The sequence below is a fragment of the Podarcis melisellensis genome (assembly GCF_964234715.1).
Source record: "Podarcis melisellensis genome assembly, chromosome: 7".
Classification (NCBI taxonomy): domain Eukaryota; kingdom Metazoa; phylum Chordata; class Lepidosauria; order Squamata; family Lacertidae; genus Podarcis; species Podarcis melisellensis.
The window spans coordinates 50869589-50941677 of record NC_138539.1 but is presented as its reverse complement, the minus strand read 5'-3'; the positions used below and the strand labels follow the sequence as shown (position 1 = coordinate 50941677).

Here is a 72089-nt window from a genome sequence, read left to right as displayed (position 1 = left end):
GGACTGCAAGAAGATCAGACCTATCCATTCTTAAGGAAATCAGCCCTGAGTGCTTAGTGGAAGGACAGATCCTGAAGCTGAGGCTCCAATACTCTGGCTACCTCATGAGAAGAGAAGACCCTGATGTTGGGAAGGATTGAAGGCACAAGGAGAAGGTGACAACAGAGGACCAGATGGTTGGACAGTGTTCTCGAAGCTACCAACATGAGTTTGACCAAGCTGCAGAAGGCAGTAGAAGACAGGAGTGTCTGGTGTGCTGTGGTCCATGGGGTCATGAAGAGTCAGACATGACTAAATGACTGAACAACAACAACAATATTGATGGAGAAATACTTTTTCCCACCACCACCTTCACTACCAGAGAGAAGGTCTGGGCTTTAACCTGTGCCCAGTCATAGTCAAGTTTTCCACCATCTACACTTTAGATGTTAAACTTGCCATTTAATTGTCATTAATTGTGAAACACAGCAGAGAAGCCGAGAACACTTATTTTGCCTGTGGTTGTTTAGAAGTGATTGTGTCTATAGCCTTATCAAACAACAATCAGTTCAAAATCCACATAATCAGTGACATGATGATTTCATTTATTCTGAAAGAGCCATCTCATATGTTGATTGTACCAACTGTCTCTTTCAGAATAAATGCAAGAAATTATGTAACTAGCTGTCTAAATCCAACTTTCATCTTCTCCTTATTTGGGAGAGGATGAAGAGGGTCATTCCCTGGAAGAGGGCAGGTATGGGAGGCCATTCATCCCACTGGATCAACAGCATTTCCAATATGTACAAGCAGCTGTAGGTTTTTCAGAAAGTACTGTAAATTATGCCGCTTGATCAGATTTTATTTCAGATAACTTGCCTCAGATTGAATATTTGTTCTGACTCAAAGAAGAAGAGCTGGTGAGATTTTTCCCACCCACCCAAATCACACCATCTGGCGACTGTCACCATAGCAGTATCTTCAGGTCACATTCCCACATAGCTGCATTATGGATTCTTGCCTACAGCCTCAGTCTGATGACCCAAAAGAGCAAAGTAAAAAGGCACACACAGCATGCCAGCAAAGTGGCCAAGCTCATAAGGCACATGTTTTATTGAACGGAAATAATGGTTTCAATTTGTTTCCAGAACTGTAACAAAGGTTTAGACTCAAGGGAAATCCTTCCTGTTTCAGTCCATTATCTAAAGGACCAATCCCATGGTTTTCCATCCCATTCATTTTTCCTTATTGTATGATAGGGTCATGGCTGATAGCAGTTGACGTAAATATAATTTCTGCTTCTTCGGAACTGGATTCATTTGCCTCATCTGATCATGGATTTTTTGTGCTTTTGTCTTCTTCCCCACTAGTTTGCATATGAACACAAAAGTGTAGAGTTTCTGCAGCTGAAATAAATGAGAACATGGGAAAATCATTGTATTGAAGAAGGATCCCATTGCTGGGCTGGGCTATGGAGCTACCAGTCTGGGACAAACATGCCTCCCAGAGACCTTTGTAAACAATGGTCTCTATCCAGACATATTATACAGCAGTAGTGGGGAATGGTTTTCAGCCCAAGGGTCATGTGCCCGTGTGAGTCAGAGCCAGAGGCAAAAGTAGGTGGAGTAATTAATGTAAAATTCACCTTTGTACAGTAGGCTGTTTCTGCACATAGGATTTTAAATATAATTGGTTTATACGTAACACTGAAATGATGAATGCCTAAATATGTATTACTGAAGGCTTTAATATGGAGATTTTCCATGGCTACATTGAAGCCAAGAACGGGACTCTAAGCTTTAACTGAGTTGATAATTAACTATTGTTGTTTTCTGCTAGCTAAGTCCTGGGGGTTTAACCTTAGATCAAGTGACAAAGGTATTGAATTGCAAATCACCATTTTGAAGGGAGTTGCCTTTGAGTCTTTGTTCCTAGACTCTTTGAGAGTGAGGACATGTCAATGGCTGTCCAGGAGCACATAGTTTTGGGGATGGGATGCAGGCAAAATGGAGCATGAGAGCAAGCGAGGTATGTTTGTCAGCTCTTTTTATAAGTTAAAGTTATTTCTAAGAAGCTGATCCTGTAGTGGACATTGCACATGATCTTATGGAACTGTTTGGATGTATCATGGGATATTTTTATTTTGTTTTGAAGAAGCAAAATACAAACATACAATTACTTCCCCTTTGTGTTCCCTTTAGGGCATGTGATGATGATAAGTGGATATGTGTGTGAGAGAGAGTGTCACTTCAGGCAATTTTATCGGGGCGGGGGGAGGCTATGTATGATATAACTAAAAATATCTGCATATGTATCCTAAAGGGTGTAGGCAGCCTGAATAAATAAAAGTTTCCTTTGCATATTTTTCTTCCAGCCATCCTCTACTGTCATAGTAACATGGCCCAAAATTAGACTGCAAATTAAATTATTCCTTTAGCAAATCCTGCTGAACTAGCTGCTCTCACCTTTTGGTCTTTGTGTTACATACTAATGGCTTTTCAGTGCTTGTGTTAATTTGGGTGAAGATCTCTCTCTCTGATGACTGTTGGTGTCAATCTATTCTATTATTTTGGCATATACTTTTACCAAAGGTAAGCTTGTAATTATAGTGGAGTAATTACTGAGTAGAATTTTGACTTCAGCATAACCCAGCATAGATTGTAGAAGTCTGGGGAATGGTAAATTCAATTGTAAGGACTTTAAAGCACAAGGCTCGTAGCAACAGAAGTGCCTAAGAAGAGGGGCAAAAGTTACATTCAACCTTCAATACATTATTGTGCCTTTTAAAGAGTGTGTGTGTTTAAAAAGATGTTCACAGCACATCTGAATCTAAATCTGGATCACTAAGGCATGATTAGCCCACATGGTGCCCTCCAAAGGTTATCAGACTGTAAGTCTCATCAACCCCAGCCGGCATGGCCACTTATTGGGGAGTTATAGTCTAACATTATATGGAGGGGTGGACAGAGCTCAAGAAGGCAGGCCATGATGGTACACTTGTGTTCCTCTTCCAAATCATATACCCGATGTGTGTGGTGAGGAGAAAGAATCACTTACCCACTGACCTCAGTCCCCTTAATGTCTGAGTATATAGTGGACCATGCGAAAGGCATTTCGAAATGATCAAGATTTCTGACCACCTTAATAGTCCTCATGATGTAGAGCAGTGATTACTCTTTCTTACCAGTGTTGAACATTGTTACACAATCACAACAGTACGAGATTCCAGGGAATTCCAGGTATGTTTTACCCACCAGGGTCTGTGTTTCCTTTGAGAAATGAGGCACAGTGGAGACTGTGGTGTCTTTATGATATATGGCTTATTTACACACATATAAAACTTGAGTGTATGATGGAGGGGTCTCCAGAGTTACACTCCAAGAAGGTCTTGCCTCCTCCATAAGAGCAGCATTGGATTCAAAGAAGATATTGGTGATTTTCTCTGCCCGTTTGCTTTCTGCTTGTCATATCACTCCTAACATTGACCTGCTAATCCACTGGCCACCTTAATTAGCTGTAACACATGGCTTAATTAAAGGATTAGCAAGGTCTAGCACGGCTCAAATACACACTTGGGTCAATCTCAAATACACATGGGTCTGGCTCTTTCTCGGTTTTAATAAACCAAACCTTGATTAAATTCTAACACTAGCTTAATCTGGAATTTAGGGTGTCTTGCACCCCCAGATTTATGACAATATATAGGTCTCAGTGCTGATGATTAGTTTGAGGAGGGCAAGCATGGCAGGTAAGCTGCGATGTTAGATTAAAATTTAGGATGCAATTTTAGTACATAGCAATGAGCCCTATACATAATTTGAAAGTCAGGTAACTGAGAGGAATAACTATACATTGTTGTCTGGGTCAGCAGAGCTCAGCTCCATGTCCCTTTCATCAACATAGCCCCATTTGCACAGGTAATGCATGAAGGCATTTTATTTTCACCTGCAACTAGACACATTTCAAGCAGACATGTGATGGTCTTATACAGAACCTTTCCTACAGTTTGGTTTAAGACTGTGATATTGTGTTCTGTTTTAATCTATAAAAACTAGTTATTGCTGCCCCTCCCTCCCTGATCTTGGAGTGGGCAGTGGTGTAAATGCCAAAGTGGCTATTAAAACACTAGCGAACAAATCCAAAAGGAAGTGTGGCTGGCAGGATTGCAGCCTGAGTATGTGTTGGGAGGAGGCAGAGAGACAATCCATCTGTTACACAGCACATGCCAATTTCCTTTGTATCCTTTTTGGAGGGATGCTTCTAGAAGAGGAAAATGGTTAGAATTAATATGCAAAACTATTAGGAAGCACCGGATCCAACAGCCACCCCCACACTCATTTCTGTGAGTGCATTGAGCCCGGGGGAACCAGGAGGAAAAAAAGAAATTCATTTGGATCTTATTCTTTCACCACAGGATATGAGCACACTACTGGTGTTACCAGCTGATGCCACTTAGAGATGGCAAAATCTGACAGTCCCTCTGTTTTTCATTTTTCCAATATTAAGTTCAATTTTCCACATTTCCACATCAGCTTGTATTTTTTTTAAAAAAAGAAATATCATGATTTGTCAGCATTATAATGCACTTTTCTCCTAATGCACCATTTTTGTATGCAATTTTCCTTAATCTGCACAATTTTAGACAGCAATTTCCCCAGGTAGATTGCATATTTGTATGCTGTATTCACAGCATACATTTCTATGCACACCCTAGAATATGCAGCTTTCAACATATTACTGTATTTTTATCTTGTGAACGGCTCTGAGATCTTTGGATGAAGGGTGGTATATAAATTTAAATAAGAATAAGAATAATAAGAATAATTCAGTTGATTCCAGCATGTCATTCTCTGAGGAGACACTGAGTTAAGTTAATTCATTTCAATGGGTCTAATCTGAGTAAAACTTAGATAGAACCCACTACATTTATGAAAATCCAAGTCCTTAACCATCACAGCACAACAAATATAAAAATATATAATAAAATGGATGGCTCTTTATGCCATATACTGACTTTTCAGACTCTACATTCAACTGGGGTCATCCACCTAGTTAGAATAATATAAATGTTATGAATCCCAGGGGGAACACTCTCACAAGGATATATTTTATGGCAGGCTCTATGTGGGATTGTAATATTTTAATTACAAGATTTAAACAAGTATCAAGGAGTATCAAAGGTGTTTGCTAAGCTGAAGTATAGCTTCACCGAGAGTCATCACACAGGCATCCTAATTTAGTCAATATCTTTTGTGTTCAATGTTTTATTGAAAGGTTTTCATATCAAACAAAAACCAAAGCATATTTTCCAAACCTTCTCTCTCCTCACACTCATCTTTCCTCCAACTTACTTGTAATATAGTCTCTAGAGTAAATAATTAAAGATATTTACTATGCCCAAGCAATTTATTTTACTGCTTCCTTATACCAGAGATAGAGGAACCTGTGGATTTTCAAATGTTGTTGGACTACAATTCCCATCATCCATAATCATTGGTCATACTGACTGGGGCTGATGAGAGCTGGAGTCCAAAAGCATCTGGAAGACCACAGCACCTCATGTCTTACACTCATAGCAGGTGATATATTTGGCTTTATTTGGGAATAACATTATGGTTCTCCTTGACTGACTTCCTGGTTCTTTTCAAATGGCTGTTTGATATTCAGAACTCTGGGTGGCTTTGATAAATTTGCCTGAGTTAACTGTAATAAAAATGTATATCTTTCCTCACATGACTGTAGATAAAATGTGGACTTTACTAATAAATGTCAGACAAGCTGAGATATTCGAGTTCAGAGAATTCACAAGGGTGGAGTAAGCTAATAACAACTTCAGTAGGAAAACATTCCGGCTCCTGACTGGTAATATGTGTACAGTGCAGATTTTTATGCATCAGGCATCTAGGCCTAAACATTCAGTTCCCAGGAGTTATATGTCTTCACCTTTATGAACTATGTAGAAGCTGAAAGCAGCAAGTAGGGCATGCAAAGAAGTGTACTATCTTTCTCTACACTCTCTCACCCCATTTCAAGATGCTTAAGACAAGGGATACCCGCTAAGCTACGAGGAAGAGCAGTGAGTGATGAGTGACGAATGGGGACCGAGGATAGGATGCAATTCACTTAGCATTTCAGGGCAAGGCTACCTAATTCACACACAGCCATCCTTCTAAATATGCACTTAAATCTAGTTTCATCATTGAAACTCAACTGCATAAATACCTTCAGGTGAAAGAAACCAGTAGGAAAAACAACTGATACTGACATGAGAAACCTGTGCTTTATGCACCCATGATATCAAATTTGGTGCATGAACAACAGTAGTACAGAAAAGTGGGTGTTTATCTCTAAGGAGGAATGGAGAGAAATTTTATTCAATTTGCATTTAAAGGTGAACTTATCTGCTTTACAGTTTCCAAAACATTATGTGAACCGCACCTAGCCATCTATCAGAATTCACATTTCTTTGAATTTTGCAGTGCACTTCTTCAGCCAAATCATTGTGTGTCCATAAAATGCATTTATGAGTACCATAGCATACAACAACGTATTTTATGAGGATAAATTGCTTGCAAAAATGTGTATGTTGGGCAAAATGTCATACAAAAATGTGTCTGTTAGGAGAATTTTGCACTAAAATGTAGGTGAATTTTCATGAAAACCATTTAAGAAAATTCAAATTGATGTGGAAATGTGGACAAATGAGCTTAAGAATGGAAAAATGAATAAGTGAGAGAATCAAAATTAAGAGATTCTCCCATCTCTAGTTAATAACAAGTTTCTCTGCTACCAAGTGGAGTTTTTGGTATACTTTGTGTATGCCAGTGCCTTTTCACCCCCTAACAAGCTTGATGCAGTACTAATGCCAAAATCTCATGTTCAGGCATCAAAATTTCAGAAGGCTTTGGGTAGCTCTTGAATTTAAGTCTAAATCAAGAGTAGCCAATATGAAGTCCTCCAGATGTACATCTGGTATCTAGCAGATATTCTCAGCCCTTCCTGAGTGCAAAGCAGTTGCTCTACCTGAGCTGTAGCTCTTCCCCTAGTTTGTGGTATCAGGATGTGAATAAGTTTACCTACATGTTACAAAAGGAATAATTCAGTGTTGGCTTATTAGTTTCAGGGCTGGCCTCATGTTCACTGTAATGTAAATCTAACCATCAGATAATAAATATTCCACACTTGGCAACAGAGTTTTATTCTGTGTGTGTCCAAGGGCCATGGGACAAATACGTGGGTTTGAGCAAAAGAAATGGTACCACATGGGTAAGTGGTGGAACCTGTTGCCACAGCTTTTATTATGGTCCCTTCTGCTTTCCCATCATACTTCAGCTAGATCACATTTCTTGATTATGCGAAAGTTACCACAGACCATAAAGGTAAAGGTAAAGGTACCCCTGCCCGTACGGGCCAGTCTTGCCAGACTCAAGGGTTGTGCGCTCATCTCACTCTATAGGCCGGGAGCCAGCGCTGTCCGCAGACACTTCCGGGTCACGTGGCCAGCGTGACAAGCTGCATCTGGCGAGCCAGCGCAGCACACAGAATGCCACAGACCATAGATACCACATAAAGCTTGGTTTGATTAAACAGTTTACCATATTACGTGCCCACGCTGAACTGAAATTCCTCTTTAAAGATTTTTGTTTCAGGGCTTCTGTGTATGAGATCTGCTGTGACATCTTTCCTAACTAGAAAAGGTCAGCAGCTGAAAATAGGCCCTACAGTGATTTAAGCATCAGCGACATGATTTCTAAGAAATCTGGCATACATTTATCTCTGGCTGTTTGACAGATACTACTAAACCAATTGATGGTGACCTTTTACATGTAATCTAATGCGCAGAATGTGCACCCCTTCCTTTTTCATTTCTTGTTGTCAAATTCTAACAAGGAAGCAAAGAGAGGACAAGATGAATCCATTTTCCCCGCCAAAGCCCCAATGGGAATGAAAAATGGAACAATGCTATACATATTTGAGGATGGCATGGGCCTATCCAGGGAGCAGTGGAAGCTTGGGAATTGAAGCAGGGGCTTCACCTGTCCTTCCTTATGAATGTGTTCTTGGGGTTGGAGGCAGGCTGCCAATCCACTTCTCACCAGAGATGTTGGTTGACATGCTGTGAATCAGCTGGACTGCAAGGAGCCTTTCCACAGCACATCCATTGCTGGCATGGAGAGATGGTAGATTCATTTGTTCCTAGAGCAATGTAAGAGTATCTTCTCTGTACTCTACCCATGCTGCTACAGTAATGCTTGGACTTAGAGCCATGCAGTCTGAGTCAATGATGTGAGCATTTCCTCTTTGCTCTTTTGCTCCAGTCACATATAAATCAGCTCACAGTCTGTTCAGTTGGAGGGGTTAATGCTGAAGAGCAGTTGCATCACGAAGGTGCTTTTAAACAGGCCCCATGTAGTGACTGTGCAGCCCAGCTCTAAGATGTGTGTTTTCCCATTGTGTTGATTTTCAGTGCAGGAGCAGGAAAAGGTGGGATATCAACAAACTGGTTTTTAGCAGGCTTTGGTGGAGTGCTTCTTTATAGAATGCAAGGTGTCTGCTTAGTTGTTACAGGAATTCTCCTCTATCTAGGCAAGCATTATCATAGCTCAAGGACACATTCCTTGAGCATTTGAGGAGTGTGCAGAGTAGGGTCAGGGCCAAGGTGTGTCCTGTGGAAAGTCTTGAGGGCCAAATAGAGAGATCAGGAGGATATTGGGACTGGGGCTAGTATGTTTTGCTTGCCTTTTTAAGGAAAGATGAAAATATAAATATAAATGAGAAGCTTAGAAAAGCAATAAGAGCTTTAAAAAAACTATGTAAAATGGTTTTCTGCATTGACTCTGATTTTCTGTCTGACAAGACACCCTTCTCCATATTGGTATGGACTGAACTGGGAAGGAGTAACAAACAACACAACACAAAGAAGTGTGAGTGGAAATGTGAACACACTGGCTAAGAAGCTTGGTGTGCAACGTGTATTAATTAATTGGCATTATTTAATGAGATGTTGAAAGACAAGCCAATTGTTTCCTGATTTTCTTTTCTTGCTTTGTTCCTTTTGAATTCTTAATGTATGGGAAATTTGATTGTGTTTTTCAATACAGGCTGAGAATGGCTAACAGAATGCAATAAACAGTAAATTGGCTTCAGATCAGACCTGCTTCCCTTTATTTATTAACAACAGATTCAAGTGAAAATTGTTTGAAGGTAAGTGAACACTGAAATTTAATGAAAGGTATCATTCCAGCTAGACTCACAAAGGAGGGAAAGTCCTGTTCCAACCGATGCAGGTATACACAGAAGAAAATTTTGGGATTTCAGAGTTTAGAGTAGAAAACAATATATACATACAGTAGTATAGAATAAATATATGCAATAAATGCTAGATATGTGGAATAACATAAAATATTGAATTAGGGTGCTGTCCTAACTCTAGATCTGCTGGGAATGAGCAATTTAGGATTGGGCAAATCTCTGGCTCAGGCAGCAGGTTCTCAGCTCAACCAGGCTAGGCCTGTGTGCGTCCCCAACCATGACTCAGCTGGAGATACACTGGTGTAACTCCTTCATCCTGGCTAGGTTAGGGCTAAGCCAGTGAGTTGAGGGGGGGAGGCATTCTACAGGAATAGCAGGAACAGGATCGGAGGATGAAGGATTTACGCTGGATTCATACTCCATTGAGCTCTATTAATGTGACCTGGCAAGCTGGTGGAATTTACAATGGCAACAAGGGTGATGAAAGTCACACTCTATTTTAAAATTTTGCTCTCCATTTGCCAGGCTTAGGCTGGCTCAACCAGCAACAGCCCCACTCCACATGGAGTTTGGATCTGGAATACTTTAATACTGGTTAAATTTGAGGTGACATAAATTAAGCTGACTCGTCATATTTAGGATTGATCCCAATGTTATATAACAGCAGACTAACCTATAAGTAATATTGTGGTCCCCCACCATGTATGTGAGCAGAGGTCCTTTAGGGATGTTGTTAAATGTTGTTCCTACATTTTGGACTGAGCTGAGCACAGACATCAGTCAGCATCTGGTCCTCCCCACTCTCTTTTGTGGTCCTTTTGTGCAAAACCCGAAGCTTGGAAGACATAATAGTTTCCACTGCTAACTAATCTTCATCTGATATATTCATTTTATGCTGAAATCATGGGAGGAAGACAATGTGAGAAAGTCTACAAGGTTTATATCCATTATTAACTGGGGGGAGGGGATAGAATTTTAGGAAGCAGTGGATTGTTATCCATTAGATGCCAATACATCCCTTCACCCCTGTGTTATGAAACGTAGCACAAACCAAAGCCACGGAACAAGAAAGGAAAGCCACTTAGCCCTGTTCCAATAAAGACCAGGCCAAAGACCCAAATCATTGTATGCTATTACAATGGTTTTGTTCAAGCAAGTTATAAGCAAGAGATATACTTTTTGGTGTGTGTGCTTTCTTATAGAAATGTCATTTCTCAAGAAGCGGGGGGGGGGGGAGATAAGGAAATGATGTAATTATTGATCATTGATAATTCTCAAATATGTTCTTAGTACTGATACCTAGCCTTGCTGCCCAGAATACAATTTTACAATAATTAATGTTGCATTATAAAGAGAAAAATGCTGTAAATGCAGTTAGGAAAGCTGTCCATATTGCCAAGTGAAATCTATCATAGTTATTGCAGTAAAATTATGACGTATTGAATCAATCATGTTTCAAAAATTATGCTATGGTGTTAAGGAACACAGTTTTAATGCACTGGGAAACATTACTGCTAGCTATCATTTTGGAGAAAAACAAAATTAGGAACATGGTAGTTGATGATTATGGTGCTAATTTATTAATTTTTTTAGTCACTTTATCTTGCCCAAGGCAACCAATAGCGACTTACAACCAAACAGCCAAACAAGATGATAGATCTGAAAACTATGCCTGTTTAACCTATCCAGCCTGTGCCTTTGCATTTAGATAAATGATCAAGTTGAAGGAATAGGTGGATAAAGAAGAGCAACCAGGAAAACGGAACTTTATGTCTTCCATATTTCCGATCCACAGTCCACATGCTATTTGCATTTAAAATGCACCACGCAAATGTGTGTAGATGTTTTATCACAGAATCATAGAAAGAACATGTAGCAGTATTAATTCCCAATGGAGATGGCATGGGACTGGAAGAAAATGGGCTGTGTATCTGGGGCATGCAGTACAAGTGTATGCATTATTACTCAGAAGAAAGTCCCAATGTGTCCTAGGGGGCTTATCTGGCAACCAAAGAAGCTTATGATGATGGAATGATTGTAGTAGCATGCCACTGAATTTTACGTTCAGTGTTACGCAGCGTCTGAAAATGTGTTGCTTCACATAGCATTTCCTTCAGTGGTAGCAGTTCACGTGAACATTTTCCCTTCTCTCCATAAAAGTCTTCCTTGTCTATTGAGTCTGGTACTAGGCAATGATTCTTCATCCATGTAACTTAATTTAGGATTTGGAATATTTTTCCCTTCCCTTCCCAAATGGGGAATTTGGCCTACATATTAAAACTGAAACTGAGTTATGTTGCTTTCTCATGGCTGAGTTTCTCAGAATTATCATTTGCATAGACCTCAGAATGCTGAAAAACCTTGGGGGGGGAATATAATATTTGTGGGCTGAATTTGGTAATAAATTGTAGGAAAGTCTTTTTTGGAAGACTTGAATCCAGCCCGGTTTCAGACAGATGTCTGTACTGGTTCTCTTGCAAGGATTACCATTACAGTCTTTAAAAAGGTAAAGGTAAAGGACCCCTGACAGTTAAGTCCAGTCGCAGACAACTCTGGGGTTGCGGCCACTCATCACACTTTACAGGCTGAGGGAGCTGGCGTTTGTCTGCAGACAGTTTTCCCAGGTCATGTGGCCAGCAAAACTAAGCCACTTCTGGCAAAACCAGAGCAGCACACGGAAACGCCGTTTACCTTCCCACCAGAGTGGTACCTATTTATCTACTTGCACAGGTGTGCTTTTGAACTGCTAGGTTGGCAGGAGCTGAGACCGAGCAACATGCGCTCACCCTGTCGCAGGGATTCAAACCACCAACCTTCTGATCGGCAAGCCCAAGAGGCTCATTGGTTTAGACCACAGCACCACCCACGTCCATTACAGTCTTAGGGTGAGCTTAAAAAGTAATCCTAAATAAAGGAAGTGGTGAAATTCATACTGGCTTAATTTAAATCAGTGTAAATTACGCCTTTTCCAAATTCCATTCAGGAGCTATCACTACCTGAGCTGGCCTAAGTCCGATGGAGGGGGACAATGTTGAACTAAATTAGGGACCAGCATAAGTACCCCTTGCTTGGTCATGCCCCCACCCCAGTACCCCATTTTTCATGGCCTACAGCAACATCAAATCCACCAGTCTCAGTCTAGCCATCTAAGCCCCAGTTAATGTTGGATGAGGTACTTGTGCCAGCATATCTCTGGCTGAGCCAGGATATGGGGCTTGTTTGGGTGTAGTTCAGTTGCACTGAGAATCAGCCAGCTGAGTCAGAGGTCTGCCGGCTCCTCACATGTGCATCCTGGTGAATACTGGGTTTGGTTTAATCTTCACTAGTATTTGTGTGTAATGTGTCTGAAAATGGCAGACACTTTCAAATCACCCAGAGATCTACCAGAAGATCCAGAATGACCTTCTACCCATCACTGCTCTGAGGTTATGATAACTGCAGGAGCTTCTGTTCTTCTGCATAACCCTAACATTTTTGCTATGACTGGCTCCTCCCACACCTCTTCCTTCCTTCATGTCAGTTCAGTTTCATCTCTTCATTTTCTGCATTTCAGAAGCATCCCATTTCCCCCATCCAGTCATTTTGCCTCTTCAGTCCATTGATTTATAAAACTAAGTAGGTGTCAAATACTGTGGTATTAGGGGAGAACTGGAAGAAAGAGAATATTTTCCCCCTATGCAATGTAGAAAGTAAGCAACACGTTAGGTCAGCTCTGCAGTAGAAATGTCAGTATTGCCAGGAGGAAAGCCATGATCTGTGTTTGTGCTCTCAAGGATTTCAAAATGAAAAGAAGTCACTGTATACATGATATAAGATCACATGAATAAAGTCAACAATCCTCGTCCCCTGAAAGTTTAAAAAATATATTAATTAAACCATCCATACAGACTGTTCACTATGGCTGAGCAGATATATGTACTGTTTTGTTAATGAACCTAACAATGTTATTTTAGAGCCTGGTTCAAATATTGACAATTGTGTGGGTATTTATAGGTCTCTTGTTAAAAAGTAAACATTTTTCCCCTCATTTTTTTTTTGGCACATAAAAAGATGCCCATTCCAGATGATTTTATTATTTTTACCCTCAATTCAATATGTCCAATTTTTCTCGTTTGAATGGCTTCCTGTGGTTTCTGTATATTTTGTTGCTTTGGGAGCTAAAAATAGAAGATGAAAGTGCCGCTGTGCCTATTGGTGTACAAATAAAACCCATCAATGGAAATTTGGCCTTCTGAAGAAATGTCATGTTTTCACACAAAGCCCCATGTTCTACTCAAGTTTCTGAAGCTTCAGATAAGAGCATAATTCTTTAGCACTACTTCATGGAATTATACAGAGAACGATGAGACATTTCTAATGTAAAATATGCATTTATATATTTTCTCTTACTATGACATCATCACATTTTGAAACGGAGCAAAAGTTGCACTTTGACATCACATTTTGCCAATTCAGCTCTGAAATGTGAGGGCACAACTCCCAACAGGAATCCGTCGGGCAAATCAATTTATTTCTGCAGCATGTCAATTTCATATCTGTTCATCATGTGTTGCTGCTGCATTCATTAGTGGTTCTGCACCAAAAATAAAATAATAATCTGTACCAAAACCCCCCATTAAAATACATATCACTTTCAAAATACACAGTTATAAACATATTTTTTCTCATAATGCACAATGCGCTCTTATTTTATTTCAAAATACTTATTGCAAGATGCATTTTGATCGGTTTGAACTGCTAAGAACAGTGTTGTGGCATTTAGTAAGTGCAGAGTTAAGTTTTGATCTGCAGTGAATATTAGGGAGCAATCCTATGCATAAGAAGCTGGCATAAACTGAGGTGCTATAAGATAGCCTGGGGTAAAGCTATACCAGATCCAGGCCCTGTTCAGCAGAGGGACTGCTGTTAGCTGCTGAGCCAAAGGCTGGCAGAGGGAAAACAAGCCTTTGAAATAGTGTTCTAAAACAGGTTGCCAGGTCATGTGTCTAAGCTGAACAGGCTTAGGTTCCAGTCTCTCCCCTCTGGCCCTGACCCTAGCACCCCCTTGGGAAATGGGGGTTACATTGCCTTTGACTAAGCCAGCTTTTCTGAAGGAAATCAGCCCTGAGTGCTCACTGGAAGGACAGATCCTGAAGCTGAGGCTCCAATACTTTGGCCACCTCATGAGGAGAGAAAACTCCCTGGAAAAGACCCTGGTGTTGGGAAAGATGGAGGGCACAAGGGGACGACAGAGGACGAGATGGTTGGACAGTGTTTTCAAAGCTACTAATATGAGTTTGACCAAACTGCGGGAGGCAGTGGATGACAGGAGTACCTGGTGTGCTGTGGTCCATGGGGTCACGAAGAGTCGGACACGATTAAATGACTAAACAACAACAAAGCCAGCTTTGGTTGAGATGGCTGAGCCCTGGCTGTGCTGAGATGAGCATGTTGCATTGGCATATCTTCAGGTAAGCCAGGGTTGGGGACTTGACACCTGCTGAGCCAGTGATCAGCTGTAGTCTAAACTGCTCAACCTGGTAGATCCTGCTTCCTTTACATTGCAGTCCAACTGAGGCATGTGAAAACCTGGCTGTCAGCCCTGTTTGCCTCAGGCTCCACACCTCAAATATTTATTAGTGTATATTTAATTTTACATACTGCTTTTCCACCTTTGGTGTGGTTTACAACTGAGCAAATCATAGATGGTTGAACATCACTGATACACATTTTAAGAATCCGCTAATTATGTTACAGTGTATTCATTAACATTATCAGAAGAAAGTAGGGCAAATACTCCCAGTATAGGAGTGGTGCCCGTAAAAATGTTTCTTTGAATTCACTGGGAAGTGGAGGGATTATGAGAAAGAATTATTGAGGTTATTCTGGACAAAGGTATTTAAAAGCTTTGAAGGTCAAAAACAGATATAAATTGTTATGTATTACCTGTCACAGTTGCCATTTCATTGTAGGGATGGAGGAATCATTTCATTACTAGCCCATGTCTCTCATCTGCTGGTTTATAAATCCAGTTATAAATTCATATTTTATTGCTGTTTTATTGTTGTTGTTGGTATTCTGTTGGGAGCCGCCCAGGGTGGCTGGGGGAAACCCAGCCAGATGGGTGGGGTATAAATAAATTATTATTATTATTATTATTATTATTATTATTATTATTATTATTCCACTGTGCTTCAACCATAATCTGCCAATGCATTTAGTTATTAAATTATGGTTAAAATGTGCATTGAAAATGCATATTTATTTCTAGATATATTAAAATGTGTGTTTTTTCTAAACATACTCAAATAGTCATTTTTAAAAAAGTGTTTTGTTATGCTTCTTGAGCTAAGAACTGTGCCAGAACATTCAAGACATGTGAAAGCTAGAGGATAATTAAGTTCCAACCCGCCTATTCGTCCAGGGGGTGCAGATCAGATCAGCTCATATCAGAATTTACAATGATCAAATTCCTCAAGCACCTCTGTTTCTTGATATACAGAAGCAAGCCTACAGGGCCTGCTAGCTTGTTGTTTTTATAAAAAAATCCTGTTATTTTAGGAATGCTAGACATTACAGTGCAGTAAGTGTGCTTAGAATGAAGCTACAGAAAAAGTAACCTTTTCAATTTTGAAAGTATTTTTTTAAGTTGTGTGTGTGTGTGTGTTTGCAAATACATAATCTGGTGTGTTAGCCTTATAGAAATTCTAGATTTTTATAAAAATCCAGCAAACCTATAGCTGGCGCCCTTACTCCAAGAGTTTTTCACAGGTGCTTTGATTTGCTAAATGTCTTACGACATAATTCATTCTCCTCTCCTCTTTAAAAGGAAATTAATGAAGTAGTAACAGTGATACAGTATCAGAACTGGCACTGACCTGCTTTGCAGAAAGGTTTTAGAACCAGTGTGCAGCCTTAGGAAATTCTTTCCCGCCCAGCTGAAATCACATACAGAATGTCTAATGTCAGGACAACCATTCATTGCTTATGAAAACTGGTCAGCTTTAGTTTAAAATTGTTTAAAAGATCCATGGCCTTTGAATTAAGGAGGAATACCTGCTTGCGCACTCTCCATTACAGCTCAAAAGCTCCTGCTCACAGCGGAGCTTAGAGAGCAAACTCTGTGTCATGAGTTCAGCTCAATTACGCCAATGCCCAGCCAAGTCTGCATTGCAGGCAAGATCTGTGCAGGGTACTATTCAACGGTTCAAAGACTGAACCGTCCAATTTGCAGAAGATAATCAGATGTGTCATAATCATTCTCACTGAAAAGGCACTTCTGGAGAGGATTTTTCATTGATGACAAACATATGGAGTGACAAAAGGGAGCAGGTGTGAAATTGTCTTATATAATATAGAGAGATTTAGCATCTAGCTGAGCTTTCCTAGGGTATATCAGCAAATTTATAATCTTGCCTTTAAACCACCTCCCTCTAAAAGAACCTGTTCTTAGAGATGCCAGTCATCTTCATCTTAATTTTAATGCAATTCAGCAATTGCATAATTTGTTATCTTAGCAATGGGTGTGTTTATTGAAGCTTGAATCCTGGCAAGATGGAGTTACTTTAGGTGAGTGGGTCCCATGTTTGAGAAATTGACCCACTGCCTATAATGGATAGGGTTCTTCTTCCCCTGAAAGAGCAACCATGCAGTAAGGTTCTGCTTTTGGATCTAGCATTGTCACTGGAAGTGCATAATATCTGACCATTGGCCATGCTGGCAATGACCTGATGGGAGTTGGACTGCAAAAACATATGGAGGGCTGCTATTTTCCCATCCTTGCTTCAAAACTGTAAAGAGAATGGTTGCTTACCGGTCCCGGAGTGGGCGACTGTTGCGGCCAATCACGACTAGCTCCCACCCTCAGGGATCAGTGCTGGGGCTAAGCAGCTGGCAGTTGTAGAATTCCCAATTTGCACCCAGTGAATTGTAGTTGGAGAAGTTTAACCACTGAGCCTAGGGCTTGCCGATCAAAAGGTGGGCGGTTCGAATCCCTGCGACGGGGTGAGCTCCTGTTGTTCGGTCCCAGCTCCTGCCAACCTAGCAGTTCAAAAGCACGTCAAAGTGAAAGTAGATAAATAGGTACCACTCCGGCGGGAAGGTAAACGGCATTTCTGTGCACTACTCTGGTTCGCCAGAAGCGGCTTTGTCATGCTGGCCACATGACCTGGAAGCTGTATACCGGCTCCCTCGGTCAGTAAAGAAAGAGGAGCGCCGCAGCCCCAGAGTCGTCTGTGACTGGACCTAATGGTCAGGGGTCCCTTTACCTTTATATGGGGAGCAAATGAGGCTTCTTTAACTCCTTAAACATCCATTGTCAAGCATACATTTTTAAAATGAACTGTCAGTGAATAAGTGGGGATAAACCAATCCATGGTAAATTGCTATAAGCCTCCTTTTTTCCCTATTCCACTCCCTTCACAATTCAGAGAATCATAGAATTTTGGGTTAGAGTGGACTCTGAAGGTCATCTAGTTCAACTCCCTGCAATGCAGGAATCTCAGCTAAAGCATCCTTGACAGATGACCACATAACCTTTGTTCAAATACCTCCAATGAAGGAGAGTCCACCACTTTCCAAGGGAGTCCATTCCACTCTCAAACAGCTCTTATTTCAGAAAGCTTTTTCCAGATGTTTAGTCACAGGTCACAGGTCCTACCCTCTAGAACAGGATAAAACCAGTTTGCTCCATTTTCCATGTGACAGCCCTTTAGATATTTGAAGATGGCTATCATATATCCTCTCAGTCTCCTCTTAGGCAGGCTAAACATACCCAATGCCCACAACCGTTCCTCATAAGGCTATAGGGAAGTTTTTAATGTTTGATGTTTTATTGTGTTCATAATATTTTGTTAGGAGCTGCCCAGAGTGGCTTGAGCAACTCAGTCAGGTGCCATATTAATAATAAAATTATTTTTATTAAAGTATTGGTTTCCATATTCTTGCTCATCTTTTAAATTAAGCTAAAACACTCATTTACCAGCTTCCTTGTCTTCACTAATGACTCAGCTACACAGGGCAATTTATAATATTATAAATGCATTCTAATAATGTGACACCAGATGGTGCTGTAGAGCAGCAATCTTAAGCGGATGAAAATTTCCATTGGGAGCTGTATTCTTATAGCATTTTTAATAGTTTTTTTAAAAAATATTTGTGTAGATCCAGCCTAAGCCCACAAAGGAAAGGTTGAGGACACATGAGGACACACCTCTCTGCCTGGTGTAGTTTTCGCTGACTCTCAAAGCAAGGTATCTCAATATAATGTTTGGCATTGCCAGCATCAGTAAAAAAGGACCATGCAATAAATAAGCAGAAAACCTTGAAATGCAAGTTAAATGAACCACAGAAATATCAAATCAATTGAAAGCCTCAAGGAAACTTGCATACTGTATATGTAAAGAAATTCCAGGCTAGTAGATGGTTGCGGTTTTTTACCCCTTAGAAATGATTCAGCTATGGAGATTGATTTGTTTTCTAGAACATTCATATGAAGTCCCAGATTGTGTTGTATACTCCTCTGCAAATAGCTATGTTCACTTCAGGTTTGACATATTTAAAGAATGTTATGAAAAGGGGGATCTTCTGAGAACATGCTGCTCAATTAATTCGCCAGGGATGCCACTTCTGCATACTGAAATTATTCACAAATTGTGTTATATTTTAGCTTGCTTATGAGCTGCCATTTGGCCAAAAAGTTCCCTCAGGGCAACTTAGGGCTACTCAATACCAAATGAAGTCATTGGAGCAGTAATCCAGCAATTTGGAGTAAGGCATCAGCTCTACTTTTTCGTTAACTTTTGAATTATGAGAGACTGTAAATGTTCTGGATCAGTGCATAGATGGACTGGTGGACTGGATGAGGGTCCATAACTGTGCTTGAACCCCCTTGTGGGGGTTGGGGAGATAGGTAGGTCAGCTATCCTTGATGAGGTTTCACTTCCTCTGAAGGAGCAAGTACATAGATTGGGGCTACTTCTGGACACATGTTTGTCATTAGAGGCCTAGGTGAGGTATGCCTTTTACCAGCTTTGTCTGTTTCACCCACTATGGCTGTTCCTAAATTCTAAATAGCCTGCCATAGCCCATGTGTTGATAACCTTGATACTAGATTACTGCAATGCTCTCTGTGTGGGCCTGTCCTTGGCTTAGTTTAGAAGCTCCAGCTAGTGCAGGATGCAGCAGCCAGACAGCTGGTGTGGGCACCTGGCTGGCAACATTGGACACCAGTGATAAAGCATATTTACTGCTTCCCCGTCCGTTGCTGAGCCAGGTTCAAAGCCCTTCATATTAATATGCAAAGCCCTGGGCATCGACCCCAAATGCAGCCTTTAGTGTTATTGCTCCAGTCCTGTGGAATGCTCTGCCAATAGAGATTCAGCCGGCACCTCCTCCTCCTTCAACCTTCAAACCCCTCCTGAAATCTCTTGCACTCTGCCAGGCTTATGCAGGCAATCAAGAATACATCTTTCCATAATAGTTAGCTGATAGTCTCCGATTTTAATTTTTATGTGTTTTTGTTATATAGAGATATTATTGCAAACTACTTCAATATCTTTTATGAGATAGCGGTATATAAATATTTTGCATGATTGCTCTGTTAAGCCAGGGCAAGGGACAAAAGGCCGACACGAAAAACAGTAAAATGCTTCTGAGATATGGGCCCACAGACATCATCAAGCTGGTCCTCTTCATCACGAGGGCTAGAAACTTGATTTTTTAAAAAGTACAAAAAAGGGGGGGGAGAATTAGAAATTATCCAGATGCTGAATTCTGCAGTCCTTACTAAAAAGTTATTGTTGCTTTTAAATCTCAAAGTGGTTGGTGCCATATTTTTGGGACGCCAGGAAATCAATCCTTGCGCTTTGGCAAACAATGGCTGAGTTTTGCAAGACAGAAATGAGAATCGCCGTGGGTTTTCAAAAGAATTTATCCTGATCTTTCATTTTTCCTTCTCAGAAAAGACAGCACTGCATTGTTACACTATTCGATATCGTATGCATAACATCTGGAACACGAGAGGAACAGTCTTCCGCTCTATCCAAAGCCTGGGGTGCACCCCACTTTCAACTGTGATTTCTGAAAGAAGACAGTGGTAGATTCCAAGAATCCAGGCTTCATGACAAATGTAAGTACATTTCAACGACAATCACACATCTCCAGAACAAGGTTCCCATTGTCTCATCTCAATTCTTACTCCCCACCCCCTAGAACAGGTGAGCAGGATGATGCCTGGATTGGGGTAGAGATAGACAGGTATGTGTGTTCTTTTCCCCCCAAGGAAGAAGGGGGGGAGGGAAGACATCACCAGGAACAACAGATGGACAGGAAACCTGCTCATATTAAATCTGCTCGTTTCCAGAATTGTGTGAGCACCAAGGGAAGATCGCAGCCCTGTCCCGTTTCACATTGAGAGGGATGGACACAAAGGGGACCCATGTGAACCCCAAAATCCTCAACAATGCAACAACAACAAAAAGCTTTTGTGCTACTGATGTTTTTTATGGCTTGGAAGTGTCCCCCGTCCTGGAGGTAGGCTGTATGAATTGTGTATTGATTTGTAATGATTTGTTGGGTCTCTGGACCGTAATAAAGATTGATTGATTTAAATATTTTTATAAATAAATAAATAAATTTGTTCTCCAACAGTCCCCACCCCCCAACATCTTATCTGAGCTTACTCCATCACTACAGGCAATTTTACCTGTCAGCTTCTTTTCCAGATCCCATGAGTGCATTAGAATATTGCTTCTTCATGATTTTATATGTGTGTGTGTGTTTTAAAAAGAATACAATATTTTTACATTTTAGTTTCAATTTATTGAAGTGCAAAAATTGTGACCCCAAACTATTGGGGTAGGTTAGCCTTGAGTTCACAAAGAAATAATAATATTCAGGGACAGAAAGGCATATAAACTCTTCCGGCCAATCGACAATGTATGCAACATTAGAACTTTTCAGGATGATTTAGTAATGTTCTAATTGTATAAGGCATAACTTAATTCTTCTTCACTCCCATTCTATTGTTTATCACTTCACTCCTACATTTCTCAGCACCATGTTTCAAGTCCAAATGGACTCCATGCTGTCATTGATGTTTAGCACAGGGTACAATGTAATGGTGCAATTACACCTATCTCTAATGTAGAACCCTGTGTGTTGATCGTAAAGAGCCAGTATGCAACGGAATTTATTGTGCCATCAGTATGTCTGAGATGCAATGATCCATATTGTCTATATTTTTTGGAAGAGCAACATGAAGTTTGTGGTGGTTGTTTTTTTTAAAAAACAGTAGACATAACCTTCATTTCTTGCCAGCAGTCTATTACAAATAAAGATTTGACTGTAGTCCCGAAAACCGAACCTCTCCCTTTGACATCATCTATGTAGCCATTCAGTCACCAGATGTGCTCATCTCTCTCTTTGTACTCCTCTTCCTTTTATAGCAAGAATTAACAAGTCCCTAGGCCTTCACCTTTTGGTCTAGTCTTTTAGAGTCAGATATGCTAAGTTCATAATTGTGCCTGATGGTGTCACTGGTTCCCATATGGATGAATGAGGAGGGATAATGATCAGTAGGCTTAATATGCTTGGCAATCTCTCCATCACATCCTGGATTTGTGCACTAGGGACACAACACATTGCATGTAAAATTCAACTCATTGTCTTCAAGGACAGTGGCTCCAACCGATTGTTCATCAAGGACAGTTATTCTTAACAGTAAGTAGGAAGAAGATAGCAGCCTCCACCATAAGGAAAAAAATGTACGAGAGAGAGATTGCCAAGTGAAGAGAATTTCAGTAGAGAATTTTTAGTATCTTCAATTCATATTATTTTTAGAATTGTCATTTTTCACACCAATATATAAATGTTTAAATAATTGCATATTTCTTCCTTGGACAATTAACAGTTTCTTACTCTGGCCAGTCTGTGGAATTCCTTTGTAGAGATAATTGAAACTTTAAATCAAATTATTTAAAAGAAGGAATCTACAATAGTTAGTGTTGCTTAATTTAAAGCTGCTTCTTTAGTAATAAGGGCAATAGATTAACTTAAAATATTATGAAGAGCAATTACATTGTAGGGCTTATTTTAAAGTGCTAATGAACTGCTAGTGTTTCTTCCAGTAGATCAGCTGTGTTTTGAAATCTAATGTCATTCAAAACATTTGTAGGACTAAAAAAGAAATATATATGGATGAACTATTGATCCTGAGCCATAAAATTTTGCATTACAGCAAATTCTGGTTCTTATTTAAAATTGCCTCTTATTCATTCTTCACATCAAAGTCCACATTTCTTTGATTTTTCCTGACCTTCTGATGCCGTATGCTTCAAATATCTGGTCCTAAGAAACAATTTCCTTTTCCCTGAAATTGGCACCATCATTATCTGTTGATTGGCTGATTTATCAAAACCATTATTTTTGGTTGGCTGACTGGCATGCTGTCACAAAGAATGCCTGTAATTGCTTGTTGATTTACTTTAATGGGATAATGGCATGTTTTGCTGAGTCCTTCATAAAGGTTATATTCTTTTGTGTTGTTGTCTGGGAGACTATTCACAGAGTAGATTCATATGTTGCTGCAGGACTTCAAAAGAGTTCCTGCTCACCTTCAATAACATTACACAAGAATATGTTTAGGACCACAAGAAGCCAAAGTAAGCTTCAGTAGATGGCACTGAAGTTCAAAAGAGTACTAAATACTTGTCAACAGAAAATATTTCAGAACGATGTTATGGTTGTGATTTTCTCTGCCAACAACACAAAAATATGAACTTGTCACAGGTCTGGTTCCAAGCCCTCCAGCTTAGAAAGTTAATGGATGTATAGACAAAGCCTCAGCTGGCGAATTGAAACACAGGCTGTATGGAAAACAATAACCAATAGAGAAAGGAATGTTAATGTAATAAAATAACATCTGGTTCATACCTTTAAAGGACAGGAAAAAAATACTTTTTAAAATCCGAGAAACAATTCTGTTTACCCTCAATGGAATCTAAATCGGAGTCACTTCTTCAACGGCATGTGCACTATTTGTTTCTTTGGCCAAATGCTTGAATTTGAACTCACAATGTTTTGAGTACTTTATCTGAATTTCATAAGGTTCTAACTAAATTCTACTCAGAGTAGATCCATTGAAGTTAATATACGTAAGGCAGGCTGCATTTGGAAAGCACTCTATTCCATTTCTCTGCCATTTACTTACATGATAATTTTCACATTTTTGTGATCTTTCACACAACTTAAAAGCCACTTCTGGAAATCTAATGGAAGCTTAGCACTCATTTCCATGTAAATTTCCCCCAGGAAAAAAAAATGCAGCCCTATCAACCCAGAAGATCATGGGAGTTTTGGATTATAATGTTCCTGTTGTTTTCATGGATCACACCACTGCTGATCATGTAGTGAAATTTGGGGTGGTATTCCAGCATAGTTATCTTCATGAGTGAACATGCTCATAAGTGTGGTCATGTGTCTGGTGATGTCTGCTGTTGTGTCACACCACACCCTTTGTTGTTGTTTAGTTGTTTAGTCATGTCCGACTCTTTGTGACCCCATGGACCAGAGCACGCCAGGCACTTCTGTCTTCCACTGTCTCCCGCAGTTTAGTCAAACTCATGCTGGTAGCCTCGAGAACACTATCCAACCATCTCATCCTCTGTCGTCCCCTTCTCCTTGTGCCCTCAATCTTTCCCAGCATCCGGGTCTTTTCCAGGGAGTCTTCTCTTCTCTTGAGGTGGCCAAAGTATTGGAGCCTCAGCTTCACAATCTGTCCTTCCAGTGAGCACTCAGGGCTGATTTCCTTAAGAATGGATAGGTTTGATCTTCTTGCACCATAGGTCTCCTCCAGCACCATAATTCAAAAGCATCAATTCTTTGGAGATCAGCCTTCTTTAATGGTCCCGCTCTCACTTCCATACATTACTACTGGGAAAACCATAGCTTTTGCCCCTTCATGGATCACTGCCTTGCCATGGCGAAGGGGCTTGAATAACTCAGAGAAGCTATGAACTATGCCAAGCAGGGCACCCAAGATGAACAGGTCATAGTGGAGAGTTTTGACCAAACGTGATCCACCTGGAGGAGGAACCGGCAAGCCACTCCAGTATCCCTGCCAAGAAAACTCCATGGACAAAGACAGGCATATAAATGTTATGATGCTGGAAGGTGGGCCCCTCAGGTCGGAAGGCATCCAACATGCTACTGAGGAAGAGCGGAGAACAAGTACAAGTAGATTCAGAGCTGATGAAGCGGCTGGGCCAAAGCCGAAAGGTCGCTCAGTTGCAGATATGCATGGAAGCGAAAGGAAAGTCCAATGCTGTAAAGAAAAATATTGCATAGGAACCACACCCTTCAGTGTGAATGAAATTTAGTGTGAAATAGTGGTATATCTATCAAAAGTCACAGTTCTACAGCACAACAGATAACGCAGGGTAAAATTTAATAAATAAGAATATTATGTTTGTGGGAGATGAGTTATTGGCTTGGTTTCCTTTTATCATGTATTTTGTGTTTTCATTTTGTATTTTTATGTTATGAACCACCCTGTGATCTTTGGATGAAGGGCGATGTGCAAATTAAATTCGAAACTCGCATTATAATTAGCACTCGTATTATAGAGAGAAAAACTAACAAAATAATCCCCACATGCTCATTAATGACTGTGTGTTTACTCAGAGTAGAAGTAATGTTAGCTACAACCCATGCAGTTTGCAAGGGCTGTCTAATTTACATCATAAACAAGACAGAAAGGGATTTATACATGCATTTATATTATGACATTGCTCCAGTTCTGATTTCTGTGTCCCTTTCCAATCTAAACTCATGTACTATATTACTTGTTTTCTCCTTTTCTATAAACTCAATATTTTATCTTACTCCATACTCACCAGCCATATGTGGGCAAAGTACAATAACTTAGAACTCCTATAAATCAACTTCTGTAACATTTTAAATTGGATGCCACTCAGCTATGATGCACTCATAAAACCATGCTCATCACATCATCTTTGTCATTGTTATAGGATGGATTATTAATTTGTTTTAAATTTCTGTTCAGCCTTGGTCATACTTTTGAAACATGTTACAGAACTACCCATCACCCCACCAACAATGGACAGGAGGATCATGGGAAACAATTCTCTTTGACAACATGGTGCTAGTGCTATTCACCTCAATTAACTGTATCCACAATGAGGTCTGCAAATGTAGTATTTATTTGTTTAAAATATATTTCTAAGACACCCAATAATATGCAAGAATGAAGAGTGCTTTAGAAACATTTTAAGGTATAAATATTGTGTTTGCAAAACTCATAATTCAGAGTGATCTTAAGTTGGGCACAGGTCCAACTAGCCATACTAAACGAGAATACAACAGAGGGGAGAGTTAATCAAGTAAAATTTATTTCAGAACAATTCACAACAATATAACAGCTTATAGATCCCCTAGATGCAACACTTAATTAAGCCTAAAAAGATTGAAAATTATTTTGTCCCATTCTTTGATGTTTCAGTCACATATTTTATTGCACCACTTTTTCATATTCCTTCACATCCATGGGAACTATTGTGCTGTAAATGGGTTGGTCATTGTAGCTGCATGGTCCAGAGTTGAACGTTACCACAAAGTATTTGTGCTCCTCAAAAGCTTTCTGGATTTCTGTATGCTTTTTACACTGGATGATTCTAGACCAGATTTCAGATTCACTATGATTTATTTGGAACTCCAGCACAACCTGTCTTCAGCTGGAAAAAAAGTATGGACCCATGATGAGCAATGTTATGCACTTGTGTACTCTTGACTCAAATGTGACATTGTGCTACCCATCCACATCCCCCTGAATTATGGAATATTTAAGCTGACAGGTCTGATGTGGTGACAGGCAGACAAGTCCAGGGGCAACTTTCCCCCCTGCAATAGGTCACCTTCCACTGCACTTCTGTGACAGCCTGTACACTAACCTCTCCACTAGTTCTTCCTTATTAAGTTCCAATAATGCTTTTAAGTCAGTTTCCCTTTATCAACTGGAAGAAGAAGAAGAAAGATGAGAGACTATTTTGATTCCATTCTATTTTCTTTTAATAACAGCCCACAGTAGTGACAGCTTTCTGTCTGACTGGAGATGTACTTTTGATTCATCATAGTCAGACTCCAATAATGGCTAAAGCAATAGCTAGCATGTCACTTGAGATGGAGTTTAAATTGTGTTGGGTGGGACACAAAAGAGTGAATGTGGACATCCTTCTCTTGCGTTATCCACTTTCTTGTTACATCTAGCTCATTATGGGTTATAAACTATTAACACAGGAATGCTGAAATGAGGCTTTACAAAAAATACAGAAACTACACAGAGGTGTGTGTATGTGTAAAAAAGGAAAGAAAACGAAACTACAAATCTAAATGGTTTCTATGTAATTTAAGAGCTGATTTTTAGAAAGAGAGGTACTGCAAAATTGCATGATTATTATGTAATGCAGGTTGCATTCTGTTAAAACAACAGAAATCCTGATCCATGTAAAAGCAGAGATTATTTGTCCTATGTGCATGAATTTTCATCTCCTGGGAAAGAGAACTACTTGTTTCAAATTTAAGAAATGTTATTTCTCCCTAGGTGTTTCCTATTTTTGTTGATGTTGTAGAGTGGGAACCAAAAAATCCACCAGGGATACCTAGATGGTAGTTCAACACTCATGATGTGTAGTAGGAGAAGACATAGGCAACAACACTACACTAGCAATATGTTCACTTTACAATACATTTGGGGACAGAAGGTCCTGCAAGGCTCCTAGCTTCAAGGGAGCTGCCTCCCCTGCCTTCCCCTCCAAAGCTGAGTGTATACTCCTGGGGGGGGGCAGGGATGGGATGTCAGATAACATGGAGTGAGTAGCAGAATGTGCCTGTCTCACTTCTCACCTTCAAAATTGAACATATACACACTCTTCTCCAACCCAAGTGCCATCACTTGACTATATGTTTGGCTTTACAGTCATATGTACTATACATGTCACTAGATCACCTGCAAAAATTACGGGGTGTGTGCAGCACTTATACATTACAGGTAAACTCTGTGCAAGTGTGCAGTCTAGGAAACTCCGTCTGTGTGTAGGGACTGTATGAAGAATCAAGGAAAGCGATTCAGCAGTCATTATGCACACATGGGAAAACATCAATAGTATTCAGGTTGAAGGTCCTCTGACTCACAGGCCAAATCTATCCAGGTCTATTTTGAAGTTATCTCCCTTGATTCAATGCAGCTTACACATAAGAACATTAGCATCCTTAGCCATGGACTTCAGTCTTGTGGCTGTTGCTACTTTGTAGCCCTAAGCTGTTGCACAATGCTCTTGTGAAGACAAACCAGTGGTATATGTGTGTGCCGGGGACATGCACTATACTCAGACCTGGGCAAGCCATTAGGCAGGGTGAGGCCACTGCCTCAGGCGACAGAAGACACCCAGGTGGCATGCCTGTGGGTGCCCTGCCCGCCCCACCACCTCCACCAGTGGTGGCAGAGAAGTGCTGCCATCATCCATACCAATTTTGGGTGAGATCACACCAATCCGGGGGGAGATCTTGCCCTAAATGGATGAGACCTTGCCCAGAATTGCCACCAATGGCAGTGGTGCTTCTCTGCCAGCAGTAGATACAACAGGGTGTGCAGTGCTGGCAGAGTAGGCAGCTGCTGGAGCAGATAGGTGGTGGTGGGAGTAGCAGCAGTGGCAGGGCACGATGGTGCTTGCCGTTTCTCCTCAAGTAGTCAAACGAGACATGCTGTTCTTTACTATACTGACTCAGACCATTGATCTGCGTAGCTCAGTAATGTCTAGTTTGGCAGTCTCAAGTAGAGGCCTTTCAGTGCCTGAGTATCTCTCATTGCTATTTATTTATTTAATTTATTAATTAATTACATTTATTGCCCATCCTTCACCATAAGGCCCCAGGGTTGTTTACAACAATATAATATGCAACTATGAAAACAGACAGTGATAAAACAGAGAAAGCCATTCCAGATGGAATAGAAAAGGAAGCAGAAGCAGCAGAAGACCATGGTGGTGGTCCCACAGAACAAAATAACTGACAAAGAACAAGCTAAAGAAGTGTATCTTCAACATACACTGAAAGTTGTGCAACGCTCTGTGGGGACGAATTTCCACAATGTAGCAGGGTGGTAGTGGTCCTAGTCTACCCTTCCCCACACTAGACATACCAGGGATTAGACCTTTTGAAGATTGTGGCTAAGATTAGTCTGTGAGAGTTGCATATTAGGCAAAATTTCATCAGGCAATGGTTGCTCTATCGCAGTTTTGCAACGACAGAAGAAACCACTCACGGTGGGTGGTATTTTCCATTGAATGTATGGTAATTCCTGCAGCTCACTCCTTAGATATGCCTATACCCATTTGTTGAACATAGGACTGGGCTGTTTAAGCTGTATGGGTCATTATGACAGTCAAAGGACAATTGTTTCAAAACTGTACTCATATATAAGTATACCCCCCACTGAAATGTCTTAATTGCCAATTAGTAGTTATTAGTTGCTATTCAACCTAACCAACTCATTTCTCCCTGTCATCTGCTATGCAACCCTCTCTAAAATATTGGCAGAATACTATCATACCACCCCAGCATCTTTTTTCCCTATGCTAAACAAGCCAAGTTCTTTTAATCTCACCTTATAAGATATATGGACTTACTAAAGTGTTAATGTTCTTGCAGTATGTTTGAAACATGTGCCGGGAATGCTAATTAAACCAGCTAAGTTATTTATTTCTATGTACTTCAGGTGAGAAGCAAAGTCACCTGTAGGTTGTGTCAAGAAAAAAATAACGAAGAATTGCACAGGGGGGAAACAAATACTGAAGGAAATGAATTTATAATTTTATAATTAAGCTTACTTTAATTTCTTAATATATACTAAAATTGTAAGGCTGTTGTCATGATGCAGTTGTCATGCCAACTCCAGCACGATAACACAGTGGCAGGCAGGTGAGCGAGCAAGCAGCATGGGTGACAGGCAGCCAAGCAAGCTGTTTAAAGCAGGGTGGGGGGTACTTCAGCAAACTGCCCTCTGAAGCACCTCCCGCCTCCATTACATAACTGGGGGAGCGGGTGTTTAACAGAGTGTGGGAGCCACTTCAGAGAGTGGTTTGGTTCATCACTATGTGGAGACTTTTTCCTATTGAATTGTTGATATTTGTTTAGTAATGGCTTATGTTCCCTGCTCCACCTCACTCACAAGAGAGAGAACAACCTGGTTTTCATTTATATTGACTGAAATTGTTATTTATTTATTTATATATTATTAGTCAGTTAAAGGTATTATTATTATTCATAATACTTTCCCTAATCTAGCTACAACATTACAGTGGTACCTCAGGTTACATACGCTTCAGGTTACAGACTCCGCTAACCCAGAAATAGTGCTTCAGGTTATGAACTTTGCTTCAGGATGAGAACAGAAATCGGGCTCCGGCGGCACAGCAGCAGCAGGAGGCCCCATTAGCTAAACTGGTGCTTCAGGTTAAGAACAGTTTTGGGTTAAGAATGGACCTCCAGAACGAATTAAGTTCTTAACCCGAGGTACTACTGTATATGGCCAGAAGACAAAAGACACAGTACAAAATAAGATTAAGTTAGAGAAGCAAGTGTAAATTTTACTTTACTGTGTTAAGCTAGTTTGTACACACACTCACACATTCTTTTCTATCCTCCATCCAGATAAAGAAGGGCCATTTATTAGACTTCATCGATCCATTTCAAACAGGCAAAAACAAAGGATGTGAAACAGGGTTGGTGATGGGTGGGGAGAGAGGTGCAGGTCGAGAGGCCTGGAGGAATGCATTTGGCACATCATCCTGAGGGCCCCCCACCCTTGGCTTATGGAGTTGTGTAACAAAGACCCTTAGGGTAAGTGCTAAATTACTACAAAGGCATTCCCCTCTTTGCTTGACTGAAGACACAAGTCTACCTTGGAACACAACAGGCTTCGTAAAGGGTTTTCCCCTCTACTTTACCCCAGGGAATCCAATGGAAAAATTATGGGCCTCCAGATACAGCTGAGCACTAGCTCCTGTCATCCCTGACCATTGTGCATGCTGGCAAGCGCTGATGGGAGATGGAGTCCTACAATCTCTGGAGGGCCACAGGTTCCCATTCGCTGACTTATACTGCCCTGCCTCTGACCACACAGAAAAACCTAATTACATGATGCTTCTGTCAGCTGATCACCTGGTTGCATCAATACAGAATTCTTAGAACCTCATTTTCAAAGCTTTGGGTCCAAAAGGATAATTAGTACATACATCAAGCAAATAATAAATAATATACCTTGATATTTTTTTAAGGTGCCTATTTGAAAAGGTACAATTCTGCCATTTTGTATCATTGTGATTCAAAAAGAAATTGACATTTGGGAACGGTCTGAGTATTTCAGATAAGAACACAAAAAGGTGTTGATCAATAATGACTGTGAAGGCCACTGTAGGGCTTTTATTTATTTATTTCCCCAGGCAGATATTGCTTCAGAGCTGCTTTATACAGGGATAACACAAGTAACATACTTCATGAATTGTTTAATTAGTGCATCAGAGGTTTGTTTGTTTTCACATTTGTTTTGCTCTACTCTGAATCATGACCAAAGAAATTACAATACTTATTTGTGTAGCTGTAGAAGCTGAATATTCACTACTGCTTGATTAGCTTTCAACGGAAATAAAAACATTAGCAGGCTCCCACAAGTCACAAATGTCAGTGTACTTCAGATATAATTATAGTAGATACTGAAACATGCAATTATATACCAAGTAATTAGTAGGCTATTACAGAGTAAAAGCAAAAAACGAAAACGAAAAATGAAAAATGAAAAAATAAAATAAAACCAAACCCTCAGCTCTTGGCTTGACATCATAAGAGGGAGAAGGAAATAATAAGGGGGGGGGAGATGTCAATGAGCTTCACAATGGAACAGAAAATATAAATGCAAACATCTTCCCGTTTTGTTTACATAATTGTTAGTGTAAGGCTTAGAATTTCCACCAGTACATTATTTTTATGGATTGAAAAACCTGTTACAGATGGAATTTGTTTACCTGTTTTGCCAGGAATTATGTTTCATAGTTTGATTCTATGCATGTTCCCCTGTGTTCAATGGGGCTTATTTCCAGGTTAATGAATACAAGACTGCAGCCTAAGGGCACAATATGTGATGTATTATTGCAAGTGTGATAATTTTATTCCATTTTATGTATCAGCAGCCAATCAATTCCAAGATGTTTCATGTTTTATTTTATTTTTAAAAAAATACAAAAGCGTCATGGAAATAAAATAAATTAAATGTATTCATTACACAAATTAGAGCAAAGATAACCTTAAAGATCCCAGAGGAATCTATCCAGCTGCTGAGATCATTGGCATCGGTCCAGATTTGGCTTCCCCTGTGTTACAAAATGTATTGGGTGCTTATTTGGGAACAAGATCCTTTCAGCAGTGTCCTCTGATGCCACTCTTTGCCTTAATCTGTTTAATGCAAAAGAAGAAGAAAAGAGGTCACTACTGGTGACACTTTACTCCAGATACCCTAATACCAATTCCCAGCAGGTTAAATGAATAGCAGAACAAGATGGAACCCTGTTTCTAGCAAAAATCATTGTTATGTTAGCCTTGTGCAGGTTCAGCTGAACATGCAGAGGCTGGGATGGTCCCATCCTGCTACAACTCCACCACTCCTATTTTTTCAGTATATTGTGCCTGTAAATATAAAAAGAGTTTAAAGTAACAACACTACATACTTCACATCAATTGAAATACGAGACAGATACCAACCGTGATAAAGATTTTAGAAGGCTTTTTGAAAGAAGAAAGCTTTAGCAGTCTCAAAAAAGACAAGGGTGGAGATGCTTGTCTGATATTCAATGGGAGGATTTTCCAAAGGGTAGGTACTGCCACACTAATGGCCTGATTCCAACATCATGTGGAAATGACCACATTATAGGATTGTATCTGCAGGATATCCTCTCCTGCAGAACCCAGTGATTGGTTGGGTATGAGGTGGAGGGAGATGTTGCAGGAATCCATCTTCCCTCATTCCTTACCAGTTACCATGCTGGCTGGGGCTGATGGGAGCTGGAGTACAATGACATCTGGAGAGTCAGAGATTCCCCACCACTGATGTAGATGTTTTCCCAGGGAATCTCACAGGCACAACAGTCACCTGCTGAACCGACCATCAGGTAACTCATAATTTCCCAGAAGAGAACCCAGATATACATTAATTTGATGTTATACATTATCATATTGTGAGACACTTTTCTGCGGGTTATCCCATTGTGCTAATGTTAGTTTAAAGGCCTGCAATCACATTGTAATGGGTCCAAGTTGACAATTTAATGTTAAAGACCCATACAATCTGTTCCACATGTGAGGCTGTGAGCCATTCCTTCAGCATGTGTCATGGAGACATAAGAAAACAGGTCTGAACATGCTATAATTTGTCAAACAGGTAGGTCAAGAAACCCCATCAAGACTGTGAGTTTATATTAGGAAATGAGAAACTCCAGTCATCTAATCTGGAAAGCTTTCAGTTATTGCTGACAAACTGGCTGCATTCAAACACAACCATGGTTTAGTATTACAGTGGTACCTCAGGTTACATACGCTTCAGGTTACATATGCTTCAGGTTACAGACTCCACTAACCCAGAAATAGTGCTTCATGTTAAGAACTTTGTTTCAGGATAAGAACAGAAATCGTGCTCTGGCGGCATGGCGGCAGTGGGAGGCCCCATTAGCTAAAGTGATGCTTCAGGTTAAGAACAGTTTCAGGTTAAGAATGGACCTCCAAAACGAATTAAGTACTTAACCCGAGGTACCACTGTATAAGAAAGAGCCTTAATGAGCTTCAAGTCCCCCTCTCCCCTGTCTTTCCCCACCATGGCCATGAGGAGGACATTAGAAGCTTCTGTTTTAGATTGGGAATCAGACAGTATCTCACATTGTAGCTAAACCATGGTTAATCTTAACTATGGTTGGTTGAAACAGGCCAGCTTCATACATTTGGGCTTGAAGTTAGTTCATCAGCTACATGCAGTTAATATGAACTGAATTAAAGCCATAATAAGATTAAGGATTAGCCAAACCATTTGATCAAATGACATAATAAACTGTGGTTAATGTGGAGCAAAAATGAAAGCTTCCAACCTCCTCTTTGCAGAAGAGAAGACAGAGTGTGCGAAACCAATGCTCACTGTTGCTTGCAGAAGACCCCAAATTTAACCCCCATCATCTCCAGGCAGGGCTAGGAGAGACACCTACATAAAACCCTAAAAAAATCACTGCTAGTTCAGTGTAGACAATGCTGAGCTGTATGGATCATTGGTCCAACTCAGTATAAGACAGTTTCCTACATTCACTTCCATTTTAACTGAAATTGCCAGATAATATGTCCAAACCAGCCTATTCTATATGAGTCAAAATTCAAAATTATTTTAAGCTCTCTTTCTCTTGAATAAATGAACAAGGTAAAACTAGAGATACTGAGAATGCTAGAAAAAGGTTGTTGGTTCATGACCACAGGATGCAACAAAACAAGGTTTTAACAAATAAATAAATTGTTATTTCAACAGTTTAAACCTGATTCAAAAATTGTTTTTTTGTCTTTTATTAAGCACCAATAACTGGGCAGAAATACATGTAGTTCTATATAGAAGGAACTGATTTCCATGGAAACCTTATGCACATGACAGGCTTAAAAAAGAAGAAGAAATCATTGCTTTCCTGGTGACATTTTAGCAATTCCAAAGGTATTAATATTGCAAGTGGACCTGAAATTTGTGAGATGCAATTGTGTGTGTATGTATGTGTGCATGTGTTAAAAGAAGCCAAGTCTGACTTTTCATCTTTTTAACTGTAACTTATGAAAGTTCAGTCACCAGTTCTACAGTGTAGCCCAAAAGTTTCTTGCAACTAAATGAGTTTGTGGCGTGCCTGATTTGAAACATATGTGACTCTGGTGAAAAAAGCAAATGAGCTCCAGTATAATACATAATAAATTCCCTATACATTTGAAGGATTGCCTTGCTTTCATGCATTCCAAATTTGCAGGCAATTTTCTTGCTGCCGTCCGAGACTGCCTTACAAACTGCTGGCAACTAATTGAGAGAGAAATGTGGCAGCGTCTCTGAAATGCTTTCCTGAAAGAGTGTAACTGGTGAACCTTGCTATCTTGATTAGTACATTCATTATGAAGCAGGTGTTAGTGGACTGTGTTAATGGGCTTCAAGGAAAGGTCAAGAAGGTTTGACTGTCATCTCTTCCCCTCAGATTATTGAATATTTCACAGCTCTCCTGATTTGAATACGTCTGTGGAGGATTAGCATCTTTCCAGAGCGGAAATGAGAAGGCACTTTTCTTTCTCCCTTCTTTCCTTTGCAATTGTCAGATAAAAAGTGAATTCGAAGCAAAGGTGCGCAGTTAACAAGTCAGAAGGTGTGGGGGTGGAATGATATTCAACCAAGAGCTAACACCTTGGCGGTTTTCAGTCCTCATGACATTCTAATACTGGGTGTGTACACACAGCCATAAAGTGCATTTGCTTTCTTCTGCAGACACTTTATCTACCATATTGGTGGTAGATAATTCTTCTGGTATTTTCAAAGAACCATTCTGCAGAATGGTTATAAGCCATCTTACATTTAGCAATGCATTCCGAAGCGTCTCTTCCCTTGTGTCAAACCTAAGAGCGCTTTCTCTTAGAACCTCCTATTGGGTTAATGTGCCATGATGTGGCTGGACTACACTTGTATAACCCCTCCATCACATTTCCATGAAGATTCACCTGAGAGATACCTGAGCCATTTGATGTTCAGGATCGCCTGGAAGGATTTGGTTTGTTTCAATAATTTATTTATTTATTTATTTATATTATTATTATTATTATTATTATTATTATTATTATTATTATTATTTATTTTACACTCCGCCCATCTGGCTGGGCTTCCACAGCCACTCTGTGCGGCTTCCAACCAAATATTAAGAACACAATACAGCATTAAACATTAAAAACTTCCCTAAACATGGCTGCCTTCAGATGTCTTTTAAAAGTAAGATAGTTGCTTATTGCCTTGATATCTGATGAGAGGGCATTCCACAGGGCGGGCACCACTACCGAGAAGGCCTTCTGCCTCTGGTTCCCTGTAACCTCACTTCTCGCAGTGAGGGAACCACCCAAAGGCCCTCAGAGCTGGACCTCGGTGTCTCATATATTTCTCCATGTATGGGGAAATATATGGATACAGTATTTCAATCTTTGGAAAGTTGCATAGGCTTCACAAATGTTTTACTCTTTAAGAGAAGGAGCAGAAACACCCAGCATTAACTCTTTCTCCTCTGTGCTAAAACCCCATTGGAAATGAGGTGGCTCCAGGCATATCATATTTTTATTTTATTTGAATTTAAATAGTGTCCTATACCCAGAAGTATATAATGAATAGAACAACCCAATAACACCCCCAACACCCCCCACACATTTTAAAGGGGCATAGGACATACTTTATTTTTAATAAAGTAATCCCTTCATTTTATCACAGTCTCAAAGTTTTGCTCAACTTAAAAGCTGCAATCACACTTTTTTCCCACCAAGAACTGTATTATCTGACTACTTATGGCAGCTCAATAGACTTGAGGCCCATCAGTTTTGTGCATTGCCTTTCAACACAATGAAGCAAACGTTTCCAGGCCTCTCTAGTCAGTACTCAGAGCTCCCCTAGCTGCACCCCTCACTGGCTCTGTTCCATGTCTCCCTTGAAGACTTTTGCATGACTGAAATATGTCCTTCAACTATGACAATGCCTCTGGCTTTCCTCAATGAAGAAATGTATGTGTGTAGATTTCTATAGTATTTGCTCACAGAAATACCTGATTCTTGCAGGGCTGGAATGTAAGAATGAAGGCAAGAGTCATAGCCATTGCTCTGTTCCACTTTTGTCTCTAGCCTAGGCCACCACTGAAATGGGCTCCCCAGAAAGTTAACCATGAGGGAATTTGGCCCTCAGACTGAAAAGTGTTGCCCATCCCAGCACTACACTATACTTTCTTCCTACCTTGGGCCAATATTCTACCCTAAGCCTTGCCTACCTCATATGGTTGTTGTGAAGATGTACAGGGAAGTATAAAATGGCTACCAATTTGGATGTACTGCTTGCAGGGATCAAATTTTGGTTCCTTTAACCAGAGTGATGCATCCTTTTACCATGTTTCTCTGCTCCCTCCCATCAAATGAGTGCAGCTCCAAGTATTCAACTGATCTTAACCTGGCATTCTCATTGGGTTTAATTGAGCATGCTCCAAAATAAATGTACCGGTTACTGATTCCTGAGGAGTTATTTTAGCCTGTAACAGCTTGGAGGTTCCCTATGCTTTACAGCCTGTTTCCTTTGTCTCTACTGGGCCTCTGTCCCCCTTTCTAGGGCTGCTATATCCTGCAGGTTTCCCCAACATTCATTCTGTCTGATGTCCTGCAGTTGGGTTCCATCCCTCCCATTAGGCTAAAGAATAAGGGTGCCCACTCTACTCCTTTCCCCACAGGTAGAGCCTCCAGGCAATGTCCAAACATGGTCTTCTCAGAAGCCAATGCCTAGTTGGCACTTTGATTGAGCCTACTTAAAGGGCAGGGTGCCAGCAAAAGACAAACAAGCTCTGGCAGTCCATCGCAGTGTGGTACACATAAACATAGGCAGACTGTAGTGACCAATGATGCTGCTGAGCCCAGTATTTTTTTACTTCCAGCTTGGATAACCTTGGTCAGAGGATACAGAACGCTTTTCATAAGCTGTGTTGTCCATGGTTTAAATCAATCTTTTTCATACCATATTGAAAACATAGCTGACAATGCCATTGCAATTGGGGATATTTAATAACAATGTGCTTCTCGGGAAGCAGAAAAATGACAGTTCAAAAACTGTTCACAAGGGTAGCCATTTGCTAACTTGCTTGTCAATGAATTGCACATTAGCAAGGCAAAAATTATATGTTACTTTGAGAAACTAATCCCTTTCAATGTCTGGATTAGATCGGTTAAAATTTCTACTCACGCCAAAGTATCCTTCAGCTATTCCCTTGTGGTCTATGTCAGGTTTCAACAAAGCTGATATTCCAGTTTCCCAAATTAGCCTATATCCAGCACTTATCTCAAAGTCAGCAATATCTCCCCACTCCTTCCAAATGGAGCTTATTAAATATGGGGAGGGAGTAATGTCTGTATGCATATATGTCCTGTATGCATACAGACATTACTCCCCCCCCCCATATTTAAGCCTCTTCTTCCTTGATAAATATGTTGCAAAACAGCTTGATCCCATCAATGCATTTTGCATTACTATATGTTGTCTCTTCTGTCACTTGCATTAAACGAATTTATCAAGGTGTCTTTGGTACACCTTGGACTCCATTTCATTGCACAGGAGTGCTTCCCCCCTCCCCCCTCCCTGCTCCTTCCAAGTGCCTGAATCAGGTCAATTGAGGAACAGCAGCAGAGTCATTATGTGACAGACGAGACCGCCTTTGGGAAACTGGCAGACATGAAAGTACATTGGTGGGGGGAGACTTCAATTAATTTGATAGAGAAGCAGCGCAGTCCTCCTCTCTTTGAAAAGAAAAAAAAAGAAAAAAGAAAGAAGACGAAGAACTGAGGAGCCATGCAATTTTCTGACAGGAACTTGAAGAAATAGCCAGACAAATATGTGCAATCTCGAAGCCAATCTTTGGGAATCAGGCTGACATAAATTATCTTTGAAAAATGCTGATCGGAGAAAGGGGTTTGCTTCCAGCTCCCTTCCACAGCACTATGGGATTCTGTCCTGACAGCCTTTAGTAGAAACTGCTCAGGCAAGGTTTAGAAACAGGTTGGTGTCAGGAGCCATCTGAGTTTGTTTCTGCAGATGAGGAAGAACCCTGCCCTCATTTATATATATATGGGGGGGGGGTAGAGTAAATTATTCTGAGGACAATATGGTAAATGATTCTCTGGATCTCAAGGAGAATATGGAAAGCTGGAAAAGGTGCACAAAAGAGCAACCAAAATGATCAAGGGACTGGGACACCTCCCCTGAGAGGAACTTTTACAATATCTGAGATTTTTTTAGTTGAGAAATAAGGTGGTGAGGTACCCTCATTACATATGTTTAGGTGCAAGGCAAGAACATTCCTTTTCTCCCAGGCCTTTGGCTAATTAACCAGTTAACCAAGCTAATTATTACTTACTATGTTATGTATTTTTGTGTTTTTATATTGTAAACAGCCCTGTCATTGTCAGATGAAGGGCTTTATAGAAATTTAATAAATTTAATAAATAATAATTTTATAGAATTAGCAATCCTGCTTGCTTAAGGTTTTAGCTTGCAGTAACTGTGTCTGGAATCAGAAGTCTGTTCATGAAGCACTGAAAAAGCATCATAGCCACATGCTCCTCCAGACTCCTCCCTTCAACTTATCACATGCCAGCTCTGGCAAAGAAATTCTGGCATATATTAAGCCAGAGTTACCTGTAACTTCTGAACTAGGGAACTCAGATTTAATATCAGTTAACTAACCGGAATAATAAGCTCGGTCCTGACTTATTATCCTGGTTTCTTAAGCCAATTGGTCCCTTGGCTGAGACGTAACAGGGGATGCTGGCTTAATGCAAACAAAGATATTCATGCCAAAGTCTGTGTGTGATGGGAGGAGGGAAGGAGCATGATGCTATGACACTTGCTAATGGCTTCATAAACCATGGTTTATGAACCATGAATGAACTTTATAAACCATGGTTTATGAAGACATGGATGAACATCCAAATGCAGCCAATCAGTTTAAGCACTACATTGTCCTTGGCTTGCTGTCTCTTTCCAGCAAGTAATTACAGTGCTGTGGGCTAAAGCAGAACCATAACTTAGGAAAGTAACGTCAAAAATAGGGGTGAAAAAAGATGAACAGGAACTCACAAATAATGCTTATTTCAAGGAGCAACTTAGGTTTTTTTGTACAGCTCCATAACATTAAATGGGATGGGTGTGCACTAAGAAATTGCTGGGTGGATAGTATTTGACTTTGGGACTCATTGATCAAATAAAAAAGTTGACCTAATGTTATCAGGTCTGCCCTCATTAATCCTTGTACTACAAACTATTCAGAGGACTGGAAGTGAGTAATTCAAAAGTTCAAAAGCAAAGCATTAAGAATGAGAATCTCTGTATTTCTGCCAGTAAAACCAAAGTATCATTTCAAGGTTAACACATTAACCCGTACAGAGCAAAATTTAGATAATTTAAAACTGTATCTAAGGTTTCTGGCATTTTTGTGAATTCACATTAGTCGTTGACACTGATTTCAATATTTTAGAGCACAAATGTTTTGGCAATCGAATTCCTGTGTCCTGTGAATGATATTTCTCCAAGGTTCATGAACTGTAGGCAGACCAAACATAATTTAAAATGATTGACGCCAAGTGCTTTACTGTGCAAATTATCAAGTATGATACTGGACTTAATTTCCATAGATTTGCTCATTTTTATAAAGAAGAAGCCTGTTTTAATTTATGCAAACCTTGCACTGTTAGAAGGTCAGCTGTTCCAAGTACCGGTAAAGAATGTCAATATGTCTGCTACTCTCTAAAGTGTGCTGTAGAAAATGTCTGTGAAGGGTTCAAAGTTTTTAGTGCTGGGACAACAACCCCTTTCTTCATGCATTAGAATGGAGAAACCATTGCAGTGCAATGCAAGAGTCTTGCACAATGGGATTTTTAAATGTAGGGGTAGGTTGGCCGGGCGATAGTGCCTTATTCTTTGCGTTCTTAAAAGGTAAAGGTAAAGGACCCCTGACCATTAGATCCAGTCGTGACCGACTCTGGGGTTGTGCGCTCATCCCGCTCTATAGGCCAAGGGAGCCGGCGTTTGTCTGCAGACAGCTTCCATGTCATGTGGCCAGCATGACTAAGCCACTTCTGGCGAACCAGAGCAGCACACGGAAACGCCATTTACCTTCCCGCCAGAGCAGTACCTATTTATCTACTTGCACTTTGATGTGCTTTCGAACTGCTAGGTTGGCAGGCGCTGGGACCGAGCAACCGGAGCTCACCCCGTCGCGGGGGTTCGAACCGCCGACCTTCTGATTGGCAAATCCTAGACTCTGTGGTTTAACCCACAGTGCCACCCGCGTCCCTTAGCCCTCTTAAGAAAAGGTAGAAAAGCACTGATGCTCTAATGCTATTAAACTTTGACTTGACACTATAGCATAAGATTCAGAACAGATTTGCCTTATACTGGGTGCCAGCAGATTTGGTTCCTTTGGGGTAAGGTCCATGGTTCAGTAGCTTTGCATGAAGTAAGTCCAAGGTTTAACCCACAGCATATCCAGGTAGGACAGGGAATGTTCCCATTCTGAAACCCAGGAAAGTCAGCACAGACAGTACTGAGCTAGATGACCTATTTGCCTGACTTGGTATACAACAAAACCCTCTGTTCCTAAAGTCCTACACATAATGAGGTTTATGTGCAACCTCCAGGTTTTGGAGGCCATATGCCTCTGTTTGCATGTCATTTGCTAGGGAACAAATGGTTCCCCATGATAAATAGGAAGACACAAAGTTTTGGGTTTTTTAAAAGGCATAATTCTTATTTGAACCTGAAGTAGTACATCTGCCCTCTGAAACAGTCTGAGCCAAATTGACCCACTTCCTGAAGCACTGAAGCATGGACTGAACCCAATCTTGTGTTCAGTGCACAATGCTATTTCAAAATTAGATATTCAGGAAAATATAAAATATTTGAAGGATACATCATAGATCTCTTGAGTTTACATACACAGCTCTGATCTGAAGGATAAATTATACATTTTTTCCAGGTTTTACAGATTTATAAATTATAAAATATCATAAATTATGATGTGGACATAATGATGTTGGAGCAAGGGACTAAAGAGGAGAGAATTAACATATCCCTAGAAGATTCAGTTTAGAAGCCTGAGGTTTCTTAATATTTGGTTCACATTCCACTGAACTCTAACACACTTTAATAAGTTGCCATTCACATATAGACAAATGAAGCAAGATGTTTTGCAGTATACACACCATTCATTTTCTTTTATTTCCATTAGAAATAGATAAGTTCCATTTGGTAAGTTATCCAAATATTAATAAAATATTTTTATTTCCTGAAAATATTCAAAGTAGTTTAAGAACTGCTTTGATGCATTTGGTTGGTACTGCTAAGTTAGTGCTAACTAGCAGTGAGAATAAGATAGAGATACGTAGGTAGATACAGATCAAGATAACATAGTACATGAATGAACTCAGGAACAACTCCTCCGAGCCAACTGCTTGAGTGTGGGTAGGTAATTCAGCTCCAGCTGTTTCCAGAGTATACATTGTCTGACTCCGTTTCTATGTGGTTTTGGCCATGGAAGTGTGTTTTGGTATGGAATTGTATATGGAGGAAACACCTGAAAACTGTGTTTGGGTTGAGCTGACTTACACTTATCCACACATATTGGACTCTTCCAGGCAACCTGTTTATTGTATTTTCATCCTTGTTTGCTTCTACAAAGTTCACACACAGGTTACACTATATGTGGAGTAGACAAGCATAAAAATTATGTATTTATTTTATTACCTCTCATTCTTTTCTGGGGAAAAAAAGTATAGGGAACATTTCTCTAAAAGATTTGGGATGATCTTTCTTCTTCTTAAGGTTCCACATATTTGATGGGTTCCCCCCCAATCATTTACCGAGCACATAGCATGCTATATTAAAGTGTGTCATTAGCTTGAAGGCATATTGTGAAGCAAGCTGACAAATCACTTCTACCTGTAATACATTTGTTAATTGGAAAAATATGTCTCTGTCAATCGAGCTCATTCTAAACTGTTTTCAGTTCATTAACTGAAAATATTAAACTTTAACTTTCCGACAAAGTTATAGATTTTAGTTAGTGCTCATTTTAAGTACAGAGTTCCCCCTTCACTCCTGCAAGAGAGACCTGTTGCGAATAAATGGCATGGAAATTGCCTTGACACCTGTGCTGAAAGTGTTTTAAGATTTTTTGTCAGCTGCAATTACACACTTAGGTAAGAAATCTAGACTGAAAACAATGGTCTCATTAGTCAATTTCAGTAGAATTTGCCATCCACTGTGACAAGATGTATTAGACATTATGAATTCAGTTGCCGTCAATGATGGCTATTATCTGTATTAAAATATATTTTTCCCATATGAGCCAAGAATTCTTCAACATTTGGGTTCATACCATCACACAAATTAAATTAGCAATTATCCACTAAATTCTCATAGGTAATGTTTCCATTTCTTTTCTTTTTCACATAATTGCTGGAAAAAAATATGTGATTTCTGCAAGTTGGGAGAAAATTACAGACAAGTATATCAAATGTACTCCTTAGTGTATTATATATTTGCATAGAAAAGGAGCCTGGCAATTACAAAACTTTTGAGCTCATTCTGTATAAAAAAATGTTTATATTGCCAAAGATTTCATGACTTTACTTTTACCTTCCTAGACAATCTTATATTAGATTCATTGCAGAAATCAATACAGTGGTACCTCGGGTTAAATACTTAATTCGTTCCAGAGGTCCGTTCTTAACCTGAAACTGTTCTTAACCTGAAGCACCACTTTAGCTAATGGGGCCTCCTGCTGCCGCTGCTCCGCTGGAGCACAATTTCTGTTCTCATCCTGAAGCAAAGTTCTTAACCCGAGGTACTATTTCTGGGTTAGCGGTGTCTGTAACCTGAAGCGTATGTAACCCGAGGTACCACTGTATATATCAATTATTTTAGGATACTAAAATGCCAATCACTGGGTTGTTGTGAGGGCTAGCTAATTTCAATTGCTGGTTCCAAATGCATTTTGATGGCTTTTAATTAGTTTTTAACTAGTTTGTTTTTATTGCTTTGTATTTTATAATGTTGTTTTTAAAATATTGAATCCAAACCTGAGAAAAAATTGGATAAAAATACATTTAGTAGGATTAGTAGTAATAGTATATTGTCCACTCCCAGGAATGAAGAAATGAAGCAATGTGGGAATAAGTGGACACAATATTCAATGAACATATTACCAACAAGCTAAAAAACCCTTCAGTGTTGGATGCTCCATGTCAAGTGAGATCTGGAAGAATACCTTTCACATGATTCCATCCTACCTACACTGAGCCTGCCAAAGGTTGAAAATTAGTTCATCAGTCAACTTACCACAATAACCCCCCAATAATTACTTCACATAAGATCAGTAGCAAACATGTTTACTTCTATCAATTCTATGTGTAGCATCCAATACTTAGGTTTTAAGCTGCCTACATGCCCACAAGCTAATTGAGAATCTTATGCAATGCTGCCATCTTGGTTTCTGGTCTTCTGTGATGAGGGCATAAGAAGTGATGGGATACAATACTACCACAAGTAAAAAAGAGATAATATCATTTACAGTCTACAACAACAAAACAAAAAGAATTGGTTGAAACTGAATGATGCTACATTGAGAATTTCATCCAGAGGTATTGCACCAAGAAACAAAGTGCTAAATATTCATTATGGAGGTGAAACATCATTTTGACAATGTGCTTACAGAGAAACAAGTTTGTCAAATTTAGAAACAACACCTTCAGCTCCCTGTGTTCCTGGGATAGTCCATTATATTTTTTTTTTAAATAATTTTTTATTAAGATTTTCCAAATTAAAACGAATAACATCCAATTCATAAACTTTTTCCAATATCTAGGACTTCCCCTCCCCACCCCCTCTTGTGTTCCAAATCTTCCAAAAAAAGCAATAAAATTCAACAAATTCTTATTCCCAAAATACACTCATCCTCATTAACTTAATTTATCCAAATTTCCATCCCCTAAGATCGATCTATTCCCTTCCCCGAGTTCCCCCCTTTCAAATATAATACAAATAATCATAAAATAAAAACAAATAATAGTTTTACAACCTTTGGATTCCAAATTTCCCTCCCCTCTTTCCCTGTTGCATTCCTCCTATCCCTCCACTTCTAACCTCTTCCTGAAGATCCCACATTTCAATAAGTCCACATCCCTCTGGTCCTTTACCGGCCTTTTTAAATTACAAGTGTCCAATCATAAAAGGGGTCTATCAATAAAAAGGGGGCCCATTTCTTCTATCCAGATTTTTATAACCAGGAGTAAAAACCCCAAATTTATATCCATAAGCTTGTCAAATCTGGATATCCCAAATGTTCCCACCCCAATTCTGTCCTATTCTCGTTATTTCCTTATTCTTACCAGTCCAATCTTAAAAGGAGTCTATCAAAAAAGGGGCCCATTTCCTCTATCCAGACTTTTATAACCAGGAGTAATAACTCCGAATTTATATCCATAAGCTTGTCAAATCTGGATATCCCAAATGTTCCAACCCCAGTTCTGTCCCATTCTTGTTGTTTCCTTGTTCTTGTCAGTCCAATCATAGAAGGAGTCTATCAAAAAGGGGCCCATTTCTTCTATCCAGATTTTTGTAACCAGGAGTAAAAACTCCAAATTTGTAACCATAAGCTTGTCAAATCTGGATATCCCAAATGTTCCCACCCCAACTCTGTCCCATTCTTGTTGAGCAAAACATTGCGTCATGTTCCTTTCAGTTTTGAACAGATAAATCCATTGTTCCCGGTAGAGTGAAGCTCTCTGTAGACGAAATAATGCCCCATTTCTGCAGTTTCCCAGGAGATTAAAAGTTCCCTTCAACTGTTCATGTTTCCCGTCGAAAACACATGCAATATCCCTCTGCTCCTCTAGATGGATTACAGTAACAATGTTCCCTTCCGGATCACATCCACCAGTCCAAATTACTTATAAATCCTTATTTGAAACAATTTATCTTCAATTTATAGCAAATGTAGCCGGCAAAGTCCTCATAACAAAGTCTCAGTTTTATTATTCCGTTTTGACAGCTCTTGGCAGCTGTCAAAACCTCCGTTTCTCTTCTCCAGGCACTTTCACGGATCGCTCCAGGGGTTCCGGGGGGGGGTTGCTTTTTGATACAAATTCCACTTTCTCCTCCAGCTCAATCTTATAATTTTCCCTCGCGAAGTTGCTAGTTCGGCAAGATAAGGTTCCACTCGATCTTAGTTATCCAGTCCTTTGTTTTGGCTCTTCTACAATTTAGGGGGGGCTGACTTCCTTTTTTCCACCTCCCCCGTTCGCTCCCAATTTTTAAAAAAATTTGCTCTCTTTTTAGTCCATATTCCAATTACTCACGGGTTCTTCTTTTAGGTCCAAATTTTCAATAGAAGAAGTCAGCGCTCTCCGCCGGATGGCTCGCGGCTACGCTCAGCAGGGATAGCAGAGGACTCAAAGCACCACGCTCCTCCCCGGCACCCGATCCACAGCCTTTAAAAAGGCTCTTCACGAGTCGGGAGGGCGCTAACGGTGCCAGCCGAGTCTCCATGTCCACGGCCTCCGTGGCCGTGGTTTTTACGGGTCCCCGCATCGCCGGTGCGGTAGGACCCAGCCCCTGCCGAGCCGGCTCCCTCCGGAGCTCGGAGGGAGCCCGCCATTCGGCGATGGCGCCGACCCGGAAGTCCCTGGGATAGTCCATTATAGAGACCTTCCTCATTCTGAGTTCAGATCATTCCTGGGCCAGAGCTGCAGCTCACAAAAGGTGATCGGACACGAGCCCAAACTATTGCTTATTCACATATGGCTCAGGTGGTCCACGAAAAGTTCCTTACACATGATAAGCCCGATTGATGTGCTCTTCCTTTCTGTGTGAATCAGTTCTTCAGGATTACATTCTTGAACTAGCACCTTTTAAGAAGTAGTTTTCTAATTAAAAGACATAACAAAGTTTAGAGAAATGTGTGTATACAGATGGGTGGGACGCAGGTACTGCCGTGGTCTAAACCACTGAGCCTCTGGGGCTTGCCAATCGGAAGGTCAGCAGTTCAAATCTGCACAACAGGGTGAGCTCCCGTTGCTCTGTCCCAGTTTTTGCCAACCTACAGTTCAAAAGCACACCAGTGGGAAGGTAAACAGTGTTTTTGTGTGCTCTGGCGCTTGTCACAGTCTTTCATACACCAGAAGCGGTTTAGTCATGCTGGCCACATGTGGACAAATGCCAGCTCTCTTGGCCTGAAAAGCAAGATGAGCGCTACATCTTTGACTGGACTTAACTGTCCAAAGGTCCTTTACCTTTTACTTTTACCTATATGGATGGGTCAGTGGGAAGTGGTAAAAAATCTCTGGAAAGAATCTCGGCTAATTTGTACTGACTTCCAAAACTTATTGACTTCCAATACTTATTGACTTCCAATACAAATTATATACCCCCCTACATGGTGGCTTTGAAAAGAACTTCTGTGTGGTGATATGTCTAACTTTCCAATGGTTTGATTTTACCCTCAAAGGCACACTCTTCCATTTTTTCTAGACAGACGGATGCCAACAATCTGCCTGACTGCTGCATCACAACTGTAGATTTATTATTATGTATAGGAACATAGGAACCTGCAATCATACCCATTGCAAACACTGGTCCAACTAGCTGAGTTTAATCTATTGTGTCAATATTATTAAACTGACTGGTGATTTCTCTCCAGGGTTTCAGACAGTAGACAGGATTTGCTCTACCTGGAGGTGCCAGGTTTTGAACCTGACACCTTACGCAGGCAAATCAGATTCTCTGCTATAAGCAGATGCATGTTTATGATCATAAGGGATCAATGACTGTTCACATTCAAAGATTCCAGCAGCCTAGATATCTGTAGTTTCCCTCTGCAGTTGGATTAGCTCCATGGTTCAGAATCCAGAGGAGAAATGTGGGACAGACAGAAGAGATATTTTGACAGTTTATGATACAAAAGAATGAACTGTATTTCACTCTAGGCATATGTTGTGTATTTTCTTTGGCTACTACTCATTTTCTGTAGAAGATAACAGTATTCGATAGAACTGAGATGCTAGTTCAATTGAACTTGTTGCCAGTGTAAGACAATATAAATGCTACTAAGGCAGTTAAATTGGTTCATGGCTATCTGCCATACTCTTCAATCCTTACTCCTTTTCTTAATAGGAATACTCTATCTGACCCTACTTAAAAGCAAGACATCTGCCTAATTTAAGAATGAGGTGTACAGCACATGGATCGACTAACTATTTAAAACCAAAGTTTTCTTCAAGCACAGCTTAAAAAACACACCACCCAATTTCATGAGAAACCTGTACAAAGCAATTTTCATGCCAGGTTAATATCATGCATTTTTCCTGAAAGGACTTTTATCTCAAGAAATGTATGCACCCTGGTGATTGATGAACACTCTGACAAATGTATAGATTTGTAGTATCACTAAGCATTGTAGTGGTGATTGCAAAAAATAGACATTAAAATTATTAAAAAATGGAATAGGGCCCAAAAGGGAGATATTCACAGGTCAGATGTTTCAGAAATATTAAATTGCTCAATTGCCAACCATTAAGCTCAATTTCATTCTTGTTTTTGTGCCCAGAAAGAAGATCAAACATATCTGTCACGACCACCCAGGACGGGTCCCAGCTCACAAGAGACCTTACTCCGTTGCAGTTTATTTACAGGAAAAGTTTATTGAAGATTTCTGCTTCTCATACAGTTCAGCATTGTGGCCGTACGTCTGTCACGTTAGACCGCTGAAGTCCCCTCTGACTCCTCCCCTCTTCCGCACCAACTTAATAGCCTGGCTCTAGACCACCTCTTCCTCTCCTTTCTTTTCCGCAGGGTCTTCCTGCCCCCCTGGGTTCCCTCTCTCCGTGACTCGCCCGAGGCTGAATCCTCTGCCGCCTCTTCCCCCCTCTTTCTGGCTTTAGGGCCGGGCTCCTCCCCTGAGCTCTCTCCACTTCCGCGCGCCTCTACGTTTGAACTTGGCGCGCGTACGTTGCTGCTGACCTTTCTTTCGACCGCTACACCACCCCTTGTTCTGCTCTCCACCCTTTCCGGCTGAACACCTTGCTCCAACCCCCTCTCTCTGTTCTCTCCTAATCCTGCTCCCTCCGAGAGGCTGACGACTCCACCCCCTTTACTCCGTTCCGGCTGAGACGCCTCTTGCTGCGTCTGTCTTCCACTGGGCTCCTCTCCGCTTCTCCCTTCTCCTCCCTTTTGCTTGATTAAGGTAACCCCCTTTTGAGAATCCTCTGACTCGCTGCTCAGACTCGTGGATTCCCTTAGAATTCCGTCATCTTCTTCCTCATCCTTCTGCCCCTCCTCCCACTCGCTCTCCGTCTCCTCTGTCATCTCCTCCTCTCTCCCAGAAACCCTGACATCCATCCCCCCCTCGAAGCCCCCCCTTCCCCCCTCCCACTCGCCGGGTGCAGGTTGAGGAAAACGTGGTTCTTCCGGGGTTGGTTCAGGATACAGGTTGTCCACTTCAACGTTCTCCTCTGGCAGCTCCGTATATGTGTGTTCGAACTCGGGTTCCCCACCCAAAGACATCACAGTCTCTTCCTCCATCACTGTTTCTCCTGGCGCTGCCTGCCAAGGACCTACCATCCATCTCTGACTCCATGCCTCCCTTGGCTGATCCACCCACCAACAAGGGCCTGTCTCCTCCCCCCCCAGTCTCGGATCCCTGGTCGGGCTTGTTTCGGGCGTATGGCCCTCGGGCGAGGAGAAACCCTCGAACGTGCTGTCTGACAAAGTGGGCGTGAAAAGCCAATCATCAAAATACTCCTCGGGCATGGGCTTGTGCGGAAAAAGTGCATGGAACTCCTCCTTCAACAGGGGTTCGTCCAACGCGTAACCCGGCACCCAGCTATTGGCAGAGGCCGGAGTGCCTTCCTTGGCGAGAAAATATTCAACTCCCTCCTCCCCCCATCTCGAGTCCAGTATCTCTGTGACCTCGTTAAGAGGTCCTGGTCTTGGCGATTCCCCCCTCTCAGGTGCCCTCCTACGTGGCTCTGGGGGTGCTCCTGACTCTTGAAACCTGTGTGGGGTTTTGTAGGGAGTGAGCACCGACCTATGAAAGACCGGGTGCACCCTGGAACCTTCCGGAAGGGCTAGACGAAAAGCCACCGGATTGATCTTAGCCTCAACTTGATATGGCCCTAGCTGCCTGTGTCCTAACTTCTTCTTGGCCAATGACCTGGCCGGCATCGCGTGGGCTGCTAACCACACCCAGTCCCCAACCTGGATGTCCTCTCCCGCCCTCCTGTGCTTATCGGCCTGCACCTTATACGCCTGTTTTGCCAGCTCCAAATGTCTCCGCAGCTCCTCGTGCACCTCTTGCAACTCCGCTGCAAACTGGTCGGCATCTTGAGGCCCCCCCCCTCCTGGTGCCGCAAATCTCGGGAAGGTTCTGGGATGACGGCCATTGTTCGCGAAGAAAGGCGTCACCCCGGTGGATGCGTGTTTCGTGTTGTTGTAGGCGAATTCAGCCATCGGCAGATAGTCCACCCACGCCGCAGGTCGCTGGTTGGCGTAGCACCGCAGGTACTGCTGCATGATCGCGTTGACCCTCTCCGCTTGACCGTTGGTTTGTGGATGCCTCGCCGATGTCAGGTTGATTTTGACGTGCAAGATGCCCAGAAGCTTTCGCCAGAAAGTGGAAACAAACTGGCGCCCCCTGTCGGACAAGACGGACTGCGGAAGTCCATGCACTCTGAAGACGTGATCAATGAAGAGCTTTGCGGTCTGTTCTGCCGTCGCCACCTTGGCACAAGGGATGAAGTGCGCCATCTTGGTGAACAAGTCCACCACCACTAACACCGCCGTCTTACCTCTGGAGCTGGGCAGGTCTGTAACAAAGTCCAACGCTACCCTCTCCCACGGTTGCTGCGGTGTCTCCAGCGGTTCTAGCAATCCCGCCTGCTTCTGGTGCACTGGTTTGGACCTCTGGCAGATATCACACCTGGCGACGTAGTCCGCCACCTCTCCTCTCATCTGGGGCCACCAAAAGTCTCTAGCCACCAACTCCATCGTCTTCTCTTTGCCGAAATGGCCTGCACTAGGGGCGTCATGCAACTGTTGCAGAACCTTGGCTCGAAGATCGTCGGTGGGCACGTAAAGGGCACCCTTACGAGTCAAAAGTCCATCATGCAATTGAAACTCATCGTTGTGTCGCGACCCTCCGCGTAGCTCCTCCATCTTAGACTGTGCAAACTGATCCCTTTGCAACGCGCGTCGCACCGCGTCCAGGTCGACTGCGATGGTAGCGCACGTCCACGCCTGCGGTGCGAAAATGTGCTTTGCTGCGATTGGAGCTGCTTCCTCCAAGTATTGCGGCTTTCGGGACAGCGCGTCTGCAATAACATTGGAGTCTCCTGGGATGTATTCTATTTTGAAGTCGAAGTCCGCAAAGAACTCCGCCCAGCGCATGTGTCGCTGGGTCTGCAACTTAGCCGTCCGCCAATACTCTAAGTTCTTGTGATCCGTGCGGACCTGCACCGTGTGCTTGGCTCCTATTAAGAAGTGTCGCCACGCTTTGAAAGCTGCATGAATGGCCAACAACTCCCTGTCCCATATGGTATAATTGCGCTCCGTCTTGCTGAGCTTCCGGGAGTAGAACGCAGTTGAATTGCGACGGGCCGGTCCATCTTCGCGCCACAGATTGCGTAGCCAAGCCCTGGCCTCCCCATGCAGGTGCGAAACAATGAACCCCACTTTCTCCTCCTCATCTTTAAAATCGTGACGGAGTAAATGCAGTGCATATACGACGTCCGCTCTGAAATTGGGATAATCTTGCAAGTTGCCATTAAAATGCGGAACTAGGGCACCCCCCCTCCGTCCAAGCGCAATGCCCTCCGCTCTGGATCCTGGGGCCCCCGCCTTGTCCGCGTGCTCCCACCTTGCCTGCAAATCCTGGCACGTCTTCTCCAAGTCGTCATTCTTCTTCTGCGAAGCAATGACTGCCGATGTGAGAGCGGTAACCTGATTCTGCAGTGCAACCAGCTGCTCCTCAGCGCTCATGGCTGCTCCCGTTCGTGAGCTTCGCAAAAAAAAATTTTTGCTTTCTGAGAGGGGACTTACTGTCACGACCACCCAGGACGGGTCCCAGCTCACAAGAGACCTTACTCCGTTGCAGTTTATTTACAGGAAAAGTTTATTGAAGATTTCTGCTTCTCATACAGTTCAGCATTGTGGCCGTACGTCTGTCACGTTAGACCGCTGAAGTCCCCTCTGACTCCTCCCCTCTTCCGCACCAACTTAATAGCCTGGCTCTAGACCACCTCTTCCTCTCCTTTCTTTTCCGCAGGGTCTTCCTGCCCCCCTGGGTTCCCTCTCTCCGTGACTCGCCCGAGGCTGAATCCTCTGCCGCCTCTTCCCCCCTCTTTCTGGCTTTAGGGCCGGGCTCCTCCCCTGAGCTCTCTCCACTTCCGCGCGCCTCTACGTTTGAACTTGGCGCGCGTACGTTGCTGCTGACCTTTCTTTCGACCGCTACACCACCCCTTGTTCTGCTCTCCACCCTTTCCGGCTGAACACCTTGCTCCAACCCCCTCTCTCTGTTCTCTCCTAATCCTGCTCCCTCCGAGAGGCTGACGACTCCACCCCCTTTACTCCGTTCCGGCTGAGACGCCTCTTGCTGCGTCTGTCTTCCACTGGGCTCCTCTCCGCTTCTCCCTTCTCCTCCCTTTTGCTTGATTAAGGTAACCCCCTTTTGAGAATCCTCTGACTCGCTGCTCAGACTCGTGGATTCCCTTAGAATTCCGTCATCTTCTTCCTCATCCTTCTGCCCCTCCTCCCACTCGCTCTCCGTCTCCTCTGTCATCTCCTCCTCTCTCCCAGAAACCCTGACAATATCAATGAACAACTTGGAGAGTGCCAGAAACACCATCAAAGCCCATATTCATCCACAGAACTGCTTTTTCAAAATTACCCTTTCAATTTTAGACAACAGAATTAGGGTGATGACCATAATTGTTCATGTTTGTATGAGGACTTGAGGCTGAAGACAGGTTTCTTTTCCAGGTGTGCACACTGCTCCTATTTTCAGAACTGCTTAAGAATGGCTTGCTAGGTACATGTCTATTATTTGATATTTGTATTGCAATCAACACATCACTGCTGTATAAGAGATAAGATTATTCAAAGTAATCCCCCCCTCCATTTTTTGAACACAAATAAAATGACTTTCAGACCAAAAAACAGAGCAGATAACTAACAAAGAAGATGGGGGTGCTGAAAAAGATGGATTATAGTCTTCTGGCCATATACAGTAGTACCTCAGGTTATGAACTTAATTCGTTCTGGAGGTCCATTCTTAACCTGAATCTGTTCTTAACCTGAGGTACCACTTTAGCTAATGGGGTCTCCCACTGCCGTCATGCCACCACCACACGATTTCTGTTTGCATCCTGAAACAAAGTTCTTAACCTGAGGTACTATTTCTGGGTTAGTGGAGTCTGTAACCTGAAGCGTCCGTAACCTGAAGTGACTGTAACCTGAGGTACCACTGTACATTGCAAAGTTTGAGTATGTACTGTATGCTGATTTCCCCAGGTGAATGCAGTCAAAAAGCCCATCCCCATAATTCTCTATTCCAATATGAAATGTCAGTTGTTTGATTTAGTAAATACACCTGTTCCAAATCTGGCAGTGTCAATCCACCTTTAGGACCTCCCCCTGCCTCATCTTCATAATTGTCTGAGATTATTTTCCAGGTGTGCGGACACAGAAAGTACAGTATGTTCATGCCTTTCTATGTTCCCTCACCAGACAGATTGAAGGAGCAAGGGAGATAGATAGAGAAGCAGAAATGCTAAAGAAACACATACCAACTGAGAACTAATTCACACTACCACTTTCCACCATCTACATGGTAGTATTGCATGGGCTAAATAGACATATGAAGATGTCATAATCAGAGCCACCAAACACCCAAATTGTTTCACAAACTACCTGTTTGAAGCAAAACCAGAATATGACTGCAAGCAAGCAAGCAAGGATGGTGAATCTGTTGGTTTTCATTTTTCTCAGTTTTTCATTTTCTTAACATTAATTTCAGTTCTCCATATTTCCACATCTGCTTTTATTTTTTTTAAAAATTCCTCATGAGATTTCACCAGCATTTTAGTGCAATTTGCTCCTACCATATGTATGCTTATATGCAATTTTGCCTAATATACAAGGTTATATATTTTTGCATATTACTTTCAGTGATATATTATTTTTTTGATGCACATTCTACCCTAGTATATGTATTTTCTACACATTACTTGACTGGAAAGCTGCACTGCAAAATTCAGAAAAAGGTGAACTTTGAAGAATGGTTTTCTGTTTTAGTTCAGGTATTGTTCCGTTAAGCGTAAATTGGGTAGATTAACCATAAAATGCCAACTGAATCAAATTTATTCCCCATCCTTAGCTTCAAGGAAGCATGCTCGAATGACACTTGAGCATGTATCTCTCTATATATGTATGTGTGTGTGTTATTGCATGTAGACAATAACAAAAGTAATATCAGTCAGAACTGCCCCAAACCTCCCGAGTCTTCACTGAGAATCAGTGCACTAGTCCTGAGATTAAGCCTCTGTTTCTGATAATATATTAGCATACCATGTTCCTTTAACCTCCTAATTATTTAATTACAGCTGCAGCAAGTTTAATGATTGGCTTTGGTTCGGATCTGGTTGCTCATTGGAACTGAATGATCAGCTTATTTAAGAAAAAGTGGTTCCAGTGTCCTCAACCAAGAGCTCTATATGCACTACTGAATGAGGAATGACTATACTAACTTATTTACTTTAACTGGGGAGAACAGCACACCACCCATATCCACATGGGGTTGTTCTTTCCATTTAAGCGAATGAGGAAAACAATCTGTTTTGTAGGAGCACAATGGAGCTCCACAATAGAGTTTCCATAGCTGCAAGGAACCACTTCATTAAGACAAATGCCTCTAGATGATATGCTACATGGAGAAGAAAGAAACCCAATAGGTTGGCCTTTGTGTAACAGCTTTCTCTAAAATAATGTCTGATGATGTGATAATCTACTGTTATGACTGGCTTTTTCTTTCTTTGGTGGAAAGCCTTCCTTTGTTCTTGGATTATACATTTTAAAGCAAAGTATTTAAGGGGAGATGGCACTCAACACCAAATTAAGCTCATAGGGTTTCGCTTGTAATTCTGGGATATAGAAAGGAGGAAAGTATGTTGAAGTACAATAAAAAGGAACCCAGAGCTCAGATTCACAATATGGAAGAGTGATAAAAGAACAGCATGTATCAAAAGAGAATTTGACACGGCATGGTAAAAGTGTAGTTTCACAATATAATAAGAAGGATTAAAAAGAGAAAGACAAAGTAATGAAGTATAATAGTGTAATAACGAGAAACGATGACACTGTAATATAGAAAAGAGCAAGCGGGAAAATAGAATACATGGAGAGAGAGAAACCCTAAGGCATAGAGCTATGGAGAAAAGAGAGGAAATCCAATGATTGGAGAGCCATAAGACTTTTTAAAAACTGTTGCTTGTTAATCTGTTACTAGGATAATTGATTATGTCTAAGCCCCATCAGCAGCAGTCAAATGTTATCTTCCATTGTTCAAATTATACCTGGGGTATATTAAAGAAACTTTTGTAAATTGGTTTATTTGTATTAAAAAGGCTGAGATTAGATATAGCAAACAGTCTCTTTGTTGAAAGCATGGGGAAGAAATAAAGCTAAACAAAGAGAAACTTCCATGTATGCATGATTACACTTAAATGGCCGAACATTATGAAAATATTGGTTTTTGTTATTTGGTTAAAGAATAAAACAAGAATTCCCTGGATACTTAGATCCAGGATTGAGCAAGTACTCTTTGAAACATGCAGCAAAGTGAAGTGTAGAAATACAGACTGTTAGACCTTTACAATACCCCCTTCTAAGTTGCTTCCAAAGCTCCCCACTTCCTCTTAGCATAGAAAGAGACCACACATTTGGTACATTTAAAATACCGTATTTTTTGCTCTATAAGACTCACTTTTTCCCTCCTAAAAAGTAAGGGGAAATGTGTGTGCGTCTTATGGAGCGAATGCAGGCTTCACAGCTATCCCAGAAGCCAGAACAGCAAGAGGGATTGCTGCTTTCACTGTGCAGCGATCCCTCTTGCTGTTCTGGCTTCTGAGATGCAGAATTTTTTTTCTTGTTTTCCTTCTCCAAAAACTAGGTGCGTCTTGTGGTCTGGTGCATCTTATAGAGCGAAAAATATGGTAGTTTACTGACAAACTCTTTAAAGGTCTGTGTTTTTCCATACAGCAGCAAGAAAAGACAGGCAGTTGTATACTTAGCTTCAAAAAAAATGGTAAGAGTTTCTAAATTATTTGTTTAGAAACACAAAGAAGACTTTTCTAAAGTCCACAGTCTAAGCTTGGAGCATCCAGATTAGACATAATTAATTGTTAGCTTGGAAAGAAAAAGAAAGCAAAGTGTTTAGAGGAGGGTGACTAGTTATTTCTGGCAAGATAGCTTACTCTATGGTCTTAACCCTTTCAGTCATTAGAGTTACACATGTTGGTTATATGTCAGGGAGAAAAATAGTAGATTTACTAAGTCTCCATTGGAAAATCATGTATTTTATTCAGTGGCCTAAAAGGAACAGGCAGCTGATGCTGTTACATGACTGGCATTATTTGTGCTTTTCTTTGCCCAATGGTGGATGGTTTCTGTGGGAACTGGTGGAATGAAAGGCAGATAGCCAAACAGACAGCAAAGTCAGAGCCAATGTCAGCTGAAGCAAGAGACAATGACAAGCAAAGTCAACTCATTCTAGTTTTGTTTGCAGTCTCCTCCCTGCTGCGTTCTATAGGGGAGAATAGTGACACTAAAGAGGAGGAAGGCTGTGACACACACACACACATACCCGTACAGGTTGTAAGAAGGTAGGCAGGTGAGGGCAGACTGAGGTTGGTAGACCTATTTGCCCTAATGGACCAGCCTCCACTGTTTTTGCCCAAGCGAACAGTCATGCACAATGGCTGACCACACCAAGCAGTCCACTAGCAGGATGGGCCAACAGGTGCTCATTATGATTTTTATTACAGACTGCCTTAATTCAAGTATTTGGCAGGCCACAGTTCATGTCTGGGCATTGCACAACCACTCCTCACAATATCTTGACTTTCTGAAACAACTGCTATTCATTGAACTGGCTGACTAAAAGGCTCCGGTGTCCACTTATGTTTAGACTAGGCATTTATTGATCCATTTACTTATATATTACTTCACCCATATCATTAATTTAATATTGAGCCATATCTAGATCATTACAAGGCAATCGAAGAAAGAATTTAGCCTTAGGTTACTGGCCTAATTTGCCTGTGTGATCCCCAAAAGTTTTATTTGAATCTCTTAATTGTAATGCTGTTTCTTTCTGGAAACCACCTGGTGAGAGAGCTGGCTTTAGAAAATACAAAGAAAACCCCATGAGTCTAGGATAAGCGGCAGTTGACTGTCTTCTATTGAAGTCATAAAACAATTGATGAACAATTAGAACAGCAGTAAATAAGAGCAAATATAAAAAACGGTTTTAGAAAGCGTAAGTGGAGCACAACAATCTCTCCGTGGCGTGACATGACCAATGGGGAAAGAGGAGCTAGCAGATAAAAGCTGTCATGCTGACACCACACTTGGCTCTAAGGGTACTTCTGTTTTGTACATCCCTCAAACAAAGCCACATTATCACTAACTTTAATGTGTGTTCCATTGAGTTAGTCACATTGGGGTCAAACTAGATATGTTAAATGTGCCATGATGCTAGATGTGTCTTTGCATCTAACCTGCAGTATTTTTCTTCTAAATGCAAATTGCATCAGCAAGAGAATGTTGATAATTAACAGGATTAGAGTGATCATAGACAGGGCAATTTGCTCCTTTCACCTGCTTCAGTATTTGATTTGGTAGATGGAAACTGCTTATTGTGCAAGCTAAGTGACACTAACGTAGATAAACACTTTTTGTATCTGGTCCATGAGCTTCATGCTGATACCACCACCAGAATCTTGGGGTTTTCCTGAGCACGAACCTCCCTCTTGTTCCTAAGTAGCTCCAGTTTAGATACATGGCTGACACAAATCAGCTGAATTCAATAAGTATTCAATAAGTGTTCCTATTGTTTACTTAATTTATATACCGCTTAATTGCCAAAGTTGTTTCCAAGCTGTTTACAAATATAAAACTAATAAGAAAAAATATAAACACACATTGAAATAAACACCCACAATTAGAATGCTCACTAAAACAGCATAACCATTAAAAGGCTCAGCAATTAAAACACAGCAGGAGGTTGAAAGCCAGAGGAATGCTTACCTAAGCAGGCATGTCTTTATGAGCTGGCATAATGCCATTACTGTCGGGGCCTTTCATATTACAGAGAACTTTCTAGAACACTGCTGCCACAAAGCCTGCCTTCATCTTACCATGGCTACTGATCGCAATTTAAAAAACAGGTAAGTATCCTAAATATGTCAGGTGAACTTTGTACATGTAAAGCATCCCTCCACCCCCCCCCCCAAAATAAAGGCATTATTTGGGACCACAATCATATACATAGAGCTAAAAAATGTGGATTAAGATCTCTTTAACAGCCAAACACCTCAGCAGATTATGAGATGCATCATAGAAAATAAGATTCAACAAGGCCATGTAGCCAGGGAACGGTAACTCCAGTTTCAGCACATTGAGATATATTACATCTACCATCTGCTACCTTATAAGCATATAACAAAGTGGTCTCTTGGTACAAGAACATCCATGGGCAATTAAGATTAGTGTATTCTGATCTGGAGTAATATCCTAGAGGGATCGGGCTCTTCTGTTAAAAATCCTATGGAAGAAGTGGCATGACAACGTGTAAATAGCTTTTTCTCCTGGTGATTTTACTCAGCAAAGCAGGGCCTTAGATTTTACTTGCCCATTAGGTTGGCATTATCTTTTTATTTGTGTCTTATTTCTCCCTTAAACACCGAGATAGCAGATTGATGTTTGGTGCTCCAAAAGTTATCATGATTCCATGAGAAAGCAGCAGCACTCGCCTTCTCAGGCTGAGCAAAATGTAATTGCAGTGTTCAAAGTGGGCATCCAAAATACAGCTTAGTGGGCTGCATGTGCTGAGTGAGTCGTAAAATAGCATGCCCCTGAGTTATCTCAGGTTCAGTGGTGAGGGGAAAGAGGGGAAAGAGCCAAAAAGTGTAGTGGTAATATGCTGTAATTTGCAAATCCAGGATCCTTTGCCTCAAGAGTTGAGTATTTAGCTGAGTATGTGAGTTGTGGGCTGGAGAGTCCCAGATAAGCCACCATCTAAGCCTGAGACCCCCAGAAGAGGGGTTCTACCCTCCCAAGTCTGTTTCCCCCCCCTCATGGCAGGAAAACTTCTGACCTCAAAAAAGTGTAACTTCTTCTTTTGTTGTACCATTGCAAAAAGGTATTCAGGGAAGAGGAACAAGGACTTCCTCCTGTTTCCTGAACCTCTAAACCCTTTTTGCAATTCTGCCACACAATAGGGCATTTTTTCCAAGGTAGGAAAAAAGAGGGTTCTGATTTTGGCAGAGGGCTGGTGGTTTCATGATTCTGATCTGGTTCGTGGGCCACAAGCAACCAATTATAGGAAGCCAGGCTGGTGCAAGTTCCCTCCATTTCAGGGGCCTTTGGGAGGAGTTACTGATGGCTGAAGCCAGCAGGTGAATATGAATTTGGGTGTTGATAATTGGGCCCTAGGCAACATAACTGGGTTTGGGAAATAGCACCGCATAAATTCCTCTATTTTACGTTCTGATGTCTGAGCTCCAGTTTAGTTGGACTGATTTATACTGGCTGAGCCCTCGCTCTGCCAGGAAAGCCCAAGATACATTTCATTCAAACTCTCTCATCCCGGTAGATCTTGGGTTCCAACATTGCAAATATGTTCAACTTTGTAAACATGACATTCACATCCCATTTAATTTCCAAACAATCTTATCACTCAAGTGGTAGAGGGTACAACCAACCATTCATGTTTGAACCCAGGGAATGAAGATGGCCAAGGTACAAGCACTCTAGTCAAAAGAAAGCTGAATCTTTCGAAAGCCAACTTTGGAATGAATGGACCTGTTTTCTACTTAACATTTAATGTATTCCTCCTGTGCTTTTATGATAAAGACTGCTTATTTAGCATCAGTATGCAAATAATTCTGGTTTGGTGATGAATCCTACACTTGTCACCTAATAAAGCATGATCAAAGAAGAACTCCAAGCAGCTGACCAGTAAGTTGGACTCCCCTACTGGATGGTGATGAATGGAGCTATTGTCAGCTGCTGTTTATTATAAAAAACCAGGTTATTATAGAAAGCATGCCAATCATCCAAACTGTGGTAGAAAATAGCAATTGGATTGGCATATTAATGATCACAGGAGACTGATGTAAATGTCATGAACTATTGGGGAAGAATAAACTGAGCAGGAATACTTCTCCTCATCTGCTCCCAGTGTGCACAGATAAAAATTTTATCACAGCAAACAGCATGGTAGTTTGCATGAATTATAAATCATATGCATACAAGAGGGTTAGTAATTAAACAGGAAGACTTACTGAGGATTATCATAACTGACAATGAGTAGAGCTTGCAAAGTCCAGCTATAAGTCAAGAGACTAACGTGTATGATTGCTTTTAATTTGTATGACAATTTGTGAGTTATTAATTTATAACACTTTCAGATGTTGCCATAGGGGAGTTGAACGTGCAATTAGTCTTCCAGTGTGCATATGTCAAACAGGCATAATAAATGGTGAAGATATGGTGTTATTTATACACACGCCTTCCCGCTTTCAAAAGATGAGCAACTTCATTGCCATCAGCTATTTAGTTCAAAAAACTCAGTTTAAAATGACTGCATCATCTCTTCCTGTGCACAATGATGTTTGACCATCCTAATATGCTGCCTGTGTTACGTTTGGGCTGTTCACAACAGTCCAAAAGGCTTGTTGTTTGATCGTTGCAAAGAACTCTTTGGACTAACGGCACTTATTTCAGATCGCAAGGCCTATGACATTTAGAATAATACTGGAGGTCCCTATTCAGCCAATTATTTGCTCAAGCACTTTAGCGTGTGCCAGTGTGTGTACAGAGAGCAGGCTGTGCGTTTGAACCTTTCTTCACTAGGAAAACTAAAGGAACATGATGCAAGGATATACTGGATAGCACTAAAATAGAGATTCCTATCTCATTATCTGTGTTGCTGAACTGACACCAATATTCACCAATAATCGGGGGGGGGATCCAAGCCTTCATTATCTTCATATTTGGGGGATGTATGATGTAGTCCAAAGGTGTGATCAAATTGGGGAGGGGAACAGCTGAGATCACCTTTGATCTCACATTTCATTCCTTCCGTACCCTCCAACTTTTATCCGATGAAAATTGGGACTTCCTATTCTATAGTAGAGGGACGCGGGCGGCGTTGTGGTCTAAACCACTGAGCCTTGGGCTTGCCGATCAGAAGGTGGCAGTTCGAATCCCCATGACGAGGTGAGCTCCTGTTGCTCGGTCCCAGCTCCTGCCAACCTAGCAGTTCGAAAGCACGTCAAAATGCAAGTAGATAAATAGGTACTGCTCCGGTGGGAAGGTAAACGGCGTTTCCGTGCACTGCTCTAGTTTTGCCAGAAGAGGCTTAGTCATGCTGGCCACATGACCCGGAAAAACTGTGGACAAATGTCGGCTCCCTCAGCCAATAAAGCGAGATGAGTGCCGCAACCCCAGAGTTGTTAACTGTCAGGGGTCCTTTACCTTTTTTATTCTATAGTAATGATTTTACTATTTATACCCTGCCCATCTTATTGGGTTGTCCTAGCCATTCTGGGTGGCTTACAACATATATAAAAACACAATAGAACATTGAACATAAAGAAATTCCCTAGACAGGGTTACCTTCAGATGGCTCGGGGGTTGAATAACTCCATACACTCTGACATTTCTCCAATGAAAATATGGACATCCCAACGAATAGCAGGACATTCCAGGATCAAAGCAGAAACTGGGATGGCTTCTGTAAATCCGGGACTGTCCCTGGAAAATACGCTTGGACGCTTGGAGTGTCTGTCCTTCTAGATTAAGAAGGTTGTAACAGAGAAGCACTTCTCCCCTTTCAATTACATCAGTGTTTTCCTAACATCTGTCTCTCTAATCCCTTTCTATCTGTGCCCCATAACGTGTACTTCCTCTGGCTATCCACAGGTCGGAGGAGACAGCTAAATAATACAAATAAAAGGAAAGTAACCAGGCAGTGAAGAAAACTGCACTGTGGCAAAAAACAAAGTCGCTAACCCAGCAACAAGTACCCAAAAGAAAAGGAGGACTTTAGGCAGTATAGTTGGGAGGCAGAGAACACTAGAAGTAAAGTCTTAAAGGGTAACGTAGAATTTCCGGAACTAAATAAGCTCAGCAGATGGAAACAATGAGAATAGGCTTTGGAAATCTAAATGAGAAAATAAGGAAGAATGAGGGGGAAGCATTAGGGAAATGCAAGGTACAGGCAAGGGGGTTAGCTTGGACAACAGCAACCACATGGCGAAACCTCCCTTTTAAAAAGTCCTCTTCAAAGTACAGGCTCCATGTGGTCGCTCAGCTGTGCACGTGGAAGAGGAGATCCTGATGAGTTGACTCGTGACGGGACGACGATGAGGAATGAGGCCAGGGAAGGCTGGCACTGCAGCAAAAGGCTGCTGAACACGCCCCCACCGCAGCACCTGGTTGGGTGGCCACCGGGGGTGTGTGAGTGCCAGCCAGGTGAGCTGGAGGCAGGGGGCAACGCCCCCTGCTGGGCAGTGCTCGGGCTCCCGCCCACAACCACTCCCCTCTCTTTCAGGGAGGAGAGTCTTTCCTCTGGGCTATTACTAGCTTTTCCAAATACTTTCTTTCCAGCACATTCTGTTCTCAGCATTCAGTATCTGGCTGTCCCTACCCATTTGGCCATCCATAGATGTATCTACAGTTCTATTTGCTAGTCCCCCCACTTTCCTCTTTATATATCCCTCCTATAGAATGCTTTTCTTTTTCTGCACCACTAGAGGACTTCACTATAGATAGGGGACAAATTCAATTCAGTTTACATTTAAAGGAGAACTTGCTTAATTTGCACTGAAATGCAGCCTTTGAAATTTGAATTTCTACAAATTGTGCCAGCTAAGTAATGGGCAAAAAAAATAAAAATAAATGCAGGTTTGCACATATTTGTGAAAATGACATTAAGATGCTTTATATTAGGGGAATATTTATTAGGTGCTTGAGGTTCCAAGATTTATTGCCAATATTGTTCTTCTTGCCTAATTTTCTGCTGGTTAATATTATCAATAGTTTTTTCCTTTAGATAAGTGCAATTCAAGTTCTCTCAAGGTCTAATAATTTCTTAAATGGTCAGTATTTTTTTTCATATGAAGACAGAACTGCTGCAATGTTCTTCCAGTCTTTTGAACCTGTTTCTTGTAGGATTGATGTGCCATATTTTTACTGAACAACTTACAGCTAAAACAAAAAGCACAAGTCCCTAACTCATTGAGGGTTTAAGACCCATTGGCTACCACCACCTGGTTTAACCAGCCAGTCAAAGCCATTTCCCAGAGTGTGGCCAGTCAGCTGCCAGGAGCCACGGGTGAGAGCTGAGTGCATGGTGGTAACCAAAGGTGGACAAACTACCCCAGAAGGAGCACACCAGAAGTACTGCCCCTCCTATAACACCCCATACACCCAAGATCTCAAATGTATGCATAACTTTACCCTTACAATAGCAACTCAAGATAATTGGACTGCTGAATGTGTCACAGCTTAGGGCTACATCAATAGCTAAGTTACATTAGCCTGAGCTTAATTTGCTCTGAAGCGTTTATGTTCCTGTGTTTCAGAAGAAAAACTGCTTTGGGGGAAAAATCAATCTGCATAGAAGTCTAAACATCAGTCAGATTTTATTCTGCATTAGTATTCATACATGCATTCTAAAACAGCGATCGTGAATCTGGTTCTAATGGCCAGATTCCACAGAATTGTGCTGAAATTACATTTTATAATACACATCTAAGAGTGTGTACAGTTAATATGGACTTAATATCCAATATGTCCCATTTATTCCATGATCTGGATAGGCAAGCATCATCATCTGAAAATTGTAACTATCATGGTAACAGCACTTGACCAATTTGTTTCCCATTATTCTCCATGGTTGAAGGAATCTTTTTCATATTCTGGCTTTGATATTAGACATCAGCTGGTCAAGGAGAATGGGAAGTGCCCATAAGAATAGAATGCAGCAAGGTATGATGGACTGTATGTGTGTTCATTTTTCTTCTCTTGCATTCACTTTTTTAAAAAATCAGGTATCATCTATAAATTCAACAAAATGAGGTGGAAGACTGCTGTGGGGTGGGGTGATGCTCCTGAGGGGTCATGCTGCCATGCTGCTGCTGCTACTGCCTCCCTTAGTGGGTTGCATGGCACTGCCTGTGAACTGGCATCAACAACAGCAGCTTCTGGTGTTGCAAGATTTTGGTGAGATCTTTCCAGAGGCCAGCGCCATTGCTGCTGGTGGCATGAGTAGGATGCCCATTGGGTGCTTCCTCTTGTGAGGCAGCTGTTAGGCAGAACTTGGGCCTGAAGTACCTTATGGATTGCTTGATTCCTTATGCTCTGCCTCCATCATTGAGAGCCTCTGATGGGGCACTGCTTGTGGTTCCTCATGCCCATGAGGTTCAGTCAGTTTTTACCAGGAACAAGGTTTCAGGAATGAGGGCCCTGCCCTGTGAAACGTCTTCCAAGCAGAGGTCGGGTAGGAGTTGTTCCTGCTTTCTTTAAGATGTCTCCTAAAAGTGGTGTTATTCAGATAGGCCTTTGCAGTGTGAATTTCTTTTAGCAACCAGTATTTATTGAGGTTTCTACTGATGCTTTTTTATTTATCTTATTGTAATTTTGCTTGCTGTTTTTACAAAAAGTGCAGTCTATAAATATTTTAATAAATAATAATTGTGCCACTCAGCTTGCTTGCTATCAACATCTCCTCCACTTCTACCACCCCTTTTGGTCAACTGATCTATGAACATCATATTTAACCTTAAATTACAAAGTGAATGATTTCTGTTGCTGCAATATGTTCTTTATAAGAGACTTTTAATGCTTCCAGTCAAGCTTCTAAGGATAACTCTACACCTTTTCTTTATATACTGCATTTACATTCCTACAATATTGTCCCCAAATGTATACCAGTCTTTAACACAATGAATCAGCTGTGAATGGTGTGAGTGAGGAATGGATGCTTAGCTTAGAAAAGAATATACTGAGACCAGGTAAGACGCAACAGAGAATATGAGAGCTTTGCCAAACAAAGTTTCCAACGCTGCATAACAAAGCTGGCCAAAGATGCATGCCCAAGTCCCCGATGATTCCCAGCAACTGGTATTTAGAGACACGCTGAAGATATATAAAACTCTGCTGATGTGTGTCCTTGAACTCCTCTAAATAGGACTTACTGGCATCCCAGTGGTATCAGACACATAAAAAATGCACCTGAGTATGCTGTAACTGCAAGCCAAGAACATTTGATACAGGTATTTCAACATAACAAGGCCTTGAAAGCAATCCCTGAGGAAAGCCTGGTTACAGTATTTGCTGACTTGTTCATTGGGGGATAATGCTTTCCCTGTAGTCATTCTTGTGTGGTAGTCCCCAAACCATCTAAAAATATTTGAGCTAAATCAAATTCTCAGGTTGCTTCTTGTAATCTTCAGGGACACACAGTGGTCTGCAATAGAGGCTCCATGTCCATTAATTTCATTTCCCTTCAGTTTGCTTGAAGTTGAGACCATTTGAGCTTGATGTGAGGGCAATCTGGTTGTGACATCTGTCACCCCATTGGCCGCTAGGGTTGATTCGGCTGCTTTGGTTGGCTAGGCAGATGTCCCCTTCCTCTTGGATTCAAAAATAGTTTTATATTTGTTCTTTCTGCTGTTGCTGTTGTTGTGAACTAGCAACCTGACTTTCCTAAGGCTGAGTCAAGGCTGCATACAACTCAATGACATACACATTTCACTATTCTTTCTACTGTTCCAGGGACATGTTCTGTTCCGGTAGCTCTTCACATGTTTCTAGATTACAGCTTCCATCATCCCTGATGATATGGCTTTGCTGGCTGGGGTTGATGGGAGTTGGAGTCCAATGAAAATCCCTGTTCTACTCCATTATTTGTAGTACAGTAAGTCCTATTCCTGTTCTAGTCCATGGTTTATTGTAAATCAGAACATATTGGTATACACCACCCGAATCTCACTCCAATCGATGATAGAATGTAGGTGTTCTGGCATTTACCCAGGATTCAGTTTCCTTGGAATAAAGGTCAGTGGAGATTATGGTGTCTTTAGGATATATGGTTTTATTTACATACACATATATAACTGGGCCATAGGATGAAGGGGCTCACAATATTAATATCTCCAAAGATCTTGCATCCCCATTTGGTTTCTGTGTGATCCTCAAAGCCCAGTACAGAGCAAACATGTCTCTCTCCCTTGCTTCTGCTTCACACAACTCCTACATAACAGCTAGATGAGGAGGGTGGGAGAGACTCATCCATTTGTTCTGTGGCACATAGCAAGTTATTTGTTTATCCTAATTGTGGTGCTTAACTAGCTAGTCAATGTCATTGACTTAATAAAGGAACTGCTTTGGCAAACTTGCTCTTATACATTCTACCCCCACGGGTACAGGATCTGAAGAACTAGAAAGGACTCAAGGCACTGTGCAGACTGGCTCCCCAACTCATAACAATACTTTGAATATCATACACACTACGGAATACTGTGATTTTCACTCAACCCTTACCATCTAAAATTGAAGCTTCTGGGATCTTTATTCTTTGGCAGTTGTGTTTCACTGCAATGCCATTCTAAAATTCCATATGTCAATATCTTCCTGGAAGAACTGTCTGAAATGTGGAAATGCAATGCAATGGCCTACCGGGGTAGTGTTAGAAAGACCTGTAGAGAGCAAGCAAAAAATAAAATAAAAAATCCCCCATTGCATAAGCTTGAAAGTGCTCTAAAGCTTTTAGTAATTGTTTTGTTTTCTTTCTTTTTCTTTTCTTATTTATGTTTCCCTGCCTCAGGCATTCCCTGCGGCAGTCAATAAGTCATTTTAAGAGAAACCTTTCCACACCTTGTAAAAAAAAAAGAGAGAAGTACCGGTAGATCGCTTGATAGGAAACAAAACTGGGAAGGAAACCTCAACTTTCTGATGCTTCTCTACTCTGTATATTTGTTCTTAGTAGACTCCAAATCTGTTTACGGTATTTCAAGACTGAAAAGAACTAAATTATGTAATAATTTGGCATGAAATTTGTCCACTGGAATCAGATTAAAACTAAAGGTTGAGCATCTTCCTTTGATTGCCCCTATATAGAGAAACAATGCTACAAGCTAAATACTGCATACTCTGCTACAGAGCCAATGTGGTGTAGTGCTTGGAGCATTGTCCTAGGCTTCTGAGACCAGGGTTGGAATCTCCTCTCTGCTCACTAGGTGATCCTGGGTCAGTCACCATCTCTCACCTTTAGCTATCTCCCAAGGGTGTTGTGGTGTTAAAATTGGGAGAAGAGCTTTGTGCACCATCTTGAGCTCTTTGAGGAAAGGTGGGGTAGAAATGTAATCATTAATAATAACATAATTATGTACTATGTAATTATAAATCTGTATAACTGGTTAAGGTGGTTTTTGCTTGTTACCTGTAAATTCCATTCAGATGAAAACCTGGACATGACTTGGATATGGTTGAGTGTTCCAAACATGATCCAGGTAGTTAAATGATTGGTTTCACTAACATGATAAATGGGGAAAATAAGAAACAGTTGTAAGGTCAGTGCTTTTTAAGTCCTGGATGCAAAATCCACACACACACACCGCCACACAAACATTTGGCCAAGCTGCTCCAAGGGAACAAGACTTATAGCAGAAACAAATTATTCATAATTTGCATCTCTCTTCTATTTCGATTTAAAAGCCAGATACTTATTTCTCCTTGTTCAAAATTTTGGTAGATATTCCCTGAGGGCAAGTAGTAACAGTGCATTAAACAGTATATTTTAATCAGTCTGAAAATATATTTTAATGACCTTATTTGTCATTTTTGACACATACCATTCATTTCATATTTGAAACACGCAGCCCATACTTTTGTCAGGCAATTCTTTTCGTCTGCTTCAGATAAAATTGCCCAACCATTGTCTAGTTGAAGGGTAGGCAACCTGGTGCCCTCCAGATTTTGTTTGACTGCAACTGCTGATCAGCCCCAGCTAGCATAGTCAATCGTCGGGAGTAATGGGAATTGTAGTCCAGCATTTGGAGGGTGCCACATTGACTACTCCAGTTATGATCCATCCAGCCATCAGTTGAGGTTTCAGAGCAGTAACCTAACTGACAAGGTGGTGTAGGGTAAATTGTAAATCGCTACAACCAGTTAATCACCATACAGCTAGGCAAATACCTTTTCTTCCCACCATGAATTGAAAATAGGATCTGCAACTATGAATAAACTATGAGTTCCATTATATTTTGATGGTTTTCAGCGCTTTTTAATTTTTTTCAGCTTATTGTAAATAGTTACTACTGATTCTGCCTAATGCTGTTTTAGAGGGATTTTTTACTCCTTTTTTTCTTCAACAGCAGGTAGTAGTGGTAGTAGTAATAAATTATTTATACCCCGCCCATCTGGCTGGGTTTCCCCAGCAACTCTGGGCGGCTTCCAACCAAATACTAAAAACACAATACAGCATCAAACATTAAAAACTTCCCTAAACAGGGCTGCCTTCAGATGTCTTCTAAAAGTAAGATAGTTGCTTATTGCCTTGACATCAACTGGGAGGGCATTCCACAGGGCAGGCACCACTACCGAGAAGGCCCTCTTCCTGGTTCCCTTTAACCTCACTTCTTGCAGTGAAGGAACCACCAGAAGGCCCTCAGCGCTGGACCTCAGTGTCTAGGCTGAATGATGGGGGTGGAGACATTCCTTCAAGTATACAGGACCAAGGTCATTTAGGGCTTTAAAGGTCAGCACCAACACTTAAAGGTCAGTATGGAAATGTACTGGGAGCCAATGCAGATCTCTCAGGACCAGTGTTATATGGTTTTGGCAGTCACTCCCAGTCACCAGTCTAGCTGTCGCATTCTGGATTAAATGCAGTTTCTGAGTCACCTTCATAGGTAGCCCCACACACAGCACATTGCAGTGGTCCAAATGGGAGATAACTAGAGCATGCACCACTCTGGCAAGACAGTCTGCGGGCAGGTAGGGTCTCAGCCTGCATACCAGATGGAGCTGGTAGACAGCTGCCCTGGAAACAAAATTGACCTGTGCCTCCATGGACAGCTGTGAATCCAAAATGACTCCCAGGCTGCGCACCTGGTCCTTCAGGGGCACAGTTACCCCATTCAGGACAAGGGAGTCCTCCACACCAGCCTGCCCCCTGTCCCCAAAGAACAGTACTTCTGTCTTCTCAGAATTCACCCTCAATCCGTTAGCCACCATCCATCCTCCAACTGCCCCCAGAGAGGACCTTCACCAGTTCTGATTTGAAAGAGAGGTAGAGCTGGGTTTCATCCGCTCTTGAATTCTCAAGGTGTATTGAATTATCATGCACTGCTTTTGAAACTTTCCTTAGCTACAAAGGCAGTTTTCTGTTTAAGAAACCCAAGTCTGAAGTCATATTGGATGTATGGAACTAGTTGCACAGCAATTTGGATTCTTGTATGAGCTCCGCCTTTGGCCACATCTGCACCTTACATTTGAAGCACTATTACACCACTTTAACAGCCATGGCTCCCCGAACCTAATCCAGGGAACTGTACTTTGTTAAGGATGCTAATAGTTGCTTGGAGATCCCCTAATTCCTTCACAAAACAATCAAACATATATATGGTCAGTAGAGGGGTGGGAGAATAAGGAGATGATGTGTTTCCTTCTCTTCCCCTTGTCTTTGACTCTACTGCAGACAGCAGGATTTAAGATTTAATCCTGAGCTTAGTCTTGCTGGGTGCTCCCTGTGGGGAACACACTGGCAAAGAATACCCCTGCAGCCAGCTAATGGGAGGAGAGTTGAATTCTGCTGGGGTCTACTTCACCAGCATGTTCCCAGCTGGTGAACAGAAGGTTCAGTTCTGCTCTTTGCAGTGCAGTTGGGAAGGGAGAGGTTTCAAACTCTAATAAAATATTAGGACTGGCCCTTGAATCAATTCAGCACTCTGATCTGGGTTGGATCGGCCCAGATTGGGACTAATCTGAAGTCTCAGACTGGGCTCTGGCTTGGATCACTGGGGCTATGCACAGCTCTAGTTGCAGCCATCCCAACCATTCAAGCTTAATTCCTTCTGGTACATTTAGAAGGGTTTTTGTTTTGTTTTTTAAGAGAAGAAGAAATAAATAAATAATTTCTACACCAGTAACTTTTGAAGTTGTTACTCTCTATTTGTAGCTAAGATTTAAAAGAAAGCCAACAATTTCCCCTCTGTGGCATAGCTTAGATTTTAGCATGAGCTGTGAGCTGAAAAATCTCTTTCAGATTTTGACCTCAGCATTATGTGAGAATTGCAGTGGATGAAGCGATGCATTGCATTCTGTCCAGGAACAGATCTCACTCAGAAAAGGTATGTATGCAATTTAAATCTTGGACACTATCATCTCCCACATACCGTGGATTAAAATCATAGGCAGTAATGAACACCTAGAGAAAAGAAACAGACAATTATAGCTCTTTGTTGAAGTGTATTTCAAATATCTGCCAGGTTTTTAAAGCTTATGGTGGATTAGTATTTAAAATAGCAGCTATTTGCCACTTCTGACACCATTCTTAAAGGTTGCATCCTCTGCAGCACAATGTAAGAAATAATGAAGTTCATTAGCTGCCAATTATTTACAAACAACAGCTTACATCATATTAAATTAGTCAAAAATCAATGCAAGCTAAGGAAAGGACTGGGAGATCTGTTTGTTTGCTTTTATCCTCAGCAAGGAAATTCTGAACTCGTAAGCAAATCATGAAGAGGGTTGGTGTGGTTTTTTTTCAAATTTGTACCAGCAAAAAAGGATTAAGGCCCAATTTATCAAATGCAAAAAGCAGCCTTATAAATCATGCCATACTTCCAGCATTGTGAGGATGCAATAACTGTGTTTCAGGCAGATATATGAGAACAAACATTTAGAGCTAAGTTGCCTATTAGTGCATAATGTATCAGTCGGGCTTGTAACAACCCTAAACCCAATCTGGGTGTGGCTGAGCATAGTTTTTGCTGTCTGAACTAGCTGTGAATATACCAATTTCATGTGTGTAGCATATGCAGTAGTAGCTGGTGTAGTAGAGCGGAGCCACACTCCCAACACTGGCATTGCTGCACCTTACCTGGTTGGTGCTAGGGTAGAACAGGGCAGAGGTGAGTTTGGGGCTGTGTGGATGCACCAGTAGGAGTGTCAGATTGGCTCCACCACTGCTTCCAACTGACTGTTGCTGCTGCACAATCCCAGTTCCAATTTGTAAGGCAGTGTTGCAGATCCTCTGATCTCATTTGGGTGACTAGCCCTCCCCATTTGGCCCAAGACACAGTTTATCTCGAATCATGTCCATCTACTTGGACTGAAGTAGACATATAGAAATTTGGAAGCCATTAAGGACCACTTGAATGAAACATTTGCCTTAGGAGGTTTCCTGATGCTATAGAGCAGGGGTGGGGAACCTCTGATCTATGGGTCAAACTTGGCCCCTCAGCCTCCCCATTTGGACTACCAGGACATTTGGTGGGTGTCAGCCCCTGCCAAACCCTGTGCAAAGCAAAGTGCACCTAAGTAGGTTCACACTAAATGCAAACTGAACCAAATTTCTGCCCCCACACCAATCCTGCCATATCCGTGGGATCAGTCTGGCAAGAATTTAAGCAGTCAAGATTCAATGAATCTACAGTGTGTGTGTTTTCTGTGTGTATTTCTTTCTAGATTTGGAGTCCCTTCCAAATTAATGTCACTCAGGAAATTGCTCCCATGCATGCTACAGAAATCCAAGGCAATGCATTTCAAGTCAGTGCTGAGTTTTTTTGTCTCTTGGTCTTAGAGGGGAAAATGTTAAAGTTGTTCCTGGAACATCTCTTGGCTGCTATTCTAATGGTCAGCCTAACCTTTGCTGTCAAGAAGACAAAGTGCTGCTGCTTTCCTGTAAATCCCTCACAATATAGCGGGGGAAAACATTGAAATTAGCTGAGCTGTGGGTGGTGCCGAGATCATTCTGTTATCACCAGATAATTAGTTTCAAAAAGTAAGCAAAAAACCCCGGCCATGTTTGGTTTTCAATTGCATTAAGAAGATTGTTAGAGTTGTATACTCAGCTCATACATTTGAGTACAGTAAGCCCACAGCTTACACACAATTAATTTGTGTGCATTCAGCTTTATGCACTTGACCATTTTAAAAAATAAATAAATAAAAAGGGGGCAAAAATCTACTCTGGAACAGGTTTAGGGGGTGCACAGGAGGAGACAAGAGGTGGACATCACATTGTGTGCATGAATCTTGTTCTGCTTGCAGATACCCCCCTTATTGCTACATTGAATTCCACCTCATATGTATTTCATTCAGAAGGAGGGTGTCCTTAACTAGAAGGCCATCACTGAAAAAGTTATTATTACTGCAAACCATCAGCCTGGCATTGCTTATTGAAGGGCCAGAGAACATGGCTCGCAATAGTAGGATCAGTACCCTGGATTGGATTCAGACTTAGTCATGCTTAGAATTTGTTGGCACTGGTTGATCTCTGGTGGGCTAGGGACAAAGGTGAGAGTTGTTTCTTAGTTCTGCTGGATCTCTCAGCGGCCATTGACCATAACTTCCTTCTGGACTGCCTAGGGGGCTGGGAGCTGGGGGCACTGTTATACAGTGGTTCCGCTCC

General features: G+C 41.3%; 1 long non-coding RNA gene across 1 annotated transcript; it reads right to left on the bottom strand.

The window, feature by feature from the left end:
• Window positions 1–25894: 25894 nt before the first annotated feature.
• On the bottom strand, window positions 25895–67007 carry LOC309374350. Its single transcript, XR_014170544.1, has 4 exons — window positions 66891–67007; window positions 65993–66147; window positions 31583–31731; window positions 25895–25961 (listed from the first exon to the last, which is right to left on the bottom strand). It is a non-coding gene; the product is annotated as an uncharacterized lncRNA (long non-coding RNA).
• Window positions 67008–72089: the final 5082 nt, after the last annotated feature.